The following is a 72,089-nucleotide window of genomic DNA, read 5'->3' as shown; positions in this document are numbered from 1 at the left end:
CCTGAGACCCGTCCTATAACATGAGATGTGATATCCAAATCCTTCCCCTTCCAAACCTTAGACCCTTCCTTTATCATGAGATGTGATATCCAACTCCTTCCCATTCCAATCCTGAGACCCTTCCGATATCATGAGATTTGTTATCTCAATGCTTCTAATATCAAACTTGAGACCCTCCCTATAGCATGAGATGTGACATCCAAGTCCTTCCCATTCCAATCCTGAGACCCTTCCTATAGCATGAGATGTGATATCTCTATGCTTCTAATACCAAACCTGAGACCCTTCCTATAACATGAGATGGGATATCCAACTCCTTCCCATTCCAATCCTGAGACCTTTCCGATAGCAGAGATGTGATATCTCAATGCTTATACCAAACCTGAGAACCTTCCTATGGCCTGAGATGTCATATACAACTCCTTCCCATTCCAATCCTGAGACCCTTCCTTTAGCATGAGATGTGATATCTCAATGCTTATACCAAATCTGAGACCCTTCCTATAGCATGAGATGTGATATCCAATTCCTTCCCATTCCAATCCTGAGACCCTTCCTATAGCATGAGATGTGATATCTCAATGCTTATACCAAACCTGAGACCCTTCCTATAACATGAGATGTGATATCCAAATCCTTCCCGTTCCAAACCTGAGACCCTTCCTTTAGCATGAGATGTGATATCCAGAACCTTCCCATTCCAATCCTGAGACACTTCCTATAGCATGAGATGTGATATCTCAATGCTTCTAATATCAAAACTGAGACCCTCCCTATAGCATGATATGTGATATCTAAGTCCTTCCCATTCCAATCCTGAGACCCTCCCTATAGCATGAGATGTGATATCCAACTCCTTCCCATTCCAATCCTGAGACCCTTCCTATAGCATGAGATATGATATCTCAATACTTCTAATACCAAACGTGAGATCCTTCCGATAACATGAGATGTGATATCCAAATCCTTCCCCTTCCAATCCTGAGACCCTCCCTTTAGCATGAGATGTGATATCCAACTCCTTCCTATTCCAATCCTGAGACTCTTCTGATAGCATGAGATGTGATATCTCAATGCTTCTAATACCAAACCTGAGATCCTTCCGATAGCATGAGATGTGATATCTCAATGCTTCTAATACCAAACCTGAGATCCTTCCTATAACATGAGATTATTTATTTATTTATTTATTCATATTTTTAAGGCGCACGCTCAGCCCGTGGGCATCGTGGCGCTGTTACATATAAGCAATTGGCTGGTTACAGAAGGAAGGTTGTTAAAGTTTACAGGCATTTTGAGTTACGGTATATGTATTAGAAATATACGTTTACAAGGCATTAGATTTACAGTAACATGTTTTAGTTACAAACTTAGCAGTGCAGACATCATGGCGTTTAAAAATATGTCAATCATGTCGGAGAGGAGGGTAGGAGGTGATTATGTGAAGAGCAGGGTTTTGAGGGATTTCCGAAAGGAAAGCAGTGAAGGTTCGGCTCTAAGAGAGTTAGGGAGGTTGTTCCAGAGCTTAGGTGCTATGTGTGGGAAGCCAATGCCTCCAGCTTTAGCTCTTCTTATGGTGGGGACTCGGAGTTGGTTGTCATGGGGGGTTCTTATAGGACGAAGGGAGGATTTCCTGGTGATGGTTTCTGCTAGGTAGGAGGGAGCGGTATGATTGATACATTTGTGTGTGAGGGAGAGTACTTTGAAGTTAATTCTTTCTTTAACTGGGAGCCAGTGAGCATTTCTTCTGGCCTGCGACACATGGTCGAATTTGGGGATGTGCAGGGCAGCGCGGAGCGCATTGTTTTGCACTGTTTGGAGTTTATTCAGGTTTGTGGTTGAAGTGCCAGCTAGGAGGGCGTTGCAATAGTCTAGCCTGGCTCCTATGGTGGCTCTAGCAATGGAGAGGCAGTTGGGAGTGGTAAGATAGGGTTTTATTGCGAGGATGAGTTTGGTGGTCAGTGCGGAGGAGGAGGAGATGGTGTTGACCTGTCTTGTCATGGAGAGAGTAGCGTCTGGATATACTCCTAGGGTCTTCACAGCAGTAGAGACGGGTATGTTGGTGTTGTCGATGGTTATGTGTGAATAGTCTTGGCTGAGCTTGGAGAGGATTTCGCTGGGGGCCAGGATGATGATCTCTGTTTTGTCTCCGTTAAGACAGAGGCCATTGATCGCCATCCATGCCTGTATCGTGGAGTAAATGGTAAGGAGGGCTTCTGTGTCTTGGGCATAGTCTCCAGTGAGGGGGAGGAGGACTTGTGTGTCATCGGCATAGTTGGTATAAGCTATGTCGAGAGAGTCCAGTAGGTCGAAGAGGGGTTTAGTGAAGAGGTTGTATAGGGTCGGTGCAGTGCATGACCCTTGTGGGACTCCACAATTTATGGTAGTCGGAGGAGCATTGGCCTGATCAGAGTACACCTTCATGGCTCGGCCTTCTAGAAAGGAGGTGATCCAAGAGGTTGCTTTAAGGGAGAAGTGGGCTGCATTAAATAGGTGAGATGTGAGGATGTCATGGTCCACTAAGTCAAATGCCGCAGAGAGGTCGAGTAGCAGGAGGAGAGCAGGTTTGCCTGTGTCCATTATTTTGGTGATTTGATTTTTTAAATCTAGTAGGGCAGTTTCGGTCCCATGGCCTTTGCGAAAGCCCGATTGTCTTCTGCCTAGGATAGAGTGGGTCTCTATGTATTGCTGAATTTGGTTGAGATGTGATATCCAAATCCTTCCCCTTCCAAACCTGAGACCCTCCCTTTAGCATGAGATGTGATATCCAACTCCTTCCCATTCCATTCCTGAGACCCTTCTGATAGCATGAGATGTGATATCTCAATGCCTCTAATACCAAACCTGAGATCCTACCTCTAACATGAAATGTGATATCCAACTCTTTCCCCTTCCAAACCTGAGAGCCTTCCTATAGCATGAGATGTGATATCCAAGTCCTTCCCATTCCAATCCTGAGACCCTTCCTATAGCTTGAGATGTGATATCCAACTCCTTCCCATTCCAATTCTGAGACCCTTCCTATACTATGAGACTTGATATCTCAATGCTTCTAATACAAACGTGAGACCCGTAATATAACATGAGATGTGATATCCAAATCCTTCCCCTTCCAAACCTTAGACCCTTCCTTTATCATGAGATGTGATATCCAACTCCTTCCCATTCCAATCCTGAGACCCTTCCGATATCATGAGATGTGATATCTCAAAGCTTCTAATATCAAACTTGAGACCCTCCCTATAGCATGAGATGTGATATCCAAGTCCTTCCCATTCCAATCCTGAGACCCTTCCTATAGCATGAGATGTGATATCTCAATGCTTCTAATACCAAACCTGAGACCCTTCCTATAACATGAGATGGGAATATCCAACTCCTTCCCATTCCAATCCTGAGACCCTTCCGGTAGCAGAGATGTGATATCTCAATGCTTATACCAAACCTGAGATCCTTCCTATAACATGAGATGTGATATCCAACTCCTTCCCATTCCAATCCTGAGACACTTCCTATAGCATGAGATGTGATATCTCACTGCTTATACCAAACCTGAGACCCTTCCCATAGCATGAGATGTGATATCCAACTCCTTCCCATTCCAATCCTCAGACCCTTCCTATAGCATGAGATGTGATATCTCAATGCTTCTAATATCAAACTTGAGACCCTACCTATAGCATGAGATGTGATATCCAAGTCCTTCCCATTACAATCCTGAGACACTTCCTATAACATGAGATGTGATATCCAACTCCTTCCCATTCCAATCCTGAGACCCTTCCTATAGCATGAGATATGATATCTCAATACTTCTAATACCAAACGTGAGATCCTTCCGATAACATGAGATGTGATATCCAAATCCTTCCCCTTCCAAACCTGAGACCCTCCCTTTAGCATGAGATGTGATATCCAACTCCTTCCCATTCCAATCCTGAGACCCTTCTGATAGCATGAGATGTGATATCTCAATGCTTCTAATACCAAACCTGAGATCCTTCCTATAACATGAGATGTGATATCCAAATCCTTTCCCTTCCAAACCTGAGACCCTCCCTTTAGCATGAGATGTGATATCCAACTCCTTCCCATTCCATTCCCGAGACCCTTCTGATAGCATGAGATGTGATATCTCAATGCCTCTAATACCAAACCTGAGATCCTACCTCTAACATGAAATGTGATATCCAACTCTTTCCCCTTCCAAACCTGAGAGCCTTCCTATAGCATGAGATGTGATATCCAAGTCCTTCCCATTCCAATCCTGAGACCCTTCCTATAGCTTGAGATGTGATATCCAACTCCTTCCCATTCCAATTCTGAGACCCTTCCTATACTCTGAGACTTGATATCTCAATGCTTCTAATACCAAACCTGAGACCCGTAATATAACATGAGATGTGATATCCAAATCCTTCCCCTTCCAAACCTTAGACCCTTCCTTTATCATGAGATGTGATATCCAACTCCTTCCCATTCCAATCCTGAGACCCTTCCGATATCATGAGATGTGATATCTCAAAGCTTCTAATATCAAACTTGAGACCCTCCCTATAGCATGAGATGTGATATCCAAGTCCTTCCCATTCCAATCCTGAGACCCTTCCTATAGCATGAGATGTGATATCTCAATGCTTCTAATACCAAACCTGAGACCCTTCCTATTACATGAGATGGGAATATCCAACTCCTTCCCATTCCAATCCTGAGACCCTTCCGATAGCAGAGATGTGATATCTCAATGCTTATACCAAACCTGAGACCCTTCGTATGGCATGAGATGTGATATCCAACTCCTTGCCATTCAAATACTGAGACCCTTCCTATAGCATGAGAAGGGATATCCAACTCCTTCCCAATCCAATCCTGAGATCCTTCCGATAGCAGAGACGTGATATCTCAATGCTTCTACCAAACCTGAGACCCTTCCTTTAGCATGAGATGTGATATCCAAATCCTTCACATTCCAATCCTGAGACCCTTCCTATAGCATGAGATGTGATATCTCAATGCTTCTAATACCAAACCTGAGATCCTTCCTATAACATGAGATGTGATATCCAATTCCTTCCCATTCCAAACCTGAGACCCTTCCTATTGGATGAGTTGTGATATCCAACTCCTTCCCATTCCAACCCTGAGACCCTTCCTATAGCATGAGATGTGATGTCTCAATGATTCTAATACCAAACCTGAGATCCTTCCTATAACATGAGATGTGATATCCAACTCCTTCCATTCCAATCCTGAGACCCGTCCTATAGCATGAGATGTGATATCTCAATGCTTATACCAAACCTGAGACCCTTCCTATAGCATGAGATGTGATATCCAACTACTTCCCATTCCAATCCTGAGACCCTTCCTATAGCATGAGATGTGATATCTCAGTGCTTCTAATACCAAACCTGAGATCCTTCCTCTAACATGAAATGTGATATCCAACTCCTTCCCTTTCCAAACCTAAGAGCCTATCTATAGCATGAGATGTGATATCCAGGTCCTTCCTATTCCAATCCTTAGACCCTTCCTACAGCATGCAATATGATATCTCAATGATTCTAATAACAAACCTGAGACCCGTCCTATAGCATGAGATATGATATCCAAGTCCTTCCCATTCCAATCCTGAGACCCTTCCTATAACATGAAATGTGATATCCAACTCCTTCCCATTCCAACCTGAGACCCTTCCTATAGCATGAGATGGGATATCCAACTTCTTCGAAATCCAATACTGATACCCTTCCGATAGCATGAGATGTGATATCCCAATGCTTCTACCAAACCTGAGACCCATACTATGGCATGAGATGTGATATCAAACTCCTTCCCATTCCAATCCTGAGACCCTTCCTATAGCTTGAGGTGTGATATCCAACTCCTTCCCATTCCAATTCTGAGACCCTTCTTATACCATGAGACTTAATATCTCAATGCTTCTAATACCAAACCTGAGACCCGTCCTATAACATGAGATGTGATATCCAAATCCTTCCCCTTCCAAACCTTAGACCCTTCCTTTATCATGAGATGTGATATCCAACTCCTTCCCATTCCAATCCTGAGACCCTTCCGATATCATGAGATTTGTTATCTCAATGCTTCTAATATCAAACTTGAGACCCTCCCTATAGCATGAGATGTGACATCCAAGTCCTTCCCATTCCAATCCTGAGACCCTTCCTATAGCATGAGATGTGATATCTCTATGCTTCTAATACCAAACCTGAGATCCTTCCTATAACATGAGATGGGATATCCAACTCCTTCCCATTCCAATCCTGAGACCTTTCCGATAGCAGAGATGTGATATCTCAATGCTTATACCAAACCTGAGAACCTTCCTATGGCCTGAGATGTCATATACAACTCCTTCCCATTCCAATCCTGAGACCCTTCCTTTAGCATGATATGTGATATCTCAATGCTTATACCAAATCTGAGACCCTTCCTATAGCATGAGATGTGATATCCAATTCCTTCCCATTCCAATCCTGAGACCCTTCCTATAGCATGAGATGTGATATCTCAATGCTTATACCAAACCTGAGAGCCTACCTATAGCATGAGATGTGATATCCAAGTCCATCCCATTCCAATCCTTAGACCCTTCCTACAACATGCAATGTGATATCTCAATTATTCTAATACCAAACCAGAGACTCTTCCTATAACATGAGATGTGATATCCAACTCCTTCCCGTTCCAAACCTGAGACACTAACTATAGCATATGTGATATCCAACTCCTTCCCATTCCAAACATGAGACCCTTCCTATAGCAAGAAAGTAATATCCAACTCCTACCCATTCCAATCCTGAGACCCTTCCTATAGCAAGAGATGTGATATCCAAATCCTTCCCATTCCAATCCTGAGACCCTTCCTATAACATGAGATGTGATATCCAACTCCTTCCCATTCCAACCTGAGACACTTCCTATAGCATGAGAAGGGATATCCAACTCCTTCCCAATCCAATCCTGAGACCCTTCCGATAGCAGAGATGTGATATCTCAATGCTTATACCAAACCTGAGACCCTTCCTATAGCATGAAAAGGGATATCCAACTCCTTCCCAATCCAATCCTGAGACCCTTCCGATAGCAGAGACGTGATATCTCAATGCTTCTACCAAACCTGAGACCCTTCCTTTAGCATGAGATGTGATATCCAAATCCTTCACATTCCAATCCTGAGACCCTTCCTATAGCATGAGATTTGATATCTCAATGCTTCTAACACCAAACCTGAGATCCTTCCTATAACATGAGATGTGATATCCAATTACTTCCCATTCCAAACCTGAGACCCTTCCTATTGGATGAGATGTGATATCCAACTCCTTCCCATTCCAACCCTGAGACCCTTCCTATAGCATGAGATGTGATGTCTCAATGCTTCTAATACCAAACCTGAGATCCTTCCTATAACATGAGATGTGATATCCAACTCCTTCCATTCCAATCCTGGGACCCGTCCTATAGCATGAGATGTGATATCTCAATGCTTATACCAAACCTGAGACCCTTCCTATAGCATGAGATGTGATATCCAACTCCTTCCCATTCCAATCCTGAGACCCTTCCTATAGCATGAGATGTGATATCTCAATGCTTCTAATACCAAACCTGAGATCCTTCCTCTAACATGAAATGTGATATCCAACTCCTTCCCTTTCCAAACCTAAGAGCCTATCTATAGCATGAGATGTGATATCCAAGTCCTTCACATTCCAACCCTTAGACCCTTCCTACAGCATGCAATATGATATCTCAATGATTCTAATAACAAACCTGAGACCCGTCCTATAACATGAGATGGGATATCCAACTCCTTCCCATGCCAATCCTGAGACACTTCCGATAGCAGAGATGTGATATCTCAATGTTTATACCAAACCTGAGACCCTTCCTATAACATGAGATGTGAAATTTAACTCCTTCCCGTTCCAAACCTGAGACCCTTCCTTTAGCATGAGATGTGATATCCTTCCCATTCCAATCCTGAGACACTTCCGATAGCATGAGATGTGATATCTCAATGCTTCTAATATCAAAACTGAGACCCTCCCTATAGCATGATATGTGATATCTAAGTCCTTCCCATTCCAATCCTGAGACCCTTCCTATAGCATGAGATGTGATATCTCAATGCTTCTACCAAACCTGAGACCCTTCCTTTAGCATGAGATGTGATATCCAACTCCTTCCCATTCCAATCCTGAGACCCTTCCTATAGCATGAGATGTGATATCTCAATACTTCTAATACCAAACCTGAGATCCTTCCGATAACATGAGATGTGATATCTCAATACTTCTAATACCAAACCTGAGATCCATCCTATAACATGAGATGTGATATCCAACTCCTTCCCTTTCCAAACCTAAGAGCCTATCTATAGCATGAGATGTGATATCCAGGTCCTTCCCATTCCAATCCTTAGACCCTTCCTACAGCATGCAATATGATATCTCAATGATTCTAATAACAAACCTGAGACCCGTCCTATAGCATGAGATATGATATCCAAGTCCTTCCCATTCCAATCCTGAGACCCTTCCTATAACATGAAATGTGATATCCAACTCCTTCCCATTCCAACCTGAGACCCTTCCTATAGCATGAGATGGGTTATCCAACTTCTTCCAAATCCAATACTGATACCCTTCCGATAGCATGAGATGTGATATCCCAATGCTTCTACCAAACCTGAGACCCATACTATGGCATGAGATGTGATATCAAACTCCTTCCCATTCCAATCCTGAGACCCTTCCTATAGCTTGAGGTGTGATATCCAACTCCTTCCCATTCCAATTCTGAGACCCTTCGTATACCATGAGACTTGATATCTCAATGCTTCTAATACCAAACCTGAGACCCGTCCTATAACATGAGATGTGATATCCAAATCCTTCCCCTTCCAAACCTTAGACCCTTCCTTTATCATGAGATGTGATATCCAACTCTTTCCCATTCCAATCCTGAGACCCTTCCGATATCATGAGATTTGTTATCTCAATGCTTCTAATATCAAACTTGAGACCCTCCCTATAGCATGAGATGTGACATCCAAGTCCTTCCCATTCCAATCCTGAGACCCTTCCTATAGCATGAGATGTGATATCTCTATGCTTCTAATACCAAACCTGAGACCCTTCCTATAACATGAGATGGGATATCCAACTCCTTCCCATTCCAATCCTGAGACCTTTCCGATAGCAGAGATGTGATATCTCAATGCTTATACCAAACCTGAGAACCTTCCTATGGCCCGAGATGTCATATACAACTCCTTCCCATTCCAATCCTGAGACCCTTCCTTTAGCATGAGATGTGATATCTCAATGCTTATACCAAATCTGAGACCCTTCCTATAGCATGAGATGTGATATCCAATTCCTTCCCATTCCAATCCTGAGACCCTTCCTATAGCATGAGATGTGATATCTCAATGCTTATACCAAAACTGAGAGCCTACCTATAGCATGAGATGTGATATCCAAGTCCACCCCATTCCAATCCTTAGACCCTTCCTACAGCATGCGATGGGATATCTCAATGATTCTAATACCAAACCAGAGACTCTTCCTATAACATGAGATGGGATATCCAACTCCTTCCCATTCAAATCCTGAGCCGCTTCCGATAGCAGAGATGTGATATCTCAATGCTTATACCAAACCTGAGACCCTTCCTATAACATGAGATGTGATATCCAACTCCTTCCCGTTCCGAACCTGAGACACTAACTATAGCATATGTGATATCCAACTCCTTCCCATTCCAAACATGAGACCCTTCCTATAGCAAGAAAGTAATATCCAACTCCTACCCATTCCAATCCTGAGACCCTTCCTATAGCAAGAGATGTGATATCCAAATCCTTCCCATTCCAATCCTGAGACCCTTCCTATAACATGAGATGTGATATCCAACTCCTTCCCATTCCAACCTGAGACACTTCCTATAGCATGAGAAGGGATATCCAACTCCTTCCCAATCCAATCCTGAGACCCTTCCGATAGCAGAGATATGATATCTCAATGCTTAAACAAAACCTGAGACCCTTCCTGTGGCATGAGATGTGATATCCAACTCCTTGCCATTCAAATCCTGAGACCCTTCCTATAGCATGAAAAGGGATATCCAACTCCTTCCCAATCCAATCCTGAGACCCTTCCGATAGCAGAGATGTGATATCTCAATGCTTCTACCAAACCTGAGACCCTTCCTTTAGCATGAGATGTGATATCCAAATCCTTCACATTCCAATCCTGAGACCCTTCCTATAGCATGAGATGTGATATCTCAATGCTTCTAATACCAAACCTGAGATCCTTCCTATAACATGAGATGTGATATCCAATTCCTTCCCATTCCAAACCTGAGACCCTTCCTATTGGATGAGTTGTGATATCCAACTCCTTCCCATTCCAACCCTGAGACCCTTCCTATAGCATGAGATGTGATGTCTCAATGATTCTAATACCAAACCTGAGATCCTTCCTATAACATGAGATGTGATATCCAACTCCTTCCATTACAATCCTGAGACCCGTCCTATAGCATGAGATGTGATATCTCAATGCTTATACCAAACCTGAGACCCTTCCTATAGCATGAGATGTGATATCCAACTCCTTCCCATTCCAACCTGAGACACTTCCTATAGCATGAGAAGGGATATCCAACTCCTTCCCAATCCAATCCTGAGACCCTTCCGATAGCAGAGATGTGATATCTCAATGCTTATACCAAACCTGAGACCCTTCCTATGGCATGAGATGTGATATCCAACTCCTTGCCATTCAAATCCTGAGACCCTTCCTATAGCATGAGAAGGGATATCCAACTCCTTCCCAATCCAATCCTGAGACCCTTCCGATAGCAGCGACGTGATATCTCAATGCTTCTACCAAACCTGAGACCCTTCCTTTAGCATGAGATGTGATATCCAAATCCTTCACAATCCAATCCTGAGACTCTTCCTTTAGCATGAGATGTGATATCTCAATGCTTATACCAAATCTGAGACCCTTCCTATAGCATGAGATGTGATATCCAATTCCTTCCCATTCCAATCCTGAGACCCTTCCTATAGCATGAGATGTAATATCTCAATGCTTATACCAAACCTGAGAGCCTACCTATAGCATGAGATGTGATATCCCAGTCCATCCCATTCCAATCCTTTGACCCTTCCTACAGCATGCGATGTGATATCTCAATGATTCTACCAAACCAGAGACTCTTCCTATAACATGAGATGGGATATCCAACTCCTTCCCATTCCAATCCTGAGCCGCTTCCGATAGCAGAGATGTGATATCTCAATGCTTATACCAAGCCTGAGACCCTTCCTATAACATGAGATGTGATATCCAACTCCTTCCCGTTCCAAACCTGAGACACTAACTATAGCATATGTGATATCCAACTCCTTCCCATTCCAAACATGAGACCCTTCCTATAGCAAGAAAGTAATATCCAACTCCTACCCATTCCAATCCTGAGACCCTTCCTATAGCAAGAGATGTGATATCCAAATCCTTCCCATTCCAATCCTGAGACCCTTCCTATAACATGAGATGTGATATCCAACTCCTTCCCATTCCAACCTGAGACACTTCCTATAGCATGAGAAGGGATATCCAACTCCTTCCCAATCCAATCCTGAGACCCTTCCGATAGCAGAGATGTGATATCTCAATGCTTATACCAAACCTGAGACCCTTCCTATGGCATGAGATGTGATATCCAACTCCTTCCCAATCCAATCCTGAGACCCTTCCGATAGCAGAGACGTGATATCTCAATGCTTCTACCAAACCTGAGACCCTTCCTTTAGCATGAGATGTGATATCCAAATCCTTCACATTCCAATCCTGAGACCCTTCCTATAGCATGAGATGTGATATCTCAAAGCTTCTAATACCAAACCTGAGATCCTTCCTATAACATGAGATGTGATATCAAATTCCTTCCCATTCCAAACCTGAGACCCTTCCTATTGGATGAGATGTGATATCCAACTCCTTCCCATTCCAACCCTGAGACCCTTCCTATAGCATGAGATGTGATGTCTCAATGCTTCTAATACCAAACCTGAGATCCTTCCTATAACATGAGATGTGATATCCAACTCCTTCCATTCCAATCCTGAGACCCGTCCTATAGCATGAGATGTAATATCTCAATGCTTATACCAAACCTGAGACCCTTCCTATAGCATGAGATGTGATATCCAACTGCTTCCCATTCCAATCCTGAGACCCTTCCTATAGCATGAGATGTGATATCTCAATGCTTCTAATACCAAACCTGAGATCCTTCCTCTAACATGAAATGTGATATCCAACTCCTTCCCTTTCCAAACCTAAGAGCCTATCTATAGCATGAGATGTGATATCCAAGTCCTTCCCATTCCAACCCTTAGACCCTTCCTACAGCATGCAATATGATATCTCAATGATTCTAATAACAAACCTGAGACCCGTCCTATAACATGAGATGGGATATCCAACTCCTTCCCATTCCAATCCTGAGACACTTCCGATAGCAGAGATGTGATATCTCAATGCTTATACCAAACCTGAGACCCTTCCTATAACATGAGATGTGATATCCAAATCCTTCCCGTTCCAAACCTGAGACCCTTCCTTTAGCATGAGATGTGATATCCAGCACCTTCCCATTCCAATCCTGAGACACTTCCTATAGCATGAGATGTGATATCTCAATGCTTCTAATATCAAAACTGAGACCCTCCCTATAGCATGATATGTGATATCTAAGTCCTTCCCATTCCAATCCTGAGACCCTCCCTATAGCATGAGATGTGAGATCCAACTCCTTCCCATTCCAATCCTGAGACCCTTCCTATAGCATGAGATATGATATCTCAATACTTCTAATACCAAACGTGAGATCCTTCCGATAACATGAGATGTGATATCCAAATCCTTCCCCTTCCAATCCTGAGACCCTCCCTTTAGCATGAGATGTGATATCCAACTCCTTCCTATTCCAATCCTGAGACTCTTCTGATAGCATGAGATGTGATATCTCAATGCTTCTAATACCAAACCTGAGATCCTTCCGATAGCATGAGATGTGATATCTCAATGCTTCTAATACCAAACCTGAGATCCTTCCTATAACATGAGATGTGATATCCAAATCCTTCCCCTTCCAAACCTGAGACCCTCCCTTTAGCATGAGATGTGATATCCAACTCCTTCCCATTGCATTCCTAAGACCCTTCTGATAGCATGAGATGTGATATCTCAATGCCTCTAATACCAAACCTGAGATCCTACCTCTAACATGAAATGTGATATCCAACTATTTCCCCTTCCAAACCTGAGAGCCTTCCTATAGCATGAGATGTGATATCCAAGTCCTTCCCATTCCAATCCTGAGACCCTTCCTATAGCTTGAGATGTGATATCCAACTCCTTCCCATTCCAATTCTGAGACCCTTCCTATACTATGAGACTTGATATCTCAATGCTTCTAATACAAACGTGAGACCCGTAATATAACATGAGATGTGATATCCAAATCCTTCCCCTTCCAAACCTTAGACCCTTCCTTTATCATGAGATGTGATATCCAACTCCTTCCCATTCCAATCCTGAGACCCTTCCGATATCATGAGATGTGATATCTCAAAGCTTCTAATATCAAACTTGAGACCCTCCCTATAGCATGAGATGTGATATCCAAGTCCTTCCCATTCCAATCCTGAGACCCTTCCTATAGCTTGAGGTGTGATATCCAACTCCTTCCCATTCCAATTCTGAGACCCTTCTTATACCATGAGACTTGATATCTCAATGCTTCTAATACCAAACCTGAGACCCGTCCTATAACATGAGATGTGATATCCAAATCCTTCCCCTTCCAAACCTTAGACCCTTCCTTTATCATGAGATGTGATATCCAACTCCTTCCCATTCCAATCCTGAGACCCTTCCGATATCATGAGATTTGTTATCTCAATGCTTCTAATATCAAACTTGAGACCCTCCCTAAAGCATGAGATGTGACATCCAAGTCCTTCCCATTCCAATCCCGAGACCCTTCCTATAACATGAGATGTGATATCCAACTCCTTCCCATTCCAACCTGAGACACTTCCTATAGCATGAGAAGGGATATCTAACTCCTTCCCAATCCAATCCTGAGACCCTTCCGATAGCAGAGATGTGATATCTGAATGCTTATACCAAACCTGAGACCCTTCCTATGGCATGAGATGTGATATCCAACTCCTTGCCATTCAAATCCTGAGACCCTTCCTATAGCATGAGATGTGATATCTCTATGCTTCTAATACCAAACCTGAGACCCTTCCTATAACATGAGATGGGATATCCAACTCCTTCCCATTCCAATCCTGAGACCCTTCCGATAGCAGAGATGTGATATCTCAATGCTTATACCAAACCTGAGAACCTTCCTATGGCCTGAGATGTCATATACAACTCCTTCCCATTCCAATCCTGAGACCCTTCCTTTAGCATGAGATGTGATATCTCAATGCTTATACCAAATCTGAGACCCTTCCTATAGCATGAGATGTGATATCCAATTCCTTCCCATTCCAATCCTGAGACCCTTCCTATAGCATGAGATGTGATATCTCAATGCTTATACCAAATCTGAGACCCTTCCTATAGCATGAGATGTGATATCCAATTCCTTCCCATTCCAAACCTGAGACCCTTCCTTTAGCATGAGATGTGATATCCAAATCCTTCCCCTTCCAAACCTGAGACCCTCCCTTTAGCATGAGATGTGATATCTCAATGACTGTAATACCAAACCTGAGACCCTTCCTATAGCATGAGATGTGATATCCAACTCCTTCCCATTCCAACCTGAGACACTTCCTATAGCATGAGAAGGGATATCCAACTCCTTCCCAATCCAATCCTGAGACCCTTCCGATAGCAGAGATGTGATATCTCAATGCTTATACCAAACCTGAGACCCTTCCTATGGCATGAGATGTGATATCCAACTCCTTGCCATTCAAATCCTGAGACCCTTCCTATAGCATGAGAAGGGATATCCAACTCCTTCCCAATCCAATCCTGAGACCCTTCCGATAGCAGCGACGTGATATCTCAATGCTTCTACCAAACCTGAGACCCTTCCTTTAGCATGAGATGTGATATCCAAATCCTTCACAATCCAATCCTGAGACTCTTCCTTTAGCATGAGATGTGATATCTCAATGCTTATACCAAATCTGAGACCCTTCCTATAGCATGAGATGTGATATCCAATTCCTTCCCATTCCAATCCTGAGACCCTTCCTATAGCATGAGATGTAATATCTCAATGCTTATACCAAACCTGAGAGCCTACCTATAGCATGAGATGTGATATCCCAGTCCATCCCATTCCAATCCTTTGACCCTTCCTACAGCATGCGATGTGATATCTCAATGATTCTACCAAACCAGAGACTCTTCCTATAACATGAGATGGGATATCCAACTCCTTCCCATTCCAATCCTGAGCCGCTTCCGATAGCAGAGATGTGATATCTCAATGCTTATACCAAGCCTGAGACCCTTCCTATAACATGAGATGTGATATCCAACTCCTTCCCGTTCCAAACCTGAGACACTAACTATAGCATATGTGATATCCAACTCCTTCCCATTCCAAACATGAGACCCTTCCTATAGCAAGAAAGTAATATCCAACTCCTACCCATTCCAATCCTGAGACCCTTCCTATAGCAAGAGATGTGATATCCAAATCCTTCCCATTCCAATCCTGAGACCCTTCCTATAACATGAGATGTGATATCCAACTCCTTCCCATTCCAACCTGAGACACTTCCTATAGCATGAGAAGGGATATCCAACTCCTTCCCAATCCAATCCTGAGACCCTTCCGATAGCAGAGATGTGATATCTCAATGCTTATACCAAACCTGAGACCCTTCCTATGGCATGAGATGTGATATCCAACTCCTTCCCAATCCAATCCTGAGACCCTTCCGATAGCAGAGACGTGATATCTCAATGCTTCTACCAAACCTGAGACCCTTCCTTTAGCATGAGATGTGATATCCAAATCCTTCACATTCCAATCCTGAGACCCTTCCTATAGCATGAGATGTGATATCTCAATGCTTCTAATACCAAACCTGAGATCCTTCCTATAACATGAGATGTGATATCCAATTCCTTCCCATTCCAAACCTGAGACCCTTCCTATTGGATGAGATGTGATATCCAACTCCTTCCCATTCCAACCCTGAGACCCTTCCTATAGCATGAGATGTGATATCTCAATGCTTCTAATACCAAACCTGAGATCCTTCCTATAACATGAGATGTGATATCCAACTCCTTCCATTCCAATCCTGAGACCCGTCCTATAGCATGAGATGTGATATCTCAATGCTTATACCAAACCTGAGACCCTTCCTATAGCATGAGATGTGATATCCAACTGCTTCCCATTCCAATCCTGAGACCCTTCCTATAGCATGAGATGTGATATCTCAATGCTTCTAATACCAAACCTGAGATCCTTCCTCTAACATGAAATGTGATATCCAACTCCTTCCCTTTCCAAACCTAAGAGCCTATCTATAGCATGAGATGTGATATCCAAGTCCTTCCCATTCCAACCCTTAGACCCTTCCTACAGCATGCAATATGATATCTCAATGATTCTAATAACAAACCTGAGACCCGTCCTATAACATGAGATGGGATATCCAACTCCTTCCCATTCCAATCCTGAGACACTTCCGATAGCAGAGATGTGATATCTCAATGCTTATACCAAACCTGAGACCCTTCCTATAACATGAGATGTGATATCCAAATCCTTCCCGTTCCAAACCTGAGACCCTTCCTTTAGCATGAGATGTGATATCCAGCACCTTCCCATTCCAATCCTGAGACACTTCCTATAGCATGAGATGTGATATCTCAATGCTTCTAATATCAAAACTGAGACCCTCCCTATAGCATGATATGTGATATCTAAGTCCTTCCCATTCCAATCCTGAGACCCTCCCTATAGCATGAGATGTGAGATCCAACTCCTTCCCATTCCAATCCTGAGACCCTTCCTATAGCATGAGATATGATATCTCAATACTTCTAATACCAAACGTGAGATCCTTCCGATAACATGAGATGTGATATCCAAATCCTTCCCCTTCCAATCCTGAGACCCTCCCTTTAGCATGAGATGTGATATCCAACTCCTTCCTATTCCAATCCTGAGACTCTTCTGATAGCATGAGATGTGATATCTCAATGCTTCTAATACCAAACCTGAGATCCTTCCGATAGCATGAGATGTGATATCTCAATGCTTCTAATACCAAACCTGAGATCCTTCCTATAACATGAGATGTGATATCCAAATCCTTCCCCTTCCAAACCTGAGACCCTCCCTTTAGCATGAGATGTGATATCCAACTCCTTCCCATTGCATTCCTAAGACCCTTCTGATAGCATGAGATGTGATATCTCAATGCCTCTAATACCAAACCTGAGATCCTACCTCTAACATGAAATGTGATATCCAACTATTTCCCCTTCCAAACCTGAGAGCCTTCCTATAGCATGAGATGTGATATCCAAGTCCTTCCCATTCCAATCCTGAGACCCTTCCTATAGCTTGAGATGTGATATCCAACTCCTTCCCATTCCAATTCTGAGACCCTTCCTATACTATGAGACTTGATATCTCAATGCTTCTAATACAAACGTGAGACCCGTAATATAACATGAGATGTGATATCCAAATCCTTCCCCTTCCAAACCTTAGACCCTTCCTTTATCATGAGATGTGATATCCAATCCTTCCCATTCCAATCCTGAGACCCTTCCGATATCATGAGATGTGATATCTCAAAGCTTCTAATATCAAACTTGAGACCCTCCCTATAGCATGAGATGTGATATCCAAGTCCTTCCCATTCCAATCCTGAGACCCTTCCTATAGCTTGAGGTGTGATATCCAACTCCTTCCCATTCCAATTCTGAGACCCTTCTTATACCATGAGACTTGATATCTCAATGCTTCTAATACCAAACCTGAGACCCGTCCTATAACATGAGATGTGATATCCAAATCCTTCCCCTTCCAAACCTTAGACCCTTCCTTTATCATGAGATGTGATATCCAACTCCTTCCCATTCCAATCCTGAGACCCTTCCGATATCATGAGATTTGTTATCTCAATGCTTCTAATATCAAACTTGAGACCCTCCCTAAAGCATGAGATGTGACATCCAAGTCCTTCCCATTCCAATCCCGAGACCCTTCCTATAACATGAGATGTGATATCCAACTCCTTCCCATTCCAACCTGAGACACTTCCTATAGCATGAGAAGGGATATCTAACTCCTTCCCAATCCAATCCTGAGACCCTTCCGATAGCAGAGATGTGATATCTGAATGCTTATACCAAACCTGAGACCCTTCCTATGGCATGAGATGTGATATCCAACTCCTTGCCATTCAAATCCTGAGACCCTTCCTATAGCATGAGATGTGATATCTCTATGCTTCTAATACCAAACCTGAGACCCTTCCTATAACATGAGATGGGATATCCAACTCCTTCCCATTCCAATCCTGAGACCCTTCCGATAGCAGAGATGTGATATCTCAATGCTTATACCAAACCTGAGAACCTTCCTATGGCCTGAGATGTCATATACAACTCCTTCCCATTCCAATCCTGAGACCCTTCCTTTAGCATGAGATGTGATATCTCAATGCTTATACCAAATCTGAGACCCTTCCTATAGCATGAGATGTGATATCCAATTCCTTCCCATTCCAATCCTGAGACCCTTCCTATAGCATGAGATGTGATATCTCAATGCTTATACCAAACCTGAGAGCCTACCTATAGCATGAGATGTGATATCCAAGTCCATCCCATTCCAATCCTTAGACCCTTCCTACAGCATGCAATGTGATATCTCAATGATTCTAATACCAAACCAGAGACTCTTCCTATAACATGAGATGGGATATCCAACTCCTTCCCATTCCAATCCTGAGCCGCTTCCGATAGCAGAGATGTGATATCTCAATGCTTATACCAAACCTGAGACCCTTCCTATAACATGAGATGTGATATCCAACTCCTTCCGTTCCAAACCTGAGACACTAACTATAGCATATGTGATATCCAACTCCTTCCCATTCCAAACATGAGACCCTTCCTATAGCAAGAAAGTAATATCCAACTCCTACCCATTCCAATCCTGAGACCCTTCCTATAGCAAGAGATGTGATATCCAAATCCTTCCCATTCCAATCCTGAGACCCTTCCTATAACATGAGATGTGATATCCAACTCCTTCCCATTCCAACCTGAGACACTTCCTATAGCATGAGAAGGGATATCCAACTCCTTCCCAATCCAATCCTGAGACCCTCCCGATAGCAGAGATGTGATATCTCAATGCTTATACCAAACCTGAGACCCTTCCTATGGCATGAGATGTGATATCCAACTCCTTCCCAATCCAATCCTGAGACCCTTCCGATAGCAGAGACGTGATATCTCAATGCTTCTACCAAACCTGAGACCCTTCCTTTAGCATGAGATGTGATATCCAAATCCTTCACATTCCAATCCTGAGACCCTTCCTATAGCATGAGATGTGATATCTCAATGCTTCTAATACCAAACCTGAGATCCTTCCTATAACATGAGATGTGATATCCAATTCCTTCCCATTCCAAACCTGAGACCCTTCCTATTGGATGCGATGTGATATCCAACTCCTTCCCATTCCAACCCTGAGACCCTTCCTATAGCATGAGATGTGATGTCTCAATGCTTCTAATACCAAACCTGAGATCCTTCCTATAACATGAGATGTGATATCCAACTCCTTCCATTCAAATCCTGAGACCCGTCCTATAGCATGAGATGTGATATCTCAATGCTTATACCAAACCTGAGACCCTTCCTATAGCATGAGATGTGATATCCAACTGCTTCCCATTCCAATCCTGAGACCCTTCCTATAGCATGAGATGTGATATCTCAATGCTTCTAATACCAAACCTGAGATCCTTCCTCTAACATGAAATGTGATATCCAACTCCTTCCCTTTCCAAACCTAAGAGCCTATCTATAGCATGAGATGTGATATCCAAGTCCTTCCCATTCCAACCCTTAGACCCTTCCTACAGCATGCAATAAGATATCTCAATGATTCTAATAACAAACCTGAGACCCGTCCTATAACATGAGATGGGATATCCAACTCCTTCCCATTCCAATCCTGAGACACTTCCGATAGCAGAGATGTGATATCTCAATGCTTATACCAAACCTGAGACCCTTCCTATAACATGAGATGTGATATCCAAATCCTTCCCGTTCCAAACCTGAGACCCTTCCTTTAGCATGAGATGTGATATCCAGCACCTTCCCATTCCAATCCTGAGACACTTCCTATAGCATGAGATGTGATATCTCAATGCTTCTAATATCAAAACTGAGACCCTCCCTATAGCATGATATGTGATATCTAAGTCCTTCCCATTCCAATCCTGAGACCCTCCCTATAACATGAGATGTGATATCCAACTCCTTCCCATTCCAATCCTGAGACCCTTCCTATAGCATGAGATATGATATCTCAATACTTCTAATACCAAACGTGAGATCCTTCCGATAACATGAGATGTGATATCCAAATCCTTCCCCTTCCAATCCTGAGACCCTCCCTTTAGCATGAGATGTGATATCGAACTCCTTCCTATTCCAATCCTGAGACTCTTCTGATAGCATGAGATGTGATATCTCAATGCTTCTAATACCAAACCTGAGATCCTTCCGATAGCATGAGATGTGATATCTCAATGCTTCTAATACCAAACCTGAGATCCTTCCTATAACATGAGATGTGATATCCAAATCCTTCCCCTTCCAAACCTGAGACCCTCCCTTTAGCATGAGATGTGATATCCAACTCCTTCCCATTCCATTCCTGAGACCCTTCTGATAGCATGAGATGTGATATCTCAATGCCTCTAATACCAAACCTGAGATCCTACCTCTAACATGAAATGTGATATCCAACTCTTTCCCCTTCCAAACCTGAGAGCCTTCCTATAGCATGAGATGTGATATCCAAGTCCTTCCCATTCCAATCCTGAGACCCTTCCTATAACTTGAGATGTGATATCCAACTCCTTCCCATTCCAATTCTGAGACCCTTCCTATACTATGAGACTTGATATCTCAATGCTTCTAATACAGACGTGAGACCCGTAATATAACATGAGATGTGATATCCAAATCCTTCCCCTTCCAAACCTTAGACCCTTCCTTTATCATGAGATGTGATATCCAACTCCTTCCCATTCCAATCCTGAGACCCTTCCGATATCATGAGATGTGATATCTCAAAGCTTCTAATATCAAACTTGAGACCCTCCCTATAGCATGAGATGTGATATCCAAGTCCTTCCCATTCCAATCCTGAGACCCTTCCTATAGCATGAGATGTGATATCTCAATGCTTCTAATACCAAACCTGAGACCCTTCCTATAACATGAGATGGGAATATCCAACTCCTTCCCATTCCAATCCTGAGACCCTTCCGATAGCAGAGATGTGATATCTCAATGCTTATACCAAACCTGAGATCCTTCCTATAACATGAGATGTGATATCCAACTCCTTCCCATTCCAATCCTGAGACACTTCCTATAGCATGAGATGTGATATCTCACTGCTTATACCAAACCTGAGACCCTTCCCATAGCATGAGATGTGATATCCAACTCCTTCCCATTCCAATCCTCAGACCCTTCCTATAGCATGAGATGTGATATCTCAATGCTTCTAATATCAAACTTGAGACCCTACCTATAGCATGAGATGTGATATCCAAGTCCTTCCCATTACAATCCTGAGACACTTCCTATAGCATGAGATGTGATATCCAACTCCTTCCCATTCCAATCCTGAGACCCTTCCTATAGCATGAGATATGATATCTCAATACTTCTAATACCAAACGTGAGATCCTTCCGATAACATGAGATGTGATATCCAAATCCTTCCCCTTCCAAACCTGAGACCCTCCCTTTAGCATGAGATGTGATATCCAACTCCTTCCCATTCCAATCCTGAGACCCTTCTGATAGCATGAGATGTGATATCTCAATGCTTCTAATACCAAACCTGAGATCCTTCCGATAGCATGAGATGTGATATCTCAATGCTTCTAATACCAAACCTGAGATCCTTCCTATAACATGAGATGTGATATCCAAATCCTTCCCCTTCCAAACCTGAGACCCTCCCTTTAGCATGAGATGTGATATCCAACTCCTTCCCATTCCATTCCCGAGACCCTTCTGATAGCATGAGATGTGATATCTCAATGCCTCTAATACCAAACCTGAGAGCCTACCTCTAACATGAAATGTGATATCCAACTCTTTCCCCTTCCAAACCTGAGAGCCTTCCTATAGCATGAGATGCGATATCCAAGTCCTTCCCATTCCAATCCTGAGACCCTTCCTATAGCTTGAGATGTGATATCCAACTCCTTCCCATTCCAATTCTGAGACCCTTCCTATACTCTGAGACTTGATATCTCAATGCTTCTAATACCAAACCTGAGACCCGTAATATAACATGAGATGTGATATCCAAATCCTTCCCCTTCCAAACCTTAGACCCTTCCTTTATCATGAGATGTGATATCCAACTCCTTCCCATTCCAATCCTGAGACCCTTCCGATATCATGAGATGTGATATCTCAAAGCTTCTAATATCAAACTTGAGACCCTCCCTATAGCATGAGATGTGATATCCAAGTCCTTCCCATTCCAATCCTGAGACCCTTCCTATAGCATGAGATGTGATATCTCAATGCTTCTAATACCAAACCTGAGACCCTTCCTATTACATGAGATGGGAATATCCAACTCCTTCCCATTCCAATCCTGAGACCCTTCCGATAGCAGAGATGTGATATCTCAATGCTTATACCAAACCTGAGACCCTTCGTATGGCATGAGATGTGATATCCAACTTCTTGCCATTCAAATCCTGAGACCCTTCCTATAGCATGAGAAGGGATATCCAACTCCTTCCCAATCCAATCCTGAGACCCTTCCGATAGTAGAGACGTGATATCTCAATGCTTCTACCAAACCTGAGACCCTTCCTTTAGCATGAGATGTGATATCCAAATCCTTCACATTCCAATCCTGAGACCCTTCCTATAGCATGAGATGTGATATCTCAATGCTTCTAATACCAAACCTGAGATCCTTCCTATAACATGAGATGTGATATCCAATTCGTTCCCATTCCAAACCTGAGACCCTTCCTATTGGATGAGTTGTGATATCCAACTCCTTCCCATTCCAACCCTGAGACCCTTCCTATAGCATGAGATGTGATGTCTCAATGATTCTAATACCAAACCTGAGATCCTTCCTATAACATGAGATGTGATATCCAACTCCTTCCATTCCAATCCTGAGACCCGTCCTATAGCATGAGATGTGATATCGCAATGCTTATACCAAACCTGAGACCCTTCCTATAGCATGAGATGTGATATCCAACTACTTCCCATTCCAATCCTGAGACCCTTCCTATAGCATGAGATGTGATATCTCAATGCTTCTAATACCAAACCTGAGATCCTTCCTCTAACATGAAATGTGATATCCAACTCCTTCCCTTTCCAAACCTAAGAGCCTATCTATAGCATGAGATGTGATATCCAGGTCCTTCCTATTCCAATCCTTAGACCCTTCCTACAGCATGCAATATGATATCTCAATGATTCTAATAACAAACCTGAGACCCGTCCTATAGCATGAGATATGATATCCAAGTCCTTCCCATTCCAATCCTCAGACCCTTCCTATAACATGAAATGTGATATCCAACTCCTTCCCATTCCAACCTGAGACCCTTCCTATAGCATGAGATGGGATATCCAACTTCTTCAAAATCCAATACTGATACCCTTCCGATAGCATGAGATGTGATATCCCAATGCTTCTACCAAACCTGAGACCCATACTATGGCATGAGATGTGATATCAAACTCCTTCCCATTCCAATTCTGAGACCCTTCTTATACCATGAGACTTGATATCTCAATGCTTCTAATACCAAACCTGAGACCCGTCCTAAAACATGAGATGTGATATCCAAATCCTTCCCCTTCCAAACCTTAGACCCTTCCTTTATCATGAGATGTGGTATCCAACTCCTTCCCATTCCAATCCTGAGACCCTTCCGATATCATGAGATTTGTTATCTCAATGCTTCTAATATCAAACTTGAGATCCTCCCTATAGCATGAGATGTGACATCCAAGTCCTTCCCATTCCAATCCTGAGACCCTTCCTATAGCATGAGATGTGATATCTCTATGCTTCTAATACCAAACCTGAGACCCTTCCTATAACATGAGATGGGATATCCAACTCCTTCCCATTCCAATCCTGAGACCCTTCCGATAGCAGAGATGTGATATCTCAATGCTTATACCAAACCTGAGACCCTTCCTATGGCCTGAGATGTCATATACAACTCCTTCCCATTCCAATCCTGAGACCCTTCCTTTAGCATGAGATGTGATATCTCAATGCTTATACCAAATCTGAGACCCTTCCTATAGCATGAGATGTGATATCCAAATCCTTCCCATTCCAATCCTGAGACCCTTCCTATAGCATGAGATGTGATATCTCAATGCTTATACCAAACCTGAGAGCCTACCTATAGCATGAGATGTGATATCCAAGTCCATCCCATTCCAATCCTTAGACCCTTCCTACAGCATGCGATGTGATATCTCAATGATTCTAATACCAAACCAGAGACTCTTACTATAACATGAGATGTGATATCCAACTCCTTCCCATTCCAATCCTGAGCCGCTTCCGATAGCAGAGATGTGATATCTCAATGCTTATACCAAACCTGAGACCCTTCCTATAACATGAGATGTGATATCCAACTCCTTCCCGTTCCAAACCTGAGACACTAACTATAGCATATGTGATATCCAACTCCTTCCCATTCCAAACATGAGACCCTTCCTATAGCAAGAAAGTAATATCCAACTCCTACCCATTCCAATCCTGAGACCCTTCCTATAGCAAGAGATGTGATATCCAAATCCTTCCCATTCCAATCCTGAGACCCTTCCTATAACATGATATGTGATATCCAACTCCTTCCCATTCCAACCTGAGACACTTCCTATAGCATGAGAAGGGATATCCAACTCCTTCCCAATCCAATCCTGAGACCCTTCCGATAGCAGAGATGTGATATCTCAATGTTTATACCAAACCTGAGACCCTTCCTATGGCATGAGATGTGATATCCAACTCCTTGCCATTCAAATCCTGAGACCCTTCCTATAGCATGAGAAGGGATATCCAACTCCTTCCCAATCCAATCCTGCGACCCTTCCGATAGCAGAGACGTGGTATCTCAATGCTTCTACCAAACCTGAGACCCTTCCTTTAGCATGAGATGTGATATCCAAATCCTTCACATTCCAATCCTGAGACCCTTCCTATAGCATGAGATGTGATATCTCAATGCTTCTAATACCAAACCTGAGATCCTTCCTATAACATGAGATGTGATATCCAATTCCTTCCCATTCCAAACCTGAGACCCTTCCTATTGGATGAGATGTGATATCCAACTCCTTCCCATTCCAACCCTGAGACCCTTCCTATAGCATGAGATGTGATGTCTCAATGCTTCTAATACCAAACCTGAGATCCTTCCTATAACATGAGATGTGATATCCAACTCCTTCCATTCCAATCCTGAGACCCGTCCTATAGCATGAGATGTGATATCTCAATGCTTATACTAAACCTGAGACCCTTCCTATAGCATGAGATGTGATATCCAACTACTTCCCATTCCAATCCTGAGACCCTTCCTATAGCATGAGATGTGATATCTCAATGCTTCTAATACCAAACCTGAGATCCTTCCTCTAACATGAAATGTGATATCCAACTCCTTCCCTTTCCAAACCTAAGAGCCTATCTATAGCATGAGATGTGATATCCAAGTCCTTCCCATTCCAACCCTTAGACCCTTCCTACAGCATGCAATATGATATCTCAATGATTCTAATAACAAACCTGAGACCCGTCCTATAACATGAGATGTGATATCCAACTCCTTCCCATTACAATCCTGAGACACTTCCGATAGCAGAGATGTGATATCTCAATGCCTGTACCAAACCTGAGACCTTTCCTATAACATGAGATGTGATATCCAAATCCTTCCCCTTCCAAACCTTAGACCCTTCCTTTATCATGAGATGTGATATCCAATCCTTCCCATTCCAATCCTGAGACCCTTCCGATATCATGAGATGTGATATCTCAAAGCTTCTAATATCAAACTTGAGACCCTCCCTATAGCATGAGATGTGATATCCAAGTCCTTCCCATTCCAATCCTGAGACCCTTCCTATAGCTTGAGGTGTGATATCCAACTCCTTCCCATTCCAATTCTGAGACCCTTCTTATACCATGAGACTTGATATCTCAATGCTTCTAATACCAAACCTGAGACCCGTCCTATAACATGAGATGTGATATCCAAATCCTTCCCCTTCCAAACCTTAGACCCTTCCTTTATCATGAGATGTGATATCCAACTCCTTCCCATTCCAATCCTGAGACCCTTCCGATATCATGAGATTTGTTATCTCAATGCTTCTAATATCAAACTTGAGACCCTCCCTAAAGCATGAGATGTGACATCCAAGTCCTTCCCATTCCAATCCCGAGACCCTTCCTATAACATGAGATGTGATATCCAACTCCTTCCCATTCCAACCTGAGACACTTCCTATAGCATGAGAAGGGATATCTAACTCCTTCCCAATCCAATCCTGAGACCCTTCCGATAGCAGAGATGTGATATCTGAATGCTTATACCAAACCTGAGACCCTTCCTATGGCATGAGATGTGATATCCAACTCCTTGCCATTCAAATCCTGAGACCCTTCCTATAGCATGAGATGTGATATCTCTATGCTTCTAATACCAAACCTGAGACCCTTCCTATAACATGAGATGGGATATCCAACTCCTTCCCATTCCAATCCTGAGACCCTTCCGATAGCAGAGATGTGATATCTCAATGCTTATACCAAACCTGAGAACCTTCCTATGGCCTGAGATGTCATATACAACTCCTTCCCATTCCAATCCTGAGACCCTTCCTTTAGCATGAGATGTGATATCTCAATGCTTATACCAAATCTGAGACCCTTCCTATAGCATGAGATGTGATATCCAATTCCTTCCCATTCCAATCCTGAGACCCTTCCTATAGCATGAGATGTGATATCTCAATGCTTATACCAAACCTGAGAGCCTACCTATAGCATGAGATGTGATATCCAAGTCCATCCCATTCCAATCCTTAGACCCTTCCTACAGCATGCAATGTGATATCTCAATGATTCTAATACCAAACCAGAGACTCTTCCTATAACATGAGATGGGATATCCAACTCCTTCCCATTCCAATCCTGAGCCGCTTCCGATAGCAGAGATGTGATATCTCAATGCTTATACCAAACCTGAGACCCTTCCTATAACATGAGATGTGATATCCAACTCCTTCCGTTCCAAACCTGAGACACTAACTATAGCATATGTGATATCCAACTCCTTCCCATTCCAAACATGAGACCCTTCCTATAGCAAGAAAGTAATATCCAACTCCTACCCATTCCAATCCTGAGACCCTTCCTATAGCAAGAGATGTGATATCCAAATCCTTCCCATTCCAATCCTGAGACCCTTCCTATAACATGAGATGTGATATCCAACTCCTTCCCATTCCAACCTGAGACACTTCCTATAGCATGAGAAGGGATATCCAACTCCTTCCCAATCCAATCCTGAGACCCTCCCGATAGCAGAGATGTGATATCTCAATGCTTATACCAAACCTGAGACCCTTCCTATGGCATGAGATGTGATATCCAACTCCTTCCCAATCCAATCCTGAGACCCTTCCGATAGCAGAGACGTGATATCTCAATGCTTCTACCAAACCTGAGACCCTTCCTTTAGCATGAGATGTGATATCCAAATCCTTCACATTCCAATCCTGAGACCCTTCCTATAGCATGAGATGTGATATCTCAATGCTTCTAATACCAAACCTGAGATCCTTCCTATAACATGAGATGTGATATCCAATTCCTTCCCATTCCAAACCTGAGACCCTTCCTATTGGATGCGATGTGATATCCAACTCCTTCCCATTCCAACCCTGAGACCCTTCCTATAGCATGAGATGTGATGTCTCAATGCTTCTAATACCAAACCTGAGATCCTTCCTATAACATGAGATGTGATATCCAACTCCTTCCATTCAAATCCTGAGACCCGTCCTATAGCATGAGATGTGATATCTCAATGCTTATACCAAACCTGAGACCCTTCCTATAGCATGAGATGTGATATCCAACTGCTTCCCATTCCAATCCTGAGACCCTTCCTATAGCATGAGATGTGATATCTCAATGCTTCTAATACCAAACCTGAGATCCTTCCTCTAACATGAAATGTGATATCCAACTCCTTCCCTTTCCAAACCTAAGAGCCTATCTATAGCATGAGATGTGATATCCAAGTCCTTCCCATTCCAACCCTTAGACCCTTCCTACAGCATGCAATAAGATATCTCAATGATTCTAATAACAAACCTGAGACCCGTCCTATAACATGAGATGGGATATCCAACTCCTTCCCATTCCAATCCTGAGACACTTCCGATAGCAGAGATGTGATATCTCAATGCTTATACCAAACCTGAGACCCTTCCTATAACATGAGATGTGATATCCAAATCCTTCCCGTTCCAAACCTGAGACCCTTCCTTTAGCATGAGATGTGATATCCAGCACCTTCCCATTCCAATCCTGAGACACTTCCTATAGCATGAGATGTGATATCTCAATGCTTCTAATATCAAAACTGAGACCCTCCCTATAGCATGATATGTGATATCTAAGTCCTTCCCATTCCAATCCTGAGACCCTCCCTATAACATGAGATGTGATATCCAACTCCTTCCCATTCCAATCCTGAGACCCTTCCTATAGCATGAGATATGATATCTCAATACTTCTAATACCAAACGTGAGATCCTTCCGATAACATGAGATGTGATATCCAAATCCTTCCCCTTCCAATCCTGAGACCCTCCCTTTAGCATGAGATGTGATATCGAACTCCTTCCTATTCCAATCCTGAGACTCTTCTGATAGCATGAGATGTGATATCTCAATGCTTCTAATACCAAACCTGAGATCCTTCCGATAGCATGAGATGTGATATCTCAATGCTTCTAATACCAAACCTGAGATCCTTCCTATAACATGAGATGTGATATCCAAATCCTTCCCCTTCCAAACCTGAGACCCTCCCTTTAGCATGAGATGTGATATCCAACTCCTTCCCATTCCATTCCTGAGACCCTTCTGATAGCATGAGATGTGATATCTCAATGCCTCTAATACCAAACCTGAGATCCTACCTCTAACATGAAATGTGATATCCAACTCTTTCCCCTTCCAAACCTGAGAGCCTTCCTATAGCATGAGATGTGATATCCAAGTCCTTCCCATTCCAATCCTGAGACCCTTCCTATAACTTGAGATGTGATATCCAACTCCTTCCCATTCCAATTCTGAGACCCTTCCTATACTATGAGACTTGATATCTCAATGCTTCTAATACAGACGTGAGACCCGTAATATAACATGAGATGTGATATCCAAATCCTTCCCCTTCCAAACCTTAGACCCTTCCTTTATCATGAGATGTGATATCCAACTCCTTCCCATTCCAATCCTGAGACCCTTCCGATATCATGAGATGTGATATCTCAAAGCTTCTAATATCAAACTTGAGACCCTCCCTATAGCATGAGATGTGATATCCAAGTCCTTCCCATTCCAATCCTGAGACCCTTCCTATAGCATGAGATGTGATATCTCAATGCTTCTAATACCAAACCTGAGACCCTTCCTATAACATGAGATGGGAATATCCAACTCCTTCCCATTCCAATCCTGAGACCCTTCCGATAGCAGAGATGTGATATCTCAATGCTTATACCAAACCTGAGATCCTTCCTATAACATGAGATGTGATATCCAACTCCTTCCCATTCCAATCCTGAGACACTTCCTATAGCATGAGATGTGATATCTCACTGCTTATACCAAACCTGAGACCCTTCCCATAGCATGAGATGTGATATCCAACTCCTTCCCATTCCAATCCTCAGACCCTTCCTATAGCATGAGATGTGATATCTCAATGCTTCTAATATCAAACTTGAGACCCTACCTATAGCATGAGATGTGATATCCAAGTCCTTCCCATTACAATCCTGAGACACTTCCTATAGCATGAGATGTGATATCCAACTCCTTCCCATTCCAATCCTGAGACCCTTCCTATAGCATGAGATATGATATCTCAATACTTCTAATACCAAACGTGAGATCCTTCCGATAACATGAGATGTGATATCCAAATCCTTCCCCTTCCAAACCTGAGACCCTCCCTTTAGCATGAGATGTGATATCCAACTCCTTCCCATTCCAATCCTGAGACCCTTCTGATAGCATGAGATGTGATATCTCAATGCTTCTAATACCAAACCTGAGATCCTTCCGATAGCATGAGATGTGATATCTCAATGCTTCTAATACCAAACCTGAGATCCTTCCTATAACATGAGATGTGATATCCAAATCCTTCCCCTTCCAAACCTGAGACCCTCCCTTTAGCATGAGATGTGATATCCAACTCCTTCCCATTCCATTCCCGAGACCCTTCTGATAGCATGAGATGTGATATCTCAATGCCTCTAATACCAAACCTGAGAGCCTACCTCTAACATGAAATGTGATATCCAACTCTTTCCCCTTCCAAACCTGAGAGCCTTCCTATAGCATGAGATGCGATATCCAAGTCCTTCCCATTCCAATCCTGAGACCCTTCCTATAGCTTGAGATGTGATATCCAACTCCTTCCCATTCCAATTCTGAGACCCTTCCTATACTCTGAGACTTGATATCTCAATGCTTCTAATACCAAACCTGAGACCCGTAATATAACATGAGATGTGATATCCAAATCCTTCCCCTTCCAAACCTTAGACCCTTCCTTTATCATGAGATGTGATATCCAACTCCTTCCCATTCCAATCCTGAGACCCTTCCGATATCATGAGATGTGATATCTCAAAGCTTCTAATATCAAACTTGAGACCCTCCCTATAGCATGAGATGTGATATCCAAGTCCTTCCCATTCCAATCCTGAGACCCTTCCTATAGCATGAGATGTGATATCTCAATGCTTCTAATACCAAACCTGAGACCCTTCCTATTACATGAGATGGGAATATCCAACTCCTTCCCATTCCAATCCTGAGACCCTTCCGATAGCAGAGATGTGATATCTCAATGCTTATACCAAACCTGAGACCCTTCGTATGGCATGAGATGTGATATCCAACTTCTTGCCATTCAAATCCTGAGACCCTTCCTATAGCATGAGAAGGGATATCCAACTCCTTCCCAATCCAATCCTGAGACCCTTCCGATAGTAGAGACGTGATATCTCAATGCTTCTACCAAACCTGAGACCCTTCCTTTAGCATGAGATGTGATATCCAAATCCTTCACATTCCAATCCTGAGACCCTTCCTATAGCATGAGATGTGATATCTCAATGCTTCTAATACCAAACCTGAGATCCTTCCTATAACATGAGATGTGATATCCAATTCGTTCCCATTCCAAACCTGAGACCCTTCCTATTGGATGAGTTGTGATATCCAACTCCTTCCCATTCCAACCCTGAGACCCTTCCTATAGCATGAGATGTGATGTCTCAATGATTCTAATACCAAACCTGAGATCCTTCCTATAACATGAGATGTGATATCCAACTCCTTCCATTCCAATCCTGAGACCCGTCCTATAGCATGAGATGTGATATCGCAATGCTTATACCAAACCTGAGACCCTTCCTATAGCATGAGATGTGATATCCAACTACTTCCCATTCCAATCCTGAGACCCTTCCTATAGCATGAGATGTGATATCTCAATGCTTCTAATACCAAACCTGAGATCCTTCCTCTAACATGAAATGTGATATCCAACTCCTTCCCTTTCCAAACCTAAGAGCCTATCTATAGCATGAGATGTGATATCCAGGTCCTTCCTATTCCAATCCTTAGACCCTTCCTACAGCATGCAATATGATATCTCAATGATTCTAATAACAAACCTGAGACCCGTCCTATAGCATGAGATATGATATCCAAGTCCTTCCCATTCCAATCCTCAGACCCTTCCTATAACATGAAATGTGATATCCAACTCCTTCCCATTCCAACCTGAGACCCTTCCTATAGCATGAGATGGGATATCCAACTTCTTCAAAATCCAATACTGATACCCTTCCGATAGCATGAGATGTGATATCCCAATGCTTCTACCAAACCTGAGACCCATACTATGGCATGAGATGTGATATCAAACTCCTTCCCATTCCAATTCTGAGACCCTTCTTATACCATGAGACTTGATATCTCAATGCTTCTAATACCAAACCTGAGACCCGTCCTAAAACATGAGATGTGATATCCAAATCCTTCCCCTTCCAAACCTTAGACCCTTCCTTTATCATGAGATGTGGTATCCAACTCCTTCCCATTCCAATCCTGAGACCCTTCCGATATCATGAGATTTGTTATCTCAATGCTTCTAATATCAAACTTGAGATCCTCCCTATAGCATGAGATGTGACATCCAAGTCCTTCCCATTCCAATCCTGAGACCCTTCCTATAGCATGAGATGTGATATCTCTATGCTTCTAATACCAAACCTGAGACCCTTCCTATAACATGAGATGGGATATCCAACTCCTTCCCATTCCAATCCTGAGACCCTTCCGATAGCAGAGATGTGATATCTCAATGCTTATACCAAACCTGAGACCCTTCCTATGGCCTGAGATGTCATATACAACTCCTTCCCATTCCAATCCTGAGACCCTTCCTTTAGCATGAGATGTGATATCTCAATGCTTATACCAAATCTGAGACCCTTCCTATAGCATGAGATGTGATATCCAAATCCTTCCCATTCCAATCCTGAGACCCTTCCTATAGCATGAGATGTGATATCTCAATGCTTATACCAAACCTGAGAGCCTACCTATAGCATGAGATGTGATATCCAAGTCCATCCCATTCCAATCCTTAGACCCTTCCTACAGCATGCGATGTGATATCTCAATGATTCTAATACCAAACCAGAGACTCTTACTATAACATGAGATGTGATATCCAACTCCTTCCCATTCCAATCCTGAGCCGCTTCCGATAGCAGAGATGTGATATCTCAATGCTTATACCAAACCTGAGACCCTTCCTATAACATGAGATGTGATATCCAACTCCTTCCCGTTCCAAACCTGAGACACTAACTATAGCATATGTGATATCCAACTCCTTCCCATTCCAAACATGAGACCCTTCCTATAGCAAGAAAGTAATATCCAACTCCTACCCATTCCAATCCTGAGACCCTTCCTATAGCAAGAGATGTGATATCCAAATCCTTCCCATTCCAATCCTGAGACCCTTCCTATAACATGATATGTGATATCCAACTCCTTCCCATTCCAACCTGAGACACTTCCTATAGCATGAGAAGGGATATCCAACTCCTTCCCAATCCAATCCTGAGACCCTTCCGATAGCAGAGATGTGATATCTCAATGTTTATACCAAACCTGAGACCCTTCCTATGGCATGAGATGTGATATCCAACTCCTTGCCATTCAAATCCTGAGACCCTTCCTATAGCATGAGAAGGGATATCCAACTCCTTCCCAATCCAATCCTGCGACCCTTCCGATAGCAGAGACGTGGTATCTCAATGCTTCTACCAAACCTGAGACCCTTCCTTTAGCATGAGATGTGATATCCAAATCCTTCACATTCCAATCCTGAGACCCTTCCTATAGCATGAGATGTGATATCTCAATGCTTCTAATACCAAACCTGAGATCCTTCCTATAACATGAGATGTGATATCCAATTCCTTCCCATTCCAAACCTGAGACCCTTCCTATTGGATGAGATGTGATATCCAACTCCTTCCCATTCCAACCCTGAGACCCTTCCTATAGCATGAGATGTGATGTCTCAATGCTTCTAATACCAAACCTGAGATCCTTCCTATAACATGAGATGTGATATCCAACTCCTTCCATTCCAATCCTGAGACCCGTCCTATAGCATGAGATGTGATATCTCAATGCTTATACTAAACCTGAGACCCTTCCTATAGCATGAGATGTGATATCCAACTACTTCCCATTCCAATCCTGAGACCCTTCCTATAGCATGAGATGTGATATCTCAATGCTTCTAATACCAAACCTGAGATCCTTCCTCTAACATGAAATGTGATATCCAACTCCTTCCCTTTCCAAACCTAAGAGCCTATCTATAGCATGAGATGTGATATCCAAGTCCTTCCCATTCCAACCCTTAGACCCTTCCTACAGCATGCAATATGATATCTCAATGATTCTAATAACAAACCTGAGACCCGTCCTATAACATGAGATGTGATATCCAACTCCTTCCCATTACAATCCTGAGACACTTCCGATAGCAGAGATGTGATATCTCAATGCCTGTACCAAACCTGAGACCTTTCCTATAACATGAGATGTGATATCCAAATCCTTCCCGTTCCAAACCTGAGACTCTTCCTTTAGCATGAGATGTGATATCCAGCTCCTTCCCATTCCAATCCTGAGACACTTCCGATAGCATGAGATGTGATATCTCAATGCTTCTAATATCAAAACTGAGACCCTCCCTATAGCATGATATGTGATATCTAAGTCCTTCCCATTCCAATCCTGAGACACTCCCTATAGCATGAGATGTGATATCCAACTCTTTCCCATTCCAATCCTGAGACCCTTCCTATAGCATGAGATATGATATCTCAATACTTCTAATACCAAACGTGAGATCCTTCCGATAACATGAGATGTGATATCCAAATCCTTCCCCTTCCAAACCTGAGACCCTCCCTTTAGCATGAGATGTGATATCCAACTCCTTCCCATTCCAATCCTTAGACCCTTCTGATAGCATGAGATGTGATATCTCAATGCTTCTAATACCAAACCTGAGATCCTTCCGATAGCATGAGATGTGATATCTCAATGCTTCTAATACCAAACCTGAGATCCTTCCTATAACATGAGATGTGATATCCAAATCCTTCCCCTTCCAAACCTGAGACCCTCCCTTTAGCATGAGATGTGATATCCCACTCCTTCCCATTCCATTCCTGAGACCCTTCTGATAGCATGAGATGTGATATCTCAATGCCTCTAATACCAAACCTGAGATCCTACCTCTAACATGAAATGTGATATCCAACTCTTTCCCCTTCCAAACCTGAGAGCCTTCCTATAGCATGAGATGTGATATCCAAGTCCTTCCCATTCCAATCCTGAGACCCTTCCTATAGCTTGAGATGTGATATCCAACTCCTTCCCATTCCAATTCTGAGACCCTTCCTATACTCTGAGACTTGATATCTCAATGCTTCTAATACCAAACCTGAGACCCGTAATATAACATGAGATGTGATATCCAAATCCTTCCCCTTCCAAACCTTAGACCCTTCCTTTATCATGAGATGTGATATCCAACTCCTTCCCATTCCAATCCTGAGACCCTTCCGATATCATGAGATGTGATATCTCAAAGCTTCTAATATCAAACTTGAGACCCTCCCTATAGCAGGGGATGTGATATCCAAGTCCTTCCCATTCCAATCCTGAGACCCTTCCTATAGCATGAGATGTGATATCTCAATGCTTCTAATACCAAACCAATGACCCTTCCTATAACATGAGATGGGAATATCCAACTCCTTCCCATTCCAATCCTGAGACCCTTCCGATAGCAGAGATGTGATATCTCAATGCTTATACCAAACCTGAGACCCTTCCTATGGCATGAGATGTGATATCCAACTCCTTGCCATTCAAATCCTGAGACCCTTCCTATAGCATGAGAAGGGATATCCAACTCCTTCCCAATCCAATCCTGAGACCCTTCCGATAGCAGAGACGTGATATCTCAATGCTTCTACCAAACCTGAGACCCTTCCATTAGCATGAGATGTGATATCCAAATCCTTCACATTCCAATCCTGAGACCCTTCCTATAGCATGAGATGTGATATCTCAATGCTTTTAATACCAAACCTGAGATCCTTCCTATAACATGAGATGTGATATCCAATTCCTTCCCATTCCAAACCTGAGACCCTTCCTATTGGATGAGATGTGATATCCAACTCCTTCCCATTCCAACCCTGAGACCCTTCCTATAGCATGAGATGTGATGTCTCAATGCTTCTAATACCAAACCTGAGATCCCTCCTATAACATGATATGTGATATCCAACTCCTTCCATTCCAATCCTGAGACCTGTCCTATAGCATGAGATGTGATATCTCAATGCTTATACCAAACCTGAGACCCTTCCTATAGCATGAGATGTGATATCCAACTACTTCCCATTCCAATCCTGAGACCCTTCATATAGCATGAGATGCGATATCTCAATGCTTCTAATACCAAACCTGAGATCCTTCCTCTAACATGAAATGTGATATCCAACTCCTTCCCTTTCCAAACCTAAGAGCCTATCTATAGCATGAGATGTGATATCCAAGTCCTTCCCATTCCAATCCTTAGACCCTTCCTACAGCATGCAATATGATATCTCAATGATTCTAATAACAAACCTGAGACCCGTCCTATAGCATGAGATATGATATCCAAGTCCTTCCCATTCCAATCCTGAGACCCTTCCTATAACATGAAATGTGATATCCAACTCCTTCCCATTCCAACCTGAGACCCTTCCTATAGCATGAGATGGGATATCCAACTTCTTCCAAATCCAATACTGATACCCTTCCGATAGCATGAGATGTGATATCCCAATGCTTCTACCAAACCTGAGACCCATACTATGGCATGAGATGTGATATCAAACTCCTTCCCATTCCAATCCTGAGACCCTTCCTATAGCTTGAGGTGTGATATCCAACTCCTTCCCATTCCAATTCTGAGACCCTTCTTATACCATGAGACTTGATATCTCAATGCATCTAATACCAAACCTGAGACCCGTCCTATAACATGAGATGTGATATCCAAATCCTTCCCCTTCCAAACCTTAGACCCTTCCTTTATCATGAGATGTGATATCCAACTCCTTCCCATTCCAATCCTGAGACCCTTCCGATATCATGAGATTTGTTATCTCAATGCTTCTAATATCAAACTTGAGACCCTCCCTATAGCATGAGATGTGACATCCAAGTCCTTCCCATTCCAATCCCGAGACCCTTCCTATAACATGAGATGTGATATCCAACTCCTTCCCATTCCAACCTGAGACACTTCCTATAGCATGAGAAGGGATATCCAACTCCTTCCCATTCCAATCCTGAGACCCTTCCGATAGCAGAGATGTGATATCTCAATGCTTATACCAAACCTGAGAACCTTCCTATGGCCTGAGATGTCATATACAACTCCTTCCCATTCCAATCCTGAGACCCTTCCTTTAGCATGAGATGTGATATCTCAATGCTTATACCAAATCTGAGACCCTTCCTATAGCATGAGATGTGATATCCTCCTGAGACCCTTCCTATAGCATGAGATGTGATATCTCAATGCTTCTACCAAACCTGAGACCCTTCCTTTAGCATGAGATTTGATATCCAACTACTTCCCATATTCCAATCCTGAGACCCTTCCTATAGCATGAGATGTGATATCTCAATACTTCTAATACCAAACCTGAGATCCTTCCGATAACATGAGATGTGATATCCAAATCCTTCCCCTTCCAAACCTGAGACCCTCCCTTTAGCATGAGATGGGATATCCAACTCCTTCCCATTCCAATCCTGAGAACCTTCTGATAGCATGAGATGTGATATCTCAATGCTTCTAATACCAAACCTGAGATCCTTCCGATAGCATGAGATGTGATATCTCAATGCTTCTAATACCAAACCTGAGATCCTTCCTATAACATGAGATGTGATATCCAAATCCTTCCCCTTCCAAACCTGAGACCCTCCCTTTAGCATGAGATGTGATATCCAACTCCTTCCCATTCTAAATCTGAGACCCTTCTGATAGCATGAGATGTGATATCTCATTGCCTCTAATACCAAACCTGAGATCCTACCTCTAACATGACATGTGATATCCAACTCTTTCCCCTTCCAAACCTGAGAGCCTTCCTATAGCATGAGATGTGATATCCAAGTCCTTCCCATTCCAAACCTGAGACCCTTCCTTTAGCATGAGATGTGATATCCAGCTCCTTCCCATTCCAATCCTGAGACACTTCCGATAGCATGAGATGTGATATCTCAATGCTTCTAATATCAAAGCTGAGACCCTCCCTATAGCATGATATGTGATATCTAAGTCCTTCCCATTCCAATCCTGAGACCCTTCCTATAGCATGAGATGTGATATCTCAATGCTTCTACCAAACCTGAGACCCTTCCTTTAGCATGAGATGTGATATCCAACTCGTTCCCATTCCAATCCTGAGACCCTTCCTATAGCATGAGATGTGATATCTCAATACTTCTAATACCAAACCTGAGATCCTTCCGATAACATGAGATGTGATATCCAAATCCTTCCCCTTCCAAACCTGAGACCCTCCCTTTAGCGTGAGATGTGATATCCAAATCCTTCCCATTCCTATCCTGAGACCCTTCTGATAGCATGAGATGTGATATCTCAATGCTTCTAATACCAAACTTGAGATCCTTCCTATAACATGAGATGTGATATCCAAATCCTTCCCCTTCCAAACCTGAGACCCTCCCTTTAGCATTAGATGTGATATCCAACTCCTTCCCATTCCAATCCTGAGACGCTTCTGATAGCATGAGATGTGATATCTCAATGCCTCTAATACCAAACCTGAGATCCTACCTCTAACATGAAATGTGATATCCAACTCTTTCCCCTTCCAAACCTAAGAGCCTTCCTATAGCATGAGATGTGATATCCAAGTCCTTCCCATTCCAATCATGAGACCCTTCCTATAACATGAGATGGGATATCCAACTCCTTCCCATTCCAATCCTGAGACCCTTCCGATAGCAGAGATGTGATATCTCAATGCTTATACCAAACCTGAGACCCTTCCTACGGCATGAGATGTCATATACAACTCCTTCCCATTCCAATCCTGAGACCCTTCCTATAGCATGATATGTGATATCTCAATGCTTCTACCAAACCTGAGACCCTTCCTTTAGCATGAGATGTGATATCCAACTCGTTCCCATTCCAATCCTGAGACCCTTCCTATAGCATGAGATGTGATATCTCAATACTTCTAATACCAAACCTGAGATCCTTCCAATAACATGAGATGTGATATCCAAATCCTTCCCCTTTCAAACCTGAGACCCTCCCTTTAGCATGAGATGTGATATCCAACTCCTTCCCATTCCTATCCTGAGACCCTTCTGATAGCATGAGATGTGATATCTCAATGCTTCTAATACCAAACTTGAGATCCTTCCTATAACATGAGATGTGATATCCAAATCCTTCCCCTTCCAAACCTGAGACCCTCCCTTTAGCATGAGATGTGATATCCAACTCCTTCCCATTCCAATCCTGAGACGCTTCTGATAGCATGAGATGTGATATCTCAATGCCTCTAATACCAAACCTGAGATCCTACCTCTAACATGAAATGTGATATCCAACTCTTTCCCCTTCCAAACCTAAGAGCCTTCCTATAGCATGAGATGTGATATCCAAGTCCTTCCCATTCCAATCATGAGACCCTTCCTATAACATGAGATGGGATATCCAACTCCTTCCCATTCCAATCCTGAGACCCTTCCGATAGCAGAGATGTGATATCTCAATGCTTATACCAAACCTGAGACCCTTCCTACGGCATGAGATGTCATATACAACTCCTTCCCATTCCAATCCTGAGACCCTTCCTATAGCATGAGATGTGATATCTCAATGCTTCTACCAAACCTGAGACCCTTCCTTTAGCATGAGATGTGATATCCAACTCGTTCCCATTCCAATCCTGAGACCCTTCCTATAGCATGAGATGTGATATCTCAATACTTCTAATACCAAACCTGAGATCCTTCCGATAACATGAGATGTGATATCCAAATCCTTCCCCTTCCAAACCTGAGACCCTCCCTTTAGCATGAGATGTGATATCCAACTCCTTCCCATTCCTATCCTGAGACCCTTCTGATAGCATGAGATGTGATATCTCAATGCTTCTAATACCAAACTTCAGATCCTTCCTATAACATGAGATGTGATATCCAAATCCTTCCCCTTCCAAACCTGAGACCCTCCCTTTAGCATGAGATGTGATATCCAACTCCTTCCCATTCCAATCCTGAGACCCTTCTGATAGCATGAGATGTGATATCTCAATGCCTCTAATACCAAACCTGAGATCCTACCTCTAACATGAAATGTGATATCCAACTCTTTCCCCTTCCAAACCTAAGAGCCTTCCTATAGCATGAGATGTGATATCCAAGTCCTTCCCATTCCAATCATGAGACCCTTCCTATAACATGAGATGGGATATCCAACTCCTTCCCATTCCAATCCTGAGACCCTTCCGATAGCAGAGATGTGATATCTCAATGCTTATACCAAACCTGAGACCCTTCCTACGGCATGAGATGTCATATACAACTCCTTCCCATTCCAATCCTGAGACCCTTCCTATAGCATGAGATGTGATGTCTCAATGCTTCTAATACCAAACCTGAGATCCTTCCTATAACATGAGATGTGATATCCAACTCCTTCCCATTCCAATCCTGAGACCCTTCCTATAGCTTGAGATGTGATATCTCAATGCTTATACCAAACCTGAGACCCTTCCTATAGCATGAGATGTGATATCCAACAGCTTCCCATTCCAATCCTGAGACCCTTCCTATAGCATGAGATGTGATATCTCAATGCTTCTAATACCAAACCTGAGACTCTTCCTATAACATGAGATGGGATATCCAACTCCTTCCCATTCCAATCCTGAGACCCTTACGATAGCAGAGATGTGATATCTCAATGCTTATACCAAACCTGAGACCCTTCCTACGGCATGAGATGTCATATACAACTCCTTCCCATTCCAATCCTGAGACCCTTCCTATAGCATGAGATGTGATATCTCAATGCTTATACCAAACCTGAGACCCTTCATATAGCATGAGATGTGATATCCAACTCCTTCCCATTCCAATCCTGAGACCCTTCCTATAGCATGAGATGTGATGTCTCAATGCTTCTAATACCAAACCTGAGATCCTTCCTAAAACATGAGATGTGGTATCCAACTCCTTCCATTCCAATCCTGAGACCCTTCCTATAGCATGAGATGTGATATCTCAATGCTTCTAATATCAAACTTGAGACCCTCCCTATAGCATGAGATGTGATATCCAAGTCCTTCCCATTCCAATCCTGAGACACTTCCTATAGCATGAGATGTGATATCTCAATGCTTCTAATACCAAACCTGAGACTCTTCCTATAACATGAGATGGGATATCCAACTCCTTCCCATTCCAATCCTGAGACCCTTCCAAAAGCATAGATGTGATATCTCAATGCTTATACCAAACCTGAGACCCTTCCTATGGCATGAAATGTCATATACATATCCTTCCCATTCCAATCCTGAGACCCTTCCTATAGCATGAGATGTGATATCTCAATGCTTATACCAAACCTGAGACCCTTCCTATAGCATGAGATGTGATATCTAACTCCTTCCCATTCCAATCCTGAGACCCTTCCTATAGCATGAGATGTGATATCTCAATGCCTCTAATACCAAACCTGAGATCCTACCTCTAACATGAAATGTGATATCCAACTCTTTCCCCTTCCAAACCTAAGAGCCTTCCTATAGCATGAGATGTGATATCCAAGTCCTTCCCATTCCAATCATGAGACCCTTCCTATAACATGAGATGGGATATCCAACTCCTTCCCATTCCAATCCTGAGACCCTTCCGATAGCAGAGATGTGATATCTCAATGCTTATACCAAACCTGAGACCCTTCCTACGGCATGAGATGTCATATACAACTCCTTCCCATTCCAATCCTGAGACCCTTCCTATAGCATGAGATGTGATGTCTCAATGCTTCTAATACCAAACCTGAGACCCTTCCTATAGCATGAGATGTGATATCCAACTACTTCCCATTCCAATCCTGAGACCCTTCCTATAGCATGAGATGTGATATCTCAATGCTTCTAATACCAAACCTGAGATCCTTCCTCTAACATGAAATGTGATATCCAACTCCTTCCCTTTCCAAACCTAAGAGCCTATCTATAGCATGAGATGTGATATCCAGGTCCTTCCTATTCCAATCCTTAGACCCTTCCTACAGCATGCAATATGATATCTCAATGATTCTAATAACAAACCTGAGACCCGTCCTATAGCATGAGATATGATATCCAAGTCCTTCCCATTCCAATCCTCAGACCCTTCCTATAACATGAAATGTGATATCCAACTCCTTCCCATTCCAACCTGAGACCCTTCCTATAGCATGAGATGGGATATCCAACTTCTTCAAAATCCAATACTGATACCCTTCCGATAGCATGAGATGTGATATCCCAATGCTTCTACCAAACCTGAGACCCATACTATGGCATGAGATGTGATATCAAACTCCTTCCCATTCCAATTCTGAGACCCTTCTTATACCATGAGACTTGATATCTCAATGCTTCTAATACCAAACCTGAGACCCGTCCTAAAACATGAGATGTGATATCCAAATCCTTCCCCTTCCAAACCTTAGACCCTTCCTTTATCATGAGATGTGGTATCCAACTCCTTCCCATTCCAATCCTGAGACCCTTCCGATATCATGAGATTTGTTATCTCAATGCTTCTAATATCAAACTTGAGATCCTCCCTATAGCATGAGATGTGACATCCAAGTCCTTCCCATTCCAATCCTGAGACCCTTCCTATAGCATGAGATGTGATATCTCTATGCTTCTAATACCAAACCTGAGACCCTTCCTATAACATGAGATGGGATATCCAACTCCTTCCCATTCCAATCCTGAGACCCTTCCGATAGCAGAGATGTGATATCTCAATGCTTATACCAAACCTGAGACCCTTCCTATGGCCTGAGATGTCATATACAACTCCTTCCCATTCCAATCCTGAGACCCTTCCTTTAGCATGAGATGTGATATCTCAATGCTTATACCAAATCTGAGACCCTTCCTATAGCATGAGATGTGATATCCAAATCCTTCCCATTCCAATCCTGAGACCCTTCCTATAGCATGAGATGTGATATCTCAATGCTTATACCAAACCTGAGAGCCTACCTATAGCATGAGATGTGATATCCAAGTCCATCCCATTCCAATCCTTAGACCCTTCCTACAGCATGCGATGTGATATCTCAATGATTCTAATACCAAACCAGAGACTCTTACTATAACATGAGATGTGATATCCAACTCCTTCCCATTCCAATCCTGAGCCGCTTCCGATAGCAGAGATGTGATATCTCAATGCTTATACCAAACCTGAGACCCTTCCTATAACATGAGATGTGATATCCAACTCCTTCCCGTTCCAAACCTGAGACACTAACTATAGCATATGTGATATCCAACTCCTTCCCATTCCAAACATGAGACCCTTCCTATAGCAAGAAAGTAATATCCAACTCCTACCCATTCCAATCCTGAGACCCTTCCTATAGCAAGAGATGTGATATCCAAATCCTTCCCATTCCAATCCTGAGACCCTTCCTATAACATGATATGTGATATCCAACTCCTTCCCATTCCAACCTGAGACACTTCCTATAGCATGAGAAGGGATATCCAACTCCTTCCCAATCCAATCCTGAGACCCTTCCGATAGCAGAGATGTGATATCTCAATGTTTATACCAAACCTGAGACCCTTCCTATGGCATGAGATGTGATATCCAACTCCTTGCCATTCAAATCCTGAGACCCTTCCTATAGCATGAGAAGGGATATCCAACTCCTTCCCAATCCAATCCTGCGACCCTTCCGATAGCAGAGACGTGGTATCTCAATGCTTCTACCAAACCTGAGACCCTTCCTTTAGCATGAGATGTGATATCCAAATCCTTCACATTCCAATCCTGAGACCCTTCCTATAGCATGAGATGTGATATCTCAATGCTTCTAATACCAAACCTGAGACCCTTCCTATAGCATGAGATGTGATATCCAACTACTTCCCATTCCAATCCTGAGACCCTTCCTATAGCATGAGATGTGATATCTCAATGCTTCTAATACCAAACCTGAGATCCTTCCTCTAACATGAAATGTGATATCCAACTCCTTCCCTTTCCAAACCTAAGAGCCTATCTATAGCATGAGATGTGATATCCAGGTCCTTCCTATTCCAATCCTTAGACCCTTCCTACAGCATGCAATATGATATCTCAATGATTCTAATAACAAACCTGAGACCCGTCCTATAGCATGAGATATGATATCCAAGTCCTTCCCATTCCAATCCTCAGACCCTTCCTATAACATGAAATGTGATATCCAACTCCTTCCCATTCCAACCTGAGACCCTTCCTATAGCATGAGATGGGATATCCAACTTCTTCAAAATCCAATACTGATACCCTTCCGATAGCATGAGATGTGATATCCCAATGCTTCTACCAAACCTGAGACCCATACTATGGCATGAGATGTGATATCAAACTCCTTCCCATTCCAATTCTGAGACCCTTCTTATACCATGAGACTTGATATCTCAATGCTTCTAATACCAAACCTGAGACCCGTCCTAAAACATGAGATGTGATATCCAAATCCTTCCCCTTCCAAACCTTAGACCCTTCCTTTATCATGAGATGTGGTATCCAACTCCTTCCCATTCCAATCCTGAGACCCTTCCGATATCATGAGATTTGTTATCTCAATGCTTCTAATATCAAACTTGAGATCCTCCCTATAGCATGAGATGTGACATCCAAGTCCTTCCCATTCCAATCCTGAGACCCTTCCTATAGCATGAGATGTGATATCTCTATGCTTCTAATACCAAACCTGAGACCCTTCCTATAACATGAGATGGGATATCCAACTCCTTCCCATTCCAATCCTGAGACCCTTCCGATAGCAGAGATGTGATATCTCAATGCTTATACCAAACCTGAGACCCTTCCTATGGCCTGAGATGTCATATACAACTCCTTCCCATTCCAATCCTGAGACCCTTCCTTTAGCATGAGATGTGATATCTCAATGCTTATACCAAATCTGAGACCCTTCCTATAGCATGAGATGTGATATCCAAATCCTTCCCATTCCAATCCTGAGACCCTTCCTATAGCATGAGATGTGATATCTCAATGCTTATACCAAACCTGAGAGCCTACCTATAGCATGAGATGTGATATCCAAGTCCATCCCATTCCAATCCTTAGACCCTTCCTACAGCATGCGATGTGATATCTCAATGATTCTAATACCAAACCAGAGACTCTTACTATAACATGAGATGTGATATCCAAATCCTTCCCCTTCCAAACCTGAGACCCTCCCTTTAGCATGAGATGGGATATCCAACTCCTTCCCATTCCAATTCTGAGAACCTTCTGATAGCATGAGATGTGATATCTCAATGCTTCTAATACCAAACCTGAGATCCTTCCGATAGCATGAGATGTGATATCTCAATGCTTCTAATACCAAACCTGAGATCCTTCCTATAACATGAGATGTGATATCCAAATCCTTCCCCTTCCAAACCTGAGACCCTCCCTTTAGCATGAGATGTGATATCCAACTCCTTCCCATTCTAAATCTGAGACCCTTCTGATAGCATGAGATGTGATATCTCATTGCCTCTAATACCAAACCTGAGATCCTACCTCTAACATGACATGTGATATCCAACTCTTTCCCCTTCCAAACCTGAGAGCCTTCCTATAGCATGAGATGTGATATCCAAGTCCTTCCCATTCCAAACCTGAGACCCTTCCTTTAGCATGAGATGTGATATCCAGCTCCTTCCCATTCCAATCCTGAGACACTTCCGATAGCATGAGATGTGATATCTCAATGCTTCTAATATCAAAGCTGAGACCCTCCCTATAGCATGATATGTGATATCTAAGTCCTTCCCATTCCAATCCTGAGACCCTTCCTATAGCATGAGATGTGATATCTCAATGCTTCTACCAAACCTGAGACCCTTCCTTTAGCATGAGATGTGATATCCAACTCGTTCCCATTCCAATCCTGAGACCCTTCCTATAGCATGAGATGTGATATCTCAATACTTCTAATACCAAACCTGAGATCCTTCCGATAACATGAGATGTGATATCCAAATCCTTCCCCTTCCAAACCTGAGACCCTCCCTTTAGCGTGAGATGTGATATCCAAATCCTTCCCATTCCTATCCTGAGACCCTTCTGATAGCATGAGATGTGATATCTCAATGCTTCTAATACCAAACTTGAGATCCTTCCTATAACATGAGATGTGATATCCAAATCCTTCCCCTTCCAAACCTGAGACCCTCCCTTTAGCATTAGATGTGATATCCAACTCCTTCCCATTCCAATCCTGAGACGCTTCTGATAGCATGAGATGTGATATCTCAATGCCTCTAATACCAAACCTGAGATCCTACCTCTAACATGAAATGTGATATCCAACTCTTTCCCCTTCCAAACCTAAGAGCCTTCCTATAGCATGAGATGTGATATCCAAGTCCTTCCCATTCCAATCATGAGACCCTTCCTATAACATGAGATGGGATATCCAACTCCTTCCCATTCCAATCCTGAGACCCTTCCGATAGCAGAGATGTGATATCTCAATGCTTATACCAAACCTGAGACCCTTCCTACGGCATGAGATGTCATATACAACTCCTTCCCATTCCAATCCTGAGACCCTTCCTATAGCATGAGATGTGATGTCTCAATGCTTCTAATACCAAACCTGAGACCCTTCCTATAGCATGAGATGTGATATCCAACTCGTTCCCATTCCAATCCTGAGACCCTTCCTATAGCATGAGATGTGATATCTCAATACTTCTAATACCAAACCTGAGATCCTTCCAATAACATGAGATGTGATATCCAAATCCTTCCCCTTTCAAACCTGAGACCCTCCCTTTAGCATGAGATGTGATATCCAAATCCTTCCCATTCCTATCCTGAGACCCTTCTGATAGCATGAGATGTGATATCTCAATGCTTCTAATACCAAACTTGAGATCCTTCCTATAACATGAGATGTGATATCCAAATCCTTCCCCTTCCAAACCTGAGACCCTCCCTTTAGCATGAGATGTGATATCCAACTCCTTCCCATTCCAATCCTGAGACGCTTCTGATAGCATGAGATGTGATATCTCAATGCCTCTAATACCAAACCTGAGATCCTACCTCTAACATGAAATGTGATATCCAACTCTTTCCCCTTCCAAACCTAAGAGCCTTCCTATAGCATGAGATGTGATATCCAAGTCCTTCCCATTCCAATCATGAGACCCTTCCTATAACATGAGATGGGATATCCAACTCCTTCCCATTCCAATCCTGAGACCCTTCCGATAGCAGAGATGTGATATCTCAATGCTTATACCAAACCTGAGACCCTTCCTACGGCATGAGATGTCATATACAACTCCTTCCCATTCCAATCCTGAGACCCTTCCTATAGCATGAGATGTGATATCTCAATGCTTCTACCAAACCTGAGACCCTTCCTTTAGCATGAGATGTGATATCCAACTCGTTCCCATTCCAATCCTGAGACCCTTCCTATAGCATGAGATGTGATATCTCAATACTTCTAATACCAAACCTGAGATCCTTCCGATAACATGAGATGTGATATCCAAATCCTTCCCCTTCCAAACCTGAGACCCTCCCTTTAGCATGAGATGTGATATCCAACTCCTTCCCATTCCTATCCTGAGACCCTTCTGATAGCATGAGATGTGATATCTCAATGCTTCTAATACCAAACTTCAGATCCTTCCTATAACATGAGATGTGATATCCAAATCCTTCCCCTTCCAAACCTGAGACCCTCCCTTTAGCATGAGATGTGATATCCAACTCCTTCCCATTCCAATCCTGAGACCCTTCTGATAGCATGAGATGTGATATCTCAATGCCTCTAATACCAAACCTGAGATCCTACCTCTAACATGAAATGTGATATCCAACTCTTTCCCCTTCCAAACCTAAGAGCCTTCCTATAGCATGAGATGTGATATCCAAGTCCTTCCCATTCCAATCATGAGACCCTTCCTATAACATGAGATGGGATATCCAACTCCTTCCCATTCCAATCCTGAGACCCTTCCGATAGCAGAGATGTGATATCTCAATGCTTATACCAAACCTGAGACCCTTCCTACGGCATGAGATGTCATATACAACTCCTTCCCATTCCAATCCTGAGACCCTTCCTATAGCATGAGATGTGATGTCTCAATGCTTCTAATACCAAACCTGAGATCCTTCCTATAACATGAGATGTGATATCCAACTCCTTCCCATTCCAATCCTGAGACCCTTCCTATAGCTTGAGATGTGATATCTCAATGCTTATACCAAACCTGAGACCCTTCCTATAGCATGAGATGTGATATCCAACAGCTTCCCATTCCAATCCTGAGATCCTTCCTATAGCATGAGATGTGATATCTCAATGCTTCTAATACCAAACCTGAGACTCTTCCTATAACATGAGATGGGATATCCAACTCCTTCCCATTCCAATCCTGAGACCCTTACGATAGCAGAGATGTGATATCTCAATGCTTATACCAAACCTGAGACCCTTCCTACGGCATGAGATGTCATATACAACTCCTTCCCATTCCAATCCTGAGACCCTTCCTATAGCATGAGATGTGATATCTCAATGCTTATACCAAACCTGAGACCCTTCATATAGCATGAGATGTGATATCCAACTCCTTCCCATTCCAATCCTGAGACCCTTCCTATAGCATGAGATGTGATGTCTCAATGCTTCTAATACCAAACCTGAGATCCTTCCTAAAACATGAGATGTGGTATCCAACTCCTTCCATTCCAATCCTGAGACCCTTCCTATAGCATGAGATGTGATATCTCAATGCTTCTAATATCAAACTTGAGACCCTCCCTATAGCATGAGATGTGATATCCAAGTCCTTCCCATTCCAATCCTGAGACACTTCCTATAGCATGAGATGTGATATCTCAATGCTTCTAATACCAAACCTGAGACTCTTCCTATAACATGAGATGGGATATCCAACTCCTTCCCATTCCAATCCTGAGACCCTTCCAAAAGCATAGATGTGATATCTCAATGCTTATACCAAACCTGAGACCCTTCCTATGGCATGAAATGTCATATACATATCCTTCCCATTCCAATCCTGAGACCCTTCCTATAGCATGAGATGTGATATCTCAATGCTTATACCAAACCTGAGACCCTTCCTATAGCATGAGATGTGATATCTAACTCCTTCCCATTCCAATCCTGAGACCCTTCCTATAGCATGAGATGTGATATCTCAATGCCTCTAATACCAAACCTGAGATCCTACCTCTAACATGAAATGTGATATCCAACTCTTTCCCCTTCCAAACCTAAGAGCCTTCCTATAGCATGAGATGTGATATCCAAGTCCTTCCCATTCCAATCATGAGACCCTTCCTATAACATGAGATGGGATATCCAACTCCTTCCCATTCCAATCCTGAGACCCTTCCGATAGCAGAGATGTGATATCTCAATGCTTATACCAAACCTGAGACCCTTCCTACGGCATGAGATGTCATATACAACTCCTTCCCATTCCAATCCTGAGACCCTTCCTATAGCATGAGATGTGATGTCTCAATGCTTCTAATACCAAACCTGAGACCCTTCCTATAGCATGAGATGTGATATCCAACTACTTCCCATTCCAATCCTGAGACCCTTCCTATAGCATGAGATGTGATATCTCAATGCTTCTAATACCAAACCTGAGATCCTTCCTCTAACATGAAATGTGATATCCAACTCCTTCCCTTTCCAAACCTAAGAGCCTATCTATAGCATGAGATGTGATATCCAGGTCCTTCCTATTCCAATCCTTAGACCCTTCCTACAGCATGCAATATGATATCTCAATGATTCTAATAACAAACCTGAGACCCGTCCTATAGCATGAGATATGATATCCAAGTCCTTCCCATTCCAATCCTCAGACCCTTCCTATAACATGAAATGTGATATCCAACTCCTTCCCATTCCAACCTGAGACCCTTCCTATAGCATGAGATGGGATATCCAACTTCTTCAAAATCCAATACTGATACCCTTCCGATAGCATGAGATGTGATATCCCAATGCTTCTACCAAACCTGAGACCCATACTATGGCATGAGATGTGATATCAAACTCCTTCCCATTCCAATTCTGAGACCCTTCTTATACCATGAGACTTGATATCTCAATGCTTCTAATACCAAACCTGAGACCCGTCCTAAAACATGAGATGTGATATCCAACTCCTTCCCATTCCAATCCTGAGACCCTTCCGATATCATGAGATTTGTTATCTCAATGCTTCTAATATCAAACTTGAGATCCTCCCTATAGCATGAGATGTGACATCCAAGTCCTTCCCATTCCAATCCTGAGACCCTTCCTATAGCATGAGATGTGATATCTCTATGCTTCTAATACCAAACCTGAGACCCTTCCTATAACATGAGATGGGATATCCAACTCCTTCCCATTCCAATCCTGAGACCCTTCCGATAGCAGAGATGTGATATCTCAATGCTTATACCAAACCTGAGACCCTTCCTATGGCCTGAGATGTCATATACAACTCCTTCCCATTCCAATCCTGAGACCCTTCCTTTAGCATGAGATGTGATATCTCAATGCTTATACCAAATCTGAGACCCTTCCTATAGCATGAGATGTGATATCCAAATCCTTCCCATTCCAATCCTGAGACCCTTCCTATAGCATGAGATGTGATATCTCAATGCTTATACCAAACCTGAGAGCCTACCTATAGCATGAGATGTGATATCCAAGTCCATCCCATTCCAATCCTTAGACCCTTCCTACAGCATGCGATGTGATATCTCAATGATTCTAATACCAAACCAGAGACTCTTACTATAACATGAGATGTGATATCCAACTCCTTCCCATTCCAATCCTGAGCCGCTTCCGATAGCAGAGATGTGATATCTCAATGCTTATACCAAACCTGAGACCCTTCCTATAACATGAGATGTGATATCCAACTCCTTCCCGTTCCAAACCTGAGACACTAACTATAGCATATGTGATATCCAACTCCTTCCCATTCCAAACATGAGACCCTTCCTATAGCAAGAAAGTAATATCCAACTCCTACCCATTCCAATCCTGAGACCCTTCCTATAGCAAGAGATGTGATATCCAAATCCTTCCCATTCCAATCCTGAGACCCTTCCTATAACATGATATGTGATATCCAACTCCTTCCCATTCCAACCTGAGACACTTCCTATAGCATGAGAAGGGATATCCAACTCCTTCCCAATCCAATCCTGAGACCCTTCCGATAGCAGAGATGTGATATCTCAATGTTTATACCAAACCTGAGACCCTTCCTATGGCATGAGATGTGATATCCAACTCCTTGCCATTCAAATCCTGAGACCCTTCCTATAGCATGAGAAGGGATATCCAACTCCTTCCCAATCCAATCCTGCGACCCTTCCGATAGCAGAGACGTGGTATCTCAATGCTTCTACCAAACCTGAGACCCTTCCTTTAGCATGAGATGTGATATCCAAATCCTTCACATTCCAATCCTGAGACCCTTCCTATAGCATGAGATGTGATATCTCAATGCTTCTAATACCAAACCTGAGATCCTTCCTATAACATGAGATGTGATATCCAATTCCTTCCCATTCCAAACCTGAGACCCTTCCTATTGGATGAGATGTGATATCCAACTCCTTCCCATTCCAACCCTGAGACCCTTCCTATAGCATGAGATGTGATGTCTCAATGCTTCTAATACCAAACCTGAGATCCTTCCTATAACATGAGATGTGATATCCAACTCCTTCCATTCCAATCCTGAGACCCGTCCTATAGCATGAGATGTGATATCTCAATGCTTATACTAAACCTGAGACCCTTCCTATAGCATGAGATGTGATATCCAACTACTTCCCATTCCAATCCTGAGACCCTTCCTATAGCATGAGATGTGATATCTCAATGCTTCTAATACCAAACCTGAGATCCTTCCTCTAACATGAAATGTGATATCCAACTCCTTCCCTTTCCAAACCTAAGAGCCTATCTATAGCATGAGATGTGATATCCAAGTCCTTCCCATTCCAACCCTTAGACCCTTCCTACAGCATGCAATATGATATCTCAATGATTCTAATAACAAACCTGAGACCCGTCCTATAACATGAGATGTGATATCCAACTCCTTCCCATTACAATCCTGAGACACTTCCGATAGCAGAGATGTGATATCTCAATGCCTGTACCAAACCTGAGACCTTTCCTATAACATGAGATGTGATATCCAAATCCTTCCCGTTCCAAACCTGAGACTCTTCCTTTAGCATGAGATGTGATATCCAGCTCCTTCCCATTCCAATCCTGAGACACTTCCGATAGCATGAGATGTGATATCTCAATGCTTCTAATATCAAAACTGAGACCCTCCCTATAGCATGATATGTGATATCTAAGTCCTTCCCATTCCAATCCTGAGACACTCCCTATAGCATGAGATGTGATATCCAACTCTTTCCCATTCCAATCCTGAGACCCTTCCTATAGCATGAGATATGATATCTCAATACTTCTAATACCAAACGTGAGATCCTTCCGATAACATGAGATGTGATATCCAAATCCTTCCCCTTCCAAACCTGAGACCCTCCCTTTAGCATGAGATGTGATATCCAACTCCTTCCCATTCCAATCCTTAGACCCTTCTGATAGCATGAGATGTGATATCTCAATGCTTCTAATACCAAACCTGAGATCCTTCCGATAGCATGAGATGTGATATCTCAATGCTTCTAATACCAAACCTGAGATCCTTCCTATAACATGAGATGTGATATCCAAATCCTTCCCCTTCCAAACCTGAGACCCTCCCTTTAGCATGAGATGTGATATCCCACTCCTTCCCATTCCATTCCTGAGACCCTTCTGATAGCATGAGATGTGATATCTCAATGCCTCTAATACCAAACCTGAGATCCTACCTCTAACATGAAATGTGATATCCAACTCTTTCCCCTTCCAAACCTGAGAGCCTTCCTATAGCATGAGATGTGATATCCAAGTCCTTCCCATTCCAATCCTGAGACCCTTCCTATAGCTTGAGATGTGATATCCAACTCCTTCCCATTCCAATTCTGAGACCCTTCCTATACTCTGAGACTTGATATCTCAATGCTTCTAATACCAAACCTGAGACCCGTAATATAACATGAGATGTGATATCCAAATCCTTCCCCTTCCAAACCTTAGACCCTTCCTTTATCATGAGATGTGATATCCAACTCCTTCCCATTCCAATCCTGAGACCCTTCCGATATCATGAGATGTGATATCTCAAAGCTTCTAATATCAAACTTGAGACCCTCCCTATAGCAGGGGATGTGATATCCAAGTCCTTCCCATTCCAATCCTGAGACCCTTCCTATAGCATGAGATGTGATATCTCAATGCTTCTAATACCAAACCAATGACCCTTCCTATAACATGAGATGGGAATATCCAACTCCTTCCCATTCCAATCCTGAGACCCTTCCGATAGCAGAGATGTGATATCTCAATGCTTATACCAAACCTGAGACCCTTCCTATGGCATGAGATGTGATATCCAACTCCTTGCCATTCAAATCCTGAGACCCTTCCTATAGCATGAGAAGGGATATCCAACTCCTTCCCAATCCAATCCTGAGACCCTTCCGATAGCAGAGACGTGATATCTCAATGCTTCTACCAAACCTGAGACCCTTCCATTAGCATGAGATGTGATATCCAAATCCTTCACATTCCAATCCTGAGACCCTTCCTATAGCATGAGATGTGATATCTCAATGCTTTTAATACCAAACCTGAGATCCTTCCTATAACATGAGATGTGATATCCAATTCCTTCCCATTCCAAACCTGAGACCCTTCCTATTGGATGAGATGTGATATCCAACTCCTTCCCATTCCAACCCTGAGACCCTTCCTATAGCATGAGATGTGATGTCTCAATGCTTCTAATACCAAACCTGAGATCCCTCCTATAACATGATATGTGATATCCAACTCCTTCCATTCCAATCCTGAGACCTGTCCTATAGCATGAGATGTGATATCTCAATGCTTATACCAAACCTGAGACCCTTCCTATAGCATGAGATGTGATATCCAACTACTTCCCATTCCAATCCTGAGACCCTTCATATAGCATGAGATGCGATATCTCAATGCTTCTAATACCAAACCTGAGATCCTTCCTCTAACATGAAATGTGATATCCAACTCCTTCCCTTTCCAAACCTAAGAGCCTATCTATAGCATGAGATGTGATATCCAAGTCCTTCCCATTCCAATCCTTAGACCCTTCCTACAGCATGCAATATGATATCTCAATGATTCTAATAACAAACCTGAGACCCGTCCTATAGCATGAGATATGATATCCAAGTCCTTCCCATTCCAATCCTGAGACCCTTCCTATAACATGAAATGTGATATCCAACTCCTTCCCATTCCAACCTGAGACCCTTCCTATAGCATGAGATGGGATATCCAACTTCTTCCAAATCCAATACTGATACCCTTCCGATAGCATGAGATGTGATATCCCAATGCTTCTACCAAACCTGAGACCCATACTATGGCATGAGATGTGATATCAAACTCCTTCCCATTCCAATCCTGAGACCCTTCCTATAGCTTGAGGTGTGATATCCAACTCCTTCCCATTCCAATTCTGAGACCCTTCTTATACCATGAGACTTGATATCTCAATGCATCTAATACCAAACCTGAGACCCGTCCTATAACATGAGATGTGATATCCAAATCCTTCCCCTTCCAAACCTTAGACCCTTCCTTTATCATGAGATGTGATATCCAACTCTTTCCCATTCCAATCCTGAGACCCTTCCGATATCATGAGATTTGTTATCTCAATGCTTCTAATATCAAACTTGAGACCCTCCCTATAGCATGAGATGTGACATCCAAGTCCTTCCCATTCCAATCCCGAGACCCTTCCTATAACATGAGATGTGATATCCAACTCCTTCCCATTCCAACCTGAGACACTTCCTATAGCATGAGAAGGGATATCCAACTCCTTCCCATTCCAATCCTGAGACCCTTCCGATAGCAGAGATGTGATATCTCAATGCTTATACCAAACCTGAGAACCTTCCTATGGCCTGAGATGTCATATACAACTCCTTCCCATTCCAATCCTGAGACCCTTCCTTTAGCATGAGATGTGATATCTCAATGCTTATACCAAATCTGAGACCCTTCCTATAGCATGAGATGTGATATCCTCCTGAGACCCTTCCTATAGCATGAGATGTGATATCTCAATGCTTCTACCAAACCTGAGACCCTTCCTTTAGCATGAGATTTGATATCCAACTACTTCCCATATTCCAATCCTGAGACCCTTCCTATAGCATGAGATGTGATATCTCAATACTTCTAATACCAAACCTGAGATCCTTCCGATAACATGAGATGTGATATCCAAATCCTTCCCCTTCCAAACCTGAGACCCTCCCTTTAGCATGAGATGGGATATCCAACTCCTTCCCATTCCAATCCTGAGAACCTTCTGATAGCATGAGATGTGATATCTCAATGCTTCTAATACCAAACCTGAGATCCTTCCGATAGCATGAGATGTGATATCTCAATGCTTCTAATACCAAACCTGAGATCCTTCCTATAACATGAGATGTGATATCCAAATCCTTCCCCTTCCAAACCTGAGACCCTCCCTTTAGCATGAGATGTGATATCCAACTCCTTCCCATTCTAAATCTGAGACCCTTCTGATAGCATGAGATGTGATATCTCATTGCCTCTAATACCAAACCTGAGATCCTACCTCTAACATGACATGTGATATCCAACTCTTTCCCCTTCCAAACCTGAGAGCCTTCCTATAGCATGAGATGTGATATCCAAGTCCTTCCCATTCCAAACCTGAGACCCTTCCTTTAGCATGAGATGTGATATCCAGCTCCTTCCCATTCCAATCCTGAGACACTTCCGATAGCATGAGATGTGATATCTCAATGCTTCTAATATCAAAGCTGAGACCCTCCCTATAGCATGATATGTGATATCTAAGTCCTTCCCATTCCAATCCTGAGACCCTTCCTATAGCATGAGATGTGATATCTCAATGCTTCTACCAAACCTGAGACCCTTCCTTTAGCATGAGATGTGATATCCAACTCGTTCCCATTCCAATCCTGAGACCCTTCCTATAGCATGAGATGTGATATCTCAATACTTCTAATACCAAACCTGAGATCCTTCCGATAACATGAGATGTGATATCCAAATCCTTCCCCTTCCAAACCTGAGACCCTCCCTTTAGCGTGAGATGTGATATCCAAATCCTTCCCATTCCTATCCTGAGACCCTTCTGATAGCATGAGATGTGATATCTCAATGCTTCTAATACCAAACTTGAGATCCTTCCTATAACATGAGATGTGATATCCAAATCCTTCCCCTTCCAAACCTGAGACCCTCCCTTTAGCATTAGATGTGATATCCAACTCCTTCCCATTCCAATCCTGAGACGCTTCTGATAGCATGAGATGTGATATCTCAATGCCTCTAATACCAAACCTGAGATCCTACCTCTAACATGAAATGTGATATCCAACTCTTTCCCCTTCCAAACCTAAGAGCCTTCCTATAGCATGAGATGTGATATCCAAGTCCTTCCCATTCCAATCATGAGACCCTTCCTATAACATGAGATGGGATATCCAACTCCTTCCCATTCCAATCCTGAGACCCTTCCGATAGCAGAGATGTGATATCTCAATGCTTATACCAAACCTGAGACCCTTCCTACGGCATGAGATGTCATATACAACTCCTTCCCATTCCAATCCTGAGACCCTTCCTATAGCATGATATGTGATATCTCAATGCTTCTACCAAACCTGAAACCCTTCCTTTAGCATGAGATGTGATATCCAACTCGTTCCCATTCCAATCCTGAGACCCTTCCTATAGCATGAGATGTGATATCTCAATACTTCTAATACCAAACCTGAGATCCTTCCAATAACATGAGATGTGATATCCAAATCCTTCCCCTTTCAAACCTGAGACCCTCCCTTTAGCATGAGATGTGATATCCAACTCCTTCCCATTCCTATCCTGAGACCCTTCTGATAGCATGAGATGTGATATCTCAATGCTTCTAATACCAAACTTGAGATCCTTCCTATAACATGAGATGTGATATCCAAATCCTTCCCCTTCCAAACCTGAGACCCTCCCTTTAGCATGAGATGTGATATCCAACTCCTTCCCATTCCAATCCTGAGACGCTTCTGATAGCATGAGATGTGATATCTCAATGCCTCTAATACCAAACCTGAGATCCTACCTCTAACATGAAATGTGATATCCAACTCTTTCCCCTTCCAAACCTAAGAGCCTTCCTATAGCATGAGATGTGATATCCAAGTCCTTCCCATTCCAATCATGAGACCCTTCCTATAACATGAGATGGGATATCCAACTCCTTCCCATTCCAATCCTGAGACCCTTCCGATAGCAGAGATGTGATATCTCAATGCTTATACCAAACCTGAGACCCTTCCTACGGCATGAGATGTCATATACAACTCCTTCCCATTCCAATCCTGAGACCCTTCCTATAGCATGAGATGTGATATCTCAATGCTTCTACCAAACCTGAGACCCTTCCTTTAGCATGAGATGTGATATCCAACTCGTTCCCATTCCAATCCTGAGACCCTTCCTATAGCATGAGATGTGATATCTCAATACTTCTAATACCAAACCTGAGATCCTTCCGATAACATGAGATGTGATATCCAAATCCTTCCCCTTCCAAACCTGAGACCCTCCCTTTAGCATGAGATGTGATATCCAACTCCTTCCCATTCCTATCCTGAGACCCTTCTGATAGCATGAGATGTGATATCTCAATGCTTCTAATACCAAACTTCAGATCCTTCCTATAACATGAGATGTGATATCCAAATCCTTCCCCTTCCAAACCTGAGACCCTCCCTTTAGCATGAGATGTGATATCCAACTCCTTCCCATTCCAATCCTGAGACCCTTCTGATAGCATGAGATGTGATATCTCAATGCCTCTAATACCAAACCTGAGATCCTACCTCTAACATGAAATGTGATATCCAACTCTTTCCCCTTCCAAACCTAAGAGCCTTCCTATAGCATGAGATGTGATATCCAAGTCCTTCCCATTCCAATCATGAGACCCTTCCTATAACATGAGATGGGATATCCAACTCCTTCCCATTCCAATCCTGAGACCCTTCCGATAGCAGAGATGTGATATCTCAATGCTTATACCAAACCTGAGACCCTTCCTACGGCATGAGATGTCATATACAACTCCTTCCCATTCCAATCCTGAGACCCTTCCTATAGCATGAGATGTGATGTCTCAATGCTTCTAATACCAAACCTGAGATCCTTCCTATAACATGAGATGTGATATCCAACTCCTTCCCATTCCAATCCTGAGACCCTTCCTATAGCTTGAGATGTGATATCTCAATGCTTATACCAAACCTGAGACCCTTCCTATAGCATGAGATGTGATATCCAACAGCTTCCCATTCCAATCCTGAGACCCTTCCTATAGCATGAGATGTGATATCTCAATGCTTCTAATACCAAACCTGAGACTCTTCCTATAACATGAGATGGGATATCCAACTCCTTCCCATTCCAATCCTGAGACCCTTACGATAGCAGAGATGTGATATCTCAATGCTTATACCAAACCTGAGACCCTTCCTACGGCATGAGATGTCATATACAACTCCTTCCCATTCCAATCCTGAGACCCTTCCTATAGCATGAGATGTGATATCTCAATGCTTATACCAAACCTGAGACCCTTCATATAGCATGAGATGTGATATCCAACTCCTTCCCATTCCAATCCTGAGACCCTTCCTATAGCATGAGATGTGATGTCTCAATGCTTCTAATACCAAACCTGAGATCCTTCCTAAAACATGAGATGTGGTATCCAACTCCTTCCATTCCAATCCTGAGACCCTTCCTATAGCATGAGATGTGATATCTCAATGCTTCTAATATCAAACTTGAGACCCTCCCTATAGCATGAGATGTGATATCCAAGTCCTTCCCATTCCAATCCTGAGACACTTCCTATAGCATGAGATGTGATATCTCAATGCTTCTAATACCAAACCTGAGACTCTTCCTATAACATGAGATGGGATATCCAACTCCTTCCCATTCCAATCCTGAGACCCTTCCAAAAGCATAGATGTGATATCTCAATGCTTATACCAAACCTGAGACCCTTCCTATGGCATGAAATGTCATATACATATCCTTCCCATTCCAATCCTGAGACCCTTCCTATAGCATGAGATGTGATATCTCAATGCTTATACCAAACCTGAGACCCTTCCTATAGCATGAGATGTGATATCTCAATGCCTCTAATACCAAACCTGAGATCCTACCTCTAACATGAAATGTGATATCCAACTCTTTCCCCTTCCAAACCTAAGAGCCTTCCTATAGCATGAGATGTGATATCCAAGTCCTTCCCATTCCAATCATGAGACCCTTCCTATAACATGAGATGGGATATCCAACTCCTTCCCATTCCAATCCTGAGACCCTTCCGATAGCAGAGATGTGATATCTCAATGCTTATACCAAACCTGAGACCCTTCCTACGGCATGAGATGTCATATACAACTCCTTCCCATTCCAATCCTGAGACCCTTCCTATAGCATGAGATGTGATGTCTCAATGCTTCTAATACCAAACCTGAGATCCTTCCTATAACATGAGATGTGATATCCAACTCCTTCCCATTCCAATCCTGAGACCCTTCCTATAGCTTGAGATGTGATATCTCAATGCTTATACCAAACCTGAGACCCTTCCTATAGCATGAGATGTGATATCCAACAGCTTCCCATTCCAATCCTGAGACCCTTCCTATAGCATGAGATGTGATATCTCAATGCTTCTAATACCAAACCTGAGACTCTTCCTATAACATGAGATGGGATATCCAACTCCTTCCCATTCCAATCCTGAGACCCTTACGATAGCAGAGATGTGATATCTCAATGCTTATACCAAACCTGAGACCCTTCCTACGGCATGAGATGTCATATACAACTCCTTCCCATTCCAATCCTGAGACCCTTCCTATAGCATGAGATGTGATATCTCAATGCTTATACCAAACCTGAGACCCTTCATATAGCATGAGATGTGATATCCAACTCCTTCCCATTCCAATCCTGAGACCCTTCCTATAGCATGAGATGTGATGTCTCAATGCTTCTAATACCAAACCTGAGATCCTTCCTAAAACATGAGATGTGGTATCCAACTCCTTCCATTCCAATCCTGAGACCCTTCCTATAGCATGAGATGTGATATCTCAATGCTTCTAATATCAAACTTGAGACCCTCCCTATAGCATGAGATGTGATATCCAAGTCCTTCCCATTCCAATCCTGAGACACTTCCTATAGCATGAGATGTGATATCTCAATGCTTCTAATACCAAACCTGAGACTCTTCCTATAACATGAGATGGGATATCCAACTCCTTCCCATTCCAATCCTGAGACCCTTCCAAAAGCATAGATGTGATATCTCAATGCTTATACCAAACCTGAGACCCTTCCTATGGCATGAAATGTCATATACATATCCTTCCCATTCCAATCCTGAGACCCTTCCTATAGCATGAGATGTGATATCTAACTCCTTCCCATTCCAATCCTGAGACCCTTCCTATAGCATGAGATGTGATATCTCAATGCCTCTAATACCAAACCTGAGATCCTTCCTCTAACATGAAATGTGATATCCAACTCCTTCCCTTTCCAAACCTGAGAGCCTACCTATAGCATGAGATGTGATATCCAAGTCCTTCCAATTCCAATCCTTAGACCCTTCCTATAGCATGCAATATGATATCTCAATGATTCTAATAATAAACCTGAGACCCGTCCTATAACATGAGATGGGATATCCAACTCCTTCCCATTCCAATCCTGAGACCCTTCCGATAGCAGAGATGTGATATCTCAATGCTTATACCAAACCTGAGACCCTTCCTACGGCATGAGATGTCATATACAACTCCTTCCCATTCCAATCCTGAGACCCTTCCTATAGCATGAGATGTGATATCTGAATGCTTATACCAAACCTGAGACCCTTCATATAGCATGAGATGTGATATCCAACTCCTTCCCATTACAATCCTGAGACCCTTCCTATAGCATGAGATGTGATGTCTCAATGCTTCTAATACCAAACCTGATATCCTTCCTATAACATGAGATGTGATATCCAACTCCTTCCATTCCAATCCTGAGACCCTTCCTATAGCATGAGATGTGATATCTCAATGCTTCTAATATCAAACTTGAGACCCTCCCTATAGCATGAGATGTGATATCCAATTCCTTCCCATTCCAATCCTGAGACACTTCCGATAGCATGAGATGTGATATCTCAATGCTTCTAATACCAAACCTGAGACTCTTCCTATAACATGAGATGGGATATCCAACTCCTTCCGATTCCAATCCTGAGACCCTTCCAAAAGCAGAGATGTGATATCTCAATGCTTATATCAAACCTGAGACCCTTCCTATGGCATGAGATGTCATATACATATCCTTCCCATTCCAATCCTGAGACCCTTCCTATAGCATGAGATGTGATATCTCAATGCTTATACCAAACCTGAGACCCTTCCTATAGCATGAGATGTGATATCCAAGTCCTTCCCATTTTAATCCTGAGACCCTTCCTATAGCATGAGATGTGTTATCTCAATGCTTCTAATACCAAACCTGAGACCCTTCCTATAACATGAATTCTGATATCCAAGTCCTTCCCATTCCAATCCTGAGACCCTTCCAATAGCAGAGATGTGATATCTAATGCTTCTAATATCAAACCTGAGACCTGTCCTATAACATGAAATGGGATATCCAACTCCTTCCCGTTCCAAACCTGATACCCTTCCTATAGCATGAGATGTGATATCCAATTCCTTCCCATCCCAATCCTGAGACACCTCCGATAGCAGAGATGTGATATCTCAATGCTTATAACAAACCTGAGACTCTTCCTATAACATGAGATGTGATATCTAACTCCTTCCCGTTCCAAACCTGAGACCCTTCCTATAGCATGAGATGTGATATCCAACTCCTTCCCATTCCAATCCTGAGACCCTTCCTATAGCATGAGATGTGATATCTCAATGCTTATACCAAATCTGAGACCCTTCCTATAGCATGAGATGTGATATCCAACTCCTTCCCATTCCAATCCTGAGACCCTTCCTATAGCATGAGATGTGATATCTCAATGCTTCTAATACCAAACCTGAGATCCTTCCTATAACAAGAGATGTGATATCCAACTCCTTCCCATTCCAATCCTGAGACCCTTATGATAGCATGAGATGTGATATCTCAATGCCTCTAATACCAAACCTGAGATACTTCCGATAGCATGAGATGTGATATCTCAATGCTTCTAATACCAAACCTGAGATCCTTCCTATAACATGAGATGTGATTTCCAAATCCTTCTCCTTCCAAACCTGAGACCCTCCCTTTAGCATGAGATGTCATATACAACTCCTTCCCATTCCAATCCTGAGACCCTTCCTATAGCATGAGATGTGATATCTCAATGCTTATACCAAATCTGAGACCCTTCCTATAGCATGAGATGTGATATCCAACTCCTTCCCATTCCAATCCTGAGACCCTTCCTATAGCATGGGATGTGATGTCTCAATGCTTCTAATACCAAACCTGAGATCCTTCCTATAACATGAGATGTGATATCCAACTCCTTCCCATTCCAATCCTGAGACCCTTATGATAGCATGAGATGTGATATCTCAATGCCTCTTATACCAAACCTGAGATCCTTCCGATAGCATGAGATGTGATATCTCAATGCTTCTAATACCAAACCTGAGATCCTTCCTATAATATGAGATGTGATTTCCAAATCCTTCCCCTTCCAAACCTGAGACCCTCCCTTTAGCATGAGATGTGATATCCAACTCCTTCCCATTCCAATCCTGAGACCCTTCTGATAGCATGAGATGTGATATCTCAATGCCTCTAATGCCAAACCTGAGATCCTACCTCTAACATGAAATGTGATATCCATCTCCTTCCCTTTCCAAACCTGAGACCCTGCCTATAGCATGAGATGTGATATCCAAGTCCTTCCCATTCCAATCCTGAGACCCTTCCTATAGCATGTGATGTGATATCTCAATGCTTATACCAAACCTGAGACCCGTCCTATGGCATGAGATGTCATATACAACTCCTTCCCATTCCAATCCTGAGACCCTTCCTATAGCATGAGATGTGATATCTCAATGCTTATACCAAACCTGAGACCCTTCCTATAGCATGAGATGTGATATCCAACTTCTTCCCATTCCAATCCAGAGAACCTTCCTATAGCATGAGATGTGATATCTCAATGCTTATACCAAACCTGAGACCCTTCCTATAGCTTGAGATGTGATATCCAACTCCTTCCCATTCCAATCCTGAGACCCTTCCAAAAGCATAGATGTGATATCTCAATGCTTATACCAAACCTGAGACCCTTCCTATGGCATGAAATGTCATATACATATCCTTCCCATTCCAATCCTGAGACCCTTCCTATAGCATGAGATGTGATATCTCAATGCTTATACCAAACCTGAGACCCTTCCTATAGCATGAGATGTGATATCTAACTCCTTCCCATTCCAATCCTGAGACCCTTCCTATAGCATGAGATGTGATATCCAACTCCTTCCCTTTCCAAACCTGAGAGCCTACCTATAGCATGAGATGTGATATCCAAGTCCTTCCAATTCCAATCCTTAGACCCTTCCTATAGCATGCAATATGATATCTCAATGATTCTAATAATAAACCTGAGACCCGTCCTATAACATGAGATGGGATATCCAACTCCTTCCCATTCCAATCCTGAGACCCTTCCGATAGCAGAGATGTGATATCTCAATGCTTATACCAAACCTGAGACCCTTCCTACGGCATGAGATGTCATATACAACTCCTTCCCATTCCAATCCTGAGACCCTTCCTGTAGCATGAGATGTGATATCTGAATGCTTATACCAAACCTGAGACCCTTCATATAGCATGAGATGTGATATCCAACTCCTTCCCATTACAATCCTGAGACCCTTCCTATAGCATGAGATGTGATGTCTCAATGCTTCTAATACCAAACCTGAGATCCTTCCTATAACATGAGATGTGATATCCAACTCCTTCCATTCCAATCCTGAGACCCTTCCTATAGCATGAGATGTGATATCTCAATGCTTCTAATATCAAACTTGGGACCCTCCCTATAGCATGAGATGTGATATCCAATTCCTTCCCATTCCAATCCTGAGACACTTCCGATAGCATGAGATGTGATATCTCAATGCTTCTAATACCAAACCTGAGACTCTTCCTATAACATGAGATGGGATATCCAACTCCTTCCGATTCCAATCCTGAGACCCTTCCAAAAGCAGAGATGTGATATCTCAATGCTTATACCAAACCTGAGACCCTTCCTATGGCATGAGATGTCATATACATATCCTTCCCATTCCAATCCTGAGACCCTTCCTATAGCATGAGATGTGATATCTCAATGCTTATACCAAACCTGAGACCCTTCCTATAGCATGAGATGTGATATCCAAGTCCTTCCCATTTTAATCCTGAGACCCTTCCTATAGCATGAGATGTGATATCTCAATGCTTCTAATACCAAACCTGAGACCCTTCCTATAACATGAATTCTGATATCCAAGTCCTTCCCATTCCAATCCTGAGACCCTTCCAATAGCAGAGATGTGATATCTAATGCTTCTAATATCAAACCTGAGACCTGTCCTATAACATGAGATGGGATATCCAACTCCTTCCCGTTCCAAACCTGATACCCTTCCTATAGCATGAGATGTGATATCCAATTCCTTCCCATCCCAATCCTGAGACACCTCCGATAGCAGAGATGTGATATCTCAATGCTTATAACAAACCTGAGACTCTTCCTATAACATGAGATGTGATATCTAACTCCTTCCCGTTCCAAACCTGAGACCCTTCCTATAGCATGAGATGTGATATCCAACTCCTTCCCATTCCAATCCTGAGACCCTTCCTATAGCATGAGATGTGATATCTCAATGATTATACCAAATCTGAGACCCTTCCTATAGCATGAGATGTGATATCCAACTCCTTCCCATTCCAATCCTGAGACCCTTCCTATAGCATGAGATGTGATATCTCAATGCTTCTAATACCAAACCTGAGATCCTTCCTATAACAAGAGATGTGATATCCAACTCCTTCCCATTCCAATCCTGAGACCCTTATGATAGCATGAGATGTGATATCTCAATGCCTCTAATACCAAACCTGAGATACTTCCGATAGCATGAGATGTGATATCTCAATGCTTCTAATACCAAACCTGAGATCCTTCCTATAACATGAGATGTGATTTCCAAATCCTTCTCCTTCCAAACCTGAGACCCTCCCTTTAGCATGAGATGTCATATACAACTCCTTCCCATTCCAATCCTGAGACCCTTCCTATAGCATGAGATGTGATATCTCAATGCTTATACCAAATCTGAGACCCTTCCTATAGCATGAGATGTGATATCCAACTCCTTCCCATTCCAATCCTGAGACCCTTCCTATAGCATGAGATGTGATGTCTCAATGCTTCTAATACCAAACCTGAGATCCTTCCTATAACATGAGATGTGATATCCAACTCCTTCCCATTCCAATCCTGAGACCCTTATGATAGCATGAGATGTGATATCTCAATGCCTCTTATACCAAACCTGAGATCCTTCCGATAGCATGAGATGTGATATCTCAATGCTTCTAATACCAAACCTGAGATCCTTCCTATAATATGAGATGTGATTTCCAAATCCTTCCCCTTCCAAACCTGAGACCCTCCCTTTAGCATGAGATGTGATATCCAACTCCTTCCCATTCCAATCCTGAGACCCTTCTGATAGCATGAGATGTGATATCTCAATGCCTCTAATGCCAAACCTGAGATCCTACCTCTAACATGAAATGTGATATCCATCTCCTTCCCTTTCCAAACCTGAGACCCTGCCTATAGCATGAGATGTGATATCCAAGTCCTTCCCATTCCAATCCTGAGACCCTTCCTATAGCATGTGATGTGATATCTCAATGCTTATACCAAACCTGAGACCCTTCCTATGGCATGAGATGTCATATACAACTCCTTCCCATTCCAATCCTGAGACCCTTCCTATAGCATGAGATGTGATATCTCAATGCTTATACCAAACCTGAGACCCTTCCTATAGCATGAGATGTGATATCCAACTTCTTCCCATTCCAATCCAGAGAACCTTCCTATAGCATGAGATGTGATATCTCAATGCTTATACCAAACCTGAGACCCTTCCTATAGCTTGAGATGTGATATCCAACTCCTTCCCATTCCAATCCTGAGACCCTTCCGATAGCATGAGATGTGATATCTCAAGGCCTCTAATACCAAACCTGAGATCCTTCCTCTAACATGAAATGTGATATCCAACTCCTTCCCCTTCCAAACCTGAGAACCTTCCTATAGCATGAGATATGATATCCAACTCCTTCCCATTCCAACCTCAGACCCTTCCTATAGCATGAGATGGGATATCCAACTCCTTCCAAATCCAATACTGATACCCTTCCGATAGCATGGGATGTGATATCCCAATGCTTCTACCAAACCTGAGAACCATACTATGGCATGAGATGTGATATCAAACTCCTTCCCATTCCAATCCTGAGACGCTTCCTATAGCTTGAGGTGTGATATCCAACTCCTTCCCATTCCAATTCTGAGACCCTTCTTATACCATGAGACTTGATATCTCAATGCTTCTAATACCAAACCTGAGACCCGTCCTATAACATGAGATGTGATATCCAAATCCTTCCCCTTCCAAACCTTAGACCTTTCCTTTATCATGAGATGTGATATCCAACTCCTTCCCATTCCAATCCTGAGACACTTCCGATATCATGAGATTTGTTATCTCAATGCTTCTAATATCAAACTTGAGACCCTCCCTATAGCATGAGATGTGACATCCAAGTCCTTCCCATTCCAATCCTGAGACCCTTCCTATAGCATGAGATGTGATATCTCAATGCTTCTAATACCAAACCTGAGGCCTCATGCTAAAGGGAGGGTCTCAGGTTTGGAAGGGGAAGGATTTGGATATCACATCTCATGTTATAGGAAGGATCTCAGGATTGGTGTTAGAAGCATTGAGATATCACATCTCATGCTATCGGAAGGATCTCAAGTTTGGTATTAGAAGCATTGAGATATCACATCTCATGCTATCGGAAGGATCTCAGGTTTGGCATTAGAAGCATTGAGATATCACATCTCATGCTATAGGAAGGGTCTCAGGTTTGGAACGGGAAGGAGTTGGATATCCCATCTCATGTTATAGGACTGGTCTCAGGTTTGGTATTAGAGGCATTGAGATATCACATTGCATGTTGTAGGAAGGGTCTCAGGTTTGGAATGGGAAGGAATTGGATATCACATCTCATGTCATAGGAAACATGAGATGTGACATCCAAGTCCTTCCCATTCCAATCCTGAGACCCTTCCTATAGCATGAGATGTGATATCTCTATGCTTCTAATACCAAACCTGAGACCCTTCCTATAACATGAGATGGGATATCCAACTCCTTCCCATTCCAATCCTGAGACCCTTCCGATAGCAGAGATGTGATATCTCAATGCTTATACCAAACCTGAGACCCTTCCTATGGCCTGAGATGTCATATACAACTCCTTCCCATTCCAATCCTGAGACCCTTCCTTTAGCAGGAGATGTGATATCTCAATGCTTATACCAAATCTGAGACCCGTCCTATAGCATGAGATGTGATATCCAAATCCTTCCCATTCCAATCCTGAGACCCTCCCTATAGCATGAGATGTGATATCTCAATGCTTATACCAAACCTGAGAGCCTACCTATAGCATGAGATGTGATATCCAAGTCCATCCCATTCCAATTCTTAGACCCTTCCTACAGCATGCGATGTGATATCTCAATGATTCTAATACCAAACCAGAGACTCTTACTATAACATGAGATGGGATATCCAACTCCTTCCCATTCCAATCCTGAGCCGCTTCCGATAGCAGAGATGTGATATCTCAATGCTTATACCAAACCTGAGACCCTTCCTATAACATGAGATGTGATATCCAACTCCTTCCCGTTCCAAACCTGAGACACTAACTATAGCATATGTGATATCCAACTCCTTCCCATTCCAAACATGAGACCCTTCCTATAGCAAGAAAGTAATATCCAACTCCTACCCATTCCAATCCTGAGACCCTTCCTATAGCAAGAGATGTGATATCCAAATCCTTCCCATTCCAATCCTGAGACCCTTCCTATAACATGAGATGTGATATCCAACTCCTTCCCATTCCAACCTGAGACACTTCCTATAGCATGAGAAGGGATATCCAACTCCTTCCCAATCCAATCCTGAGACCCTTCCGATAGCAGAGATGTGATATCTCAATGCTTATACCAAACCTGAGACCCTTCCTATGGCATGAGATGTGATATCCAACTCCTTGCCATTCAAATCCTGATACCCTTCCTATAGCATGAGAAGGGATATCCAACTCCTTCCCAATCCAATCCTGCGACCCTTCCGATAGCAGAGACGTGATATCTCAATGCTTCTACCAAACCTGAGACCCTTCCTTTAGCATGAGATGTGATATCCAAATCCTTCACATTCCAATCCTGAGACCCTTCCTATAGCATGAGATGTGATATCTCAATGCTTCTAATACCAACCCTGAGATCCTTCCTATAACATGAGATGTGATATCCAATTCCTTCCCATTCCAAACCTGAGACCCTTCCTATTGGATGAGATGTGATATCCAACTCCTTCCCATTCCAACCCTGAGACCCTTCCTATAGCATGAGATGTGATGTCTCAATGCTTCTAATACCAAACCTGAGATCCTTCCTATAACATGAGATGTGATATCCAACTCCTTCCATTCCAATCCTGAGACCCGTCCTATAGCATGAGATGTCATATCTCAATGCTTATACTAAACCTGAGACCCTTCCTATAGCATGAGATGTGATATCCAACTACTTCCCATTCCAATCCTGAGACCCTTCCTATAGCATGAGATGTGATATCTCAATGCTTCTAATACCAAACCTGAGATCCTTCCTCTAACATGAAATGTGATATCCAACTCCTTCCCTTTCCAAACCTAAGAGCCTATCTATAGCATGAGATGTGATATCCAAGTCCTTCCCATTCCAACCCTTAGACCCTTCCTACAGCATGCAATATGATATCTCAATGATTCTAATAACAAACCTGAGACCCATCCTATAACATGAGATGTGATATCCAACTCCTTCCCATTCCAATCCTGAGACACTTCCGATAGCAGAGATGTGATATCTCAATGCTTATACCAAACCTGAGACCCTTCCTATAACATGAGATGTGATATCCAAATCCTTCCCGTTCCAAACCTGAGACCCTTCCTTTAGCATGAGATGTGATATCCAGCTCCTTCCCATTCCAATCCTGAGACACTTCCGATAGCATGAGATGTGATAGTTCAATGCTTCTATCAAAACTGAGACCCTCCCTACAGCATGATATGTGATATCTAAGTCCTTCCCATTCCAATCCTGAGACACTCCCTATAGCATGAGATGTGATATCCAACTCTTTCCCATTCCAATCCTGAGACCCTTCCTATAGCATGAGATATGATATCTCAATACTTCTAATACCAAACGTGAGATCCTTCCGATAACATGAGATGTGATATCCAAATCCTTCCCCTTCCAAACCTGAGACCCTCCCTTTAGCATGAGATGTGATATCCAACTCCTTCCCATTCCAATCCTGAGACCCTTCTGATAGCATGAGATGTGATATCTCAATGCTTCTAATACCAAACCTGAGATCCTTCCGATAGCATGAGATGTGATATCTCAATGCTTCTAATACCAAACCTGATATCCTTCCTATAACATGAGATGTGATATCCAAATCCTTCCCCTTCCAAACCTGAGACCCTCCCTTTAGCATGAGATGTGATATCCAACTCCTTCCCATTCCATTCCTGAGACCCTTCTGATAGCATGAGATGTGATATCTCAATGCCTCTAATACCAAACCTGAGATCCTACCTCTAACATGAAATGTGATATCCAACTCTTTCCCCTTCCAAACCTGAGAGCCTTCCTATAGCATGAGATGTGATATCCAAGTCCTTCCCATTCCAATCCTGAGACCCTTCCTATAGCTTGAGATGTGATATCCAACTCCTTCCCATTCCAATTCTGAGACCCTTCCTATACTCTGAGACTTGATATCTCAATGCTTCTAATACCAAACCTGAGACCCGTAATATAACATGATATGTGATATCCAAATCCTTCCCCTTCCAAACCTTAGACCCTTCCTTTATCATGAGATGTGATATCCAACTCCTTCCCATTCCAATCCTGAGACCCTTCCGATATCATGAGATGTGATATCTCAAAGCTTCTAATATCAAACTTGAGACCCTCCCTATAGCATGAGATGTGATATCCAAGTCCTTCCCATTCCAATCCTGAGACCCTTCCTATAGCATGAGATGTGATATCTCAATGCTTCTAATACCAAACCTGAGACCCTTCCTATAACATGAGATGGGAATATCCAACTCCTTCCCATTCCAATCCTGAGACCCTTCCGAAAGCAGAGATGTGATATCTCAATGCTTATACCAAACCTGAGACCCTTCCTATGGCATGAGATGTGATATCCAACTCCTTGCCATTCAAATCCTGAGACCCTTCCTATAGCATGAGAAGGGATATCCAACTCCTTCCCAATCCAATCCTGAGACCCTTCCGATAGCAGAGACGTGATATCTCAATGCTTCTACCAAACCTGAGACCCTTCCTTTAGCATGAGATGTGATATCCAAATCCTTCACATTCCAATCCTTAGACCCTTCCTATAGCATAAGATGTGATATCTCAATGCTTCTAATACCAAACCTGAGATCCTTCCTATAACATGAGATGTGATATCCAATTCCTTCCCATTCCAAACCTGAGACCCTTCCTATTGGATGAGATGTGATATCCAACTCCTTCCCATTCCAGCCCTGAGACCCTTCCTATAGCATGAGATGTGATGTCTCAATGCTTCTAATACCAAACCTGAGATCCTTCCTATAACATGAGATGTGATATCCAACTCCTTCCATTCCAATCCTGAGA

Source organism: Ambystoma mexicanum, chromosome 1q, assembly GCF_040938575.1.
Source record: "Ambystoma mexicanum isolate Mex_15411 chromosome 1q, UKY_AmexF1_1, whole genome shotgun sequence".
Lineage (NCBI taxonomy): Eukaryota > Metazoa > Chordata > Amphibia > Caudata > Ambystomatidae > Ambystoma > Ambystoma mexicanum.
This window is presented reverse-complemented; position numbering follows the sequence as displayed.